Source organism: Pagrus major, chromosome 17, assembly GCF_040436345.1.
Source record: "Pagrus major chromosome 17, Pma_NU_1.0".
Taxonomy (NCBI): domain Eukaryota; kingdom Metazoa; phylum Chordata; class Actinopteri; order Spariformes; family Sparidae; genus Pagrus; species Pagrus major.
This window is the reverse complement of record NC_133231.1, coordinates 29,453,252-29,525,340: the sequence shown is the minus strand read 5'-3', so window position 1 is coordinate 29,525,340 and position 72,089 is coordinate 29,453,252. Positions and strand designations below refer to the sequence as shown.

Below are 72,089 nucleotides of genomic sequence, written 5' to 3'. Positions count from 1 at the left end.
AGTCTGTTGTTGTTCCCAAAACATTTTGACATGATGCTTTACAATGACAAAGAAAACATTTGATTACTTATCACTGTTATTGTATCTTAGCCAGATGTCTGGAATATTGATGAACAGTTCTTACTATCAGAGTCTTTGTGACAGATTTATGGGCCACTGATGAATTGGATTTATTCAGAGTCTGATATCTCTGTTTTCAGTATCAGTGCTTCACCATATCTATAAACCTCCCTAATGTTCACTTGAGTCACATCATCATCGACAGAAGAACAATTACTGTGTGATGTTTGTTTCATAATCTATCAAAGATGGTCCAAAAAGTTTTGAATACAACAAATTCCAACTGCAACAAACTCAAACCAGATAATTTTCTGTATAAAGAGCCAAAACAAGTTTGAAACAGACATGAGAGAAAAAAAGTATTTCGACTCACCTCAAGACAGAATCAGATTCAACTCGTGTGTCAGTTTACCTTTTCACAACTGCTTTAACCCATGCTGCGTGTAAGAGGAGGACGAGAAGTGACTCAACACTGGCTGAGTAAGCCTGTGGCAACTCTGTGTGTGTGTGTGTGTGTGTGTGTGTGTGTGTGTGTGTGTGTGTGTGTGTGTGTGTGTGTGTGTGATGCAATGCTCAGGTATGTGGAAAGCATCAGGGGAAGCTATTTATTTCTGCCTCCAGAAGCCTTTTATTTTTGTTCACTGGGGCCATCGCTCTAGCCTTGCAGACAGATTTTTTTTTATTGGGCAAGGTTTGAGGTCCATTTCTTCCTTGTACCCAATAAATTAACCTTTAGATGTTTACAAAATCAACAGCAACATGGTCTGACAGGTTCTGTTAAAATTAATTAAAGATGATGGCAAATATTTGCGGGTGGAAAGACAGGAGAAAGGAAAATAACTGCAAAAAGAGTCGCTGCCTTTTTTATGTTGATTTTTACATCGTTATTAACACTCTGTAGCATAACTAACTGTCCACCTAGCCTCCTTTTTAAAAAGAGATTTGAAGATTTGCTGAACGTAGAAAACTTGACGGCTGTTCTCCAGATGGTCTTATCTTATGGAACAGCTCGCCAGTACGCAGGGAGTCAGGTACTGTTTAAATCCTGTGTCGCAAGCCCTAAAATATGAATGAAGATATCCATGCGGTGCCAGGTGCGCATAAGAAAGATAGGATTTTGCAGAGATCTGAGTGTGCACAGCTGCCAACGAGTTCGTCTGTGCTGGCAGAGTGAGCATAATCTGCTGAGAATGTGGAGGTTGTTTTTGTCTCTGCACATATCTTCAGTGTTGTTTTCTGTTTGTCTTTATCCCGTTTCCACACTGTTTTACACCACTATAGGACTCTGGTGAACTGAGCTTTTACTTTCACAGTAGCCAGCTCAGAGCCTGTTTTATAATGTAACAGGTATGGGTCAGGCCACTGGTCTTACATTAATCTGTCCAGGGCTGTGTCCAAGTTAGCTACCCACATCAATTTGTTTCCCCTTACCTTAACCTGAGCCCTGATTTTTCTCTAAACCTTACTGTCATTTTAATGCTCAACCTCAAGTCAACCTCACCCTAACCCCAATTTGTATTTGAAAGGTAATGTTATATTATCTGAGGGGAGGGCAAAATTTGAAATAAGGGATAACTGCAGGTTGGTGGCAGTTTGCGAACTGGGCCCATGTATCCTCAGTGTGATTTTCACTTCAGTTACCAAAAGGATTTCCATCAAGGGATGGAGAGTCAGACACTTCCCTGTTTTTTTTCTTTTGATACGCTGAATCCATTTCAACAAGGACGTTTCTGGCCATTATTAGTTTTCACTCAAAGACTTGTGTATACCAGTGTCAGCAGGAGATGATGGTGCGCAGTGTGAGGTCGGTGTGATCAAAGCTCCAGTAGTACCCATCCCATCATGGCTGAATTCAGCGATGCAGGTGTAAATACCAGCCCAATTTAAGGACTGCTTTGAGTTATCCATGGAAAAGTATGTCAGCAGTTTCCATTTTTTTGGTGGAGAATATTTTAACCCGGTATCACACCGAAGATTCGAACTGATGACCTGTTTAGCGGTCAAGTAAGCATATGTACGACAGGTATTTGAAAATCTAACATGGCTCATGTTGTATGACTGGACGATTTAGCCCAGTACGCCAGTTCCTCCACAGGTTGTGTGTTTTCAGAGAGTGCGCTGATCTGTTTAGCATCTTCTGAGTAGGTTCCGCTTCCTAAAAAAGATTTTGCCAGATTTAGGCAATGATTTGGGATATATGTTGGAGCAAGAAATGTAATGCATGAAAACCATGCACATCCATGTCCTGTCCACCCTGGGGCTTTTGGCCACCAGCATGTTCCAGCATGAGGTTGGAGCAGGATAGAGAAAGGGGTGTTTTGTTACCGTTTATGGTTAATTGGGGATGTTTCTGTATGCAAATGACCCCAAATATGTACGACTGGTGATTTAGGGCAGAACCCTAGGCAGGTGATGCTAGGGCAGAACCCACATGAAGGCCATTTGGGTCAACGACCCACAGGTGGCCCTAACGACTCTGAAACTCAGCTCACACATGTCCTTAACAACTCTGTAAGGACACTCCCACACAGAGTTTAAAAGCCTGCAACTCCCCTCCAGTTAGTTAGAAGTGAAGAAGCCTCATGGATGAGAGGAGAAACGTCTTCAAGAAACTGAAACAAGTCCAGTTGCCTACAATACAGCACTTAGGAACACTGAATACATACTAGTGTGGGTACGACCTGTGAGTGCATATTTGATGAATACCAATTTCATTGTACTTGCACAGGCTAAATGTATCTATGTCTGTTTACACCGGTGCACTCAGGGGGTTTGATTCAAATGCAGTTCTGGATTCCCCTATGATAGATCAAATTCAATAAAGAGTCCACCACTGAATACTGCTTTTCTTTTTATAAGCAGGTACTAGGCAACAGGCGATGTAAAACATTGACACTGACACAGTATCGTCAGGTGGATGGGTCTATTACACTCTGTGGTGTGACACTAAGATGAATAATTCCAATCGAAAAATTGTCCAGGAGACGAATATCTCAAAACCCAGGCAATTAAAACCCAAACGGTCTACACTGGTAGATACTGCTAGAAAAAGATAATTGAGAAAATATTGTATATTGGCTGAAAACACAATATAAATAGTTGTATTTGTCATGCTCAGATTACCATTTAACTGTCTTTACTCCTCATTGTGTTGAGAGACATGACATCTGGAAACAATTAGACTGGAATATGGTTTGATTTATTTTCCTGGCACGGGTTTAAAATTTCGTTTCTGGCCGCGTTCCTGCCGCTGCAAACAGTGAGAAGATTGACATGTGACACGACTCTGTTGGATGTGTGTTTGTGTGCGTATAAAAGAGACTTTCCCTTGTTTGCTTGTGTGTATGTTCCTGATAACTGCAGAAGAATGGATGTGCCAAACCAATTGAAAAGGAAAGAGGATTTATATTTATAGTGGCTCCTTGTGCTAATGCATGCCCATTTCCAGCTGGAATATATGAATAGGGGATTTAGAGGTAAACAGAGAGCTTGCAGAGTAAGATAGAGACTCCTACTCAGGGTCCTCAACAACGGCACCTCTCTGTTCTTGAGTAGAAACTTCAGGAATTGATTGACTTGTTGTGCAACAGGCTGCTTTTAACTCCATCAGATCTCAAGAATCTTACTGAATAAGATAAAGGTTTTTAAAGAAGGCTTCTGATGATTTTGCTGTATGTCGACTGGCCTGAGGAAGGTTTACCACATACATGGCTTTGTTTAAGTATATCAGCATGCTAACATTTGCTAATTACCATCTGCTAATTACAAAGTAGAGTTGGGTCTGATTGGAATCCCATTAGCTCTGCAGATATTTAATCATAGACCAGTATTGGTTAACAAAAAATTAGACCTGATGGTGGCGGAGAACATTTCTCTTAAAACCCCCAAATGTGAATGTCATGGTGGTGCTAATGGAAAAATTCAGATCATCAAAGTCATTAGATTTCATCATCAGAGAACCAATAATGTCTGGATAAAATGTTGTGCCATGAGTCCATCCAATAGTCGTCTCAGGATAAGTAGAACTTTGACCTGCTGGGGGAGCTACAAGAGAAGAGAGGGGGATCATCAGCGTCAGTAGGATTCATCTTTCTCATATCTTACGTGTTTCCATGTGTCTCATATCTTACCACATGGAAAGTAGTTGCACAGGTTAAAATTCATTTCATTTTGGTTAGTCATTGCTCATGGCTGAGTCATCTTTTTTTCATTGTCATGCCTTCAGTTATGACTGTGCTCACTGAGTCCATGCTTAGTCACAGGTTTTCTTCAGCTTTTCCTGAGTCATGACTGTCTGGAAGTCTGCCATGCAGTTGTCTAGGGCCAAGTAAGTTAGGTTTGTCAATGAGATGATTTTTTTCTCCCTCTGGTTAATATTTAGTGTGGTTTGAAAAAAAACCTCCTTCATTTGTCAAACAAGGACTTTGTTTCAGTGCATTTCGTTGCCTTTTTTAAAGGAACAGTACAACATTTTTATTTACTTTCTGAGAGTAAAAATTTCAGGATCAATACCAATCATGTGATGAGTTGTGGAACTAGCTTAGCTCAGTTTGTTAAAGCATAAGGCATGTATGTAAAACCCCCTAAAACCACAATCTGTTGTTTGACACACACGAACATGGTGAGCTTTAGAGCGGCTGGTGAGCATACAGTTTTTTTTTGGTACTTTAGAGAGAGTCAGGATGGCAGTTTCCTCATGCTTTATGATAATGCCTAACTAGGTTTTCACCCACGGATTCCAGCGGCAAAAATTTTAATGCACATGAAATAGGCATATTTCAACATATAGCAGTAGTTGTTAAATCACCATTCTGTTATTGCCAGAAAGGTTGAAATCCAGTTTTACAGAAGTCAGTACATCTTCTCCAACTGCTCAGCATTCACAGTCATCTCTCATCATCCTGCTAAAGATAGTTATCTATAATCTTTTAACTAAAGAGAATGCGATGCCAACCCATATTTCCTTTTTCTTATCATTTGATATTAATGAATGAATTATCTAATTTCAAATCTCTGTATTAACTTTTGTGCTTGGAAATCAAAATACTGTGTGAGGTTAATTGAATGAGCTTTACTCTGATTCTACGTCACCTCATATCCACAAGTTTCTCCTGCCGCAAGAGGACAATAACAAGGTCCAACAAATGGTTAAACGTGAGTGTTCTGTTGGTTTCACCTCCTCCTCATTGTCCTCACCTCCTCCTCAGTGTCTCAGAGATGAAGGAGCTCGTCTTTGACACAGACAGCCAGTGGAGATGGCGAAGAGCATTAAGTACCTCGGCTACCACACCACAGACTTCTATAAACACGGCCGACAAAGACTCTGCCATCCACAAACTTAAGGCTCTCTCAGCCTTCACCCTCCTCCCCTCAGGCGGAAGATGCAGAACAAATCTTTTTAAAAAAGAGGAATTTCGTGTTCTCGGCTATAAGGGCTTTGAAAAGCCTGAGCACACTGTGGTGTTTGTAAATGTTTGCTTGCTTCTTGTTTATGTACCTTGTTCTGGACGTCTTTTCTGTGCACAGACTATGCTAACACGTTTTCCTCTACGACGGACAACAGCGAATGAACTTGAAATGTTTTTTCAAAACATCTGTATTGCTTTTTTTAAAATCTGACTGTTTTTAAGATGTTATTTGAAATAAAAACACATAAAAATGACTGTCGTCTGTCCTAATTTCTTTTAACACTTATGTATCCATGGTGGCTCCTGTTTGAATTAAGGGCCACGAGCCACACAGGTGTAATTATCACCATGTGGTTCAGCCACAGTGTGAACATGCACAATATTTATACTCTTCTGTGGATTTTGTTTTTTCGACATTAAGCATAAAGTAGAATTTGTTAGTTGTAGTTATTAGTAAAGACATCGAAAGGTGGTACTGAAGTGTCTTAAGAGAGGTTACACTGGTGTGAAAATTCAACCTCCTTGATTATGTATGTGATCAGCTCTCTAAATAGACCTCAGTACTTCATTTTGTGCCAGTTCAGTTCATCAGAAAATGAAGAGGGATGGCAGCAGCCTCACTAAATACTCCTCAGTTGGAAATAAATAGATATTTCAGCTCTGAAACATTCATCAATCCAAACATGCTGGTTTTCCTTTTCAAGTCCAATCAGTCTACTGGCTACTTCTACATCATCTCTAATTTTTGGAGCAGACAGGTTTTACAGCTGTGTTATCTCAGTGCTGATTGGTGGAGATGAGATGATCTTGCTGGCTCCAGACTTGTAAAATGCTCTTGATCGTGAAAGAGGAGGCTGCAACAACATGGAAGCAGCCAAATATACAGGAATCATGGTGCATGTAGGAATAACCAGCAGAGGCTGGATTTATAACTCGGATGATGTCAGTGGATTTTAAATACTGAATAGTCTGTGTATCCTTTTTAAATATTCTGGTCAATACACCAGTCATTGGCCAGCAGATGGTGATGAAACATGCTCATCTTGATAGGAACCCCTAACTGAGTGTCAGCCATTTTGTGGTGTGTCTGCAGATTTCCTGCATGCACCTTCTTGTCATTCAAACAACTTTGAATGTGCACGACAGATCTTTCTCTCAGATCTCTTATAAAAGGAAGAGGAAGGACGAGACTAATTAAAACCAGCTCAGTAAACATAAGATGAAAAAGATCTCTTTTATTAATGCCACACTGTGAAACATCAAACCTTTAATACGCCCTTAATCATTCCTTCATTTACTCCTTAAAAAATGATTAACACATTTATCTAAATCATGTTTATGGTACAAGAAAAACCCCTTGATGTATCCATTAATTTGAAAAGAAGATAACTACACCCATTACAACATTTCAAAATGTCAAATGCCCTTAAATTAAAGGGATTTTAAAGGAGCAGTTCCCCCGAAAATGAATATTCAGTCAATATCTCACCCCCATGATGACGAAAAGTCAGGTGATGCTTCATAGTTCACAAAACATTTCTGGAGTTTCGCAGAAAAACAGCGTCGCAGCATTTTCCTAAACAACTGAAGCAGCTGGGGACTAAAACAAGCCGAGATATTCCGAATGGATTAGAAAAGACGTTATGTACATCCAATTTGTGAGCCAATAATCTTCAATGTAGATGCTAAGCTCAAAGCGTTAGCATGCATGACGTCTGAAGTGGGTGCAGGAGCTCGACCGTGAGTCAAAGATGTAAATAACATGTTTTCAAATCACTTTTGGAAATCAGGAAGAAGCTGACTGGAGCCATTTTATGTTATTTTATTTGGTTATCTTTTAAAACAGGTCAGGTTAGGAGAACGCTGCAACTCTGTTTTGCTGTGAGGCTCCAGAAATGTTTTGTGGACTACAACAGTCCACCTGATTTTCCATCAGCATGGAGGTGAATGTTAATTTTTTTCATCACTGTTCCTTTAAAGTGTACTTTCCCCCTTTTATTTTCACATAGATTTCAAATATTTGAAAAATTAATTAATCACCAATAAGAAGTGTTATTCAGGTTGGGATTTTGGTCATAATACAAAATATTTTCAACAACTACTTGAGTTCAGAATTCAATTATGTAATGAGTGTACCCCAGGTGTCAATTAGGTAATGAATACAATTTTTAAATAGTTTTCTGCATGAATTATTTTTTTTATTTTTTTTAAAAGGGGGGAAAACTCAAAATTGACAAAATACCATTACAGGTACACCTTAATTTGTACATTTAATTGGTTATGACCTTAAAAAAACCCTTAACTTCTGTAAGAAATACCTTTTTTAAAATACTATAATCCAATAATCCCCTTAAAATCCCATTAAAATATTACTTTCATTATTACTGATGGGTAAATTAATCATCATCATGTCAAATAAACACAATAAATCCTTTCTTTATACTTATATTTTATTAATTTTCACCGCACATGTTCAGGGAAACACATGTCAATATGGATTTGTTACATGAATATCTATTGCACTATAGATATCTGTTCTTTTAAAAATACATGTTATGAGATGGCATTAGACTGGCATGGCACCAATATAAATCTCTTTTTTTTTAATAGTAGAGTTTGGCATGTTACTTTTTAAAATTAGATATATCAAGACACATAATCGTGGGCACACATCATGTACAGAACTTGAACACTCAAAACCCCAGAGCAAACACAACGGCGACCCGCTTCGCTCGACATCGATTTCGTTAACAGCAGATAAGCGTGATCCACTAAAATGGTTTCCTGAAGGCAAATCAAGAGCTTGCTTTGATGGAGATTAGCCTCTATCTGGCCTGGACCGGCTGACATTGACGGATGTTGAGTGAGCGATAACTGGATTTTCGATAAAGCGGCCGCGTGAATATCCATATCAAAGCAAGGACTTGAACACAGAGGAGATGATGTTTGAAGACGGCAAGTGTTGGTAAATGCTATAAATCTAAATTCCACGAATTAGCCCGGAAAAATTGTGGATATTGAAGCTGAGCCTTGTTGAGCTGAAGAGGATGATAGGGTAGTGCTGAATGATGAAGGTCTGATTCAAGCTGTCTGAGGACCACTGCTCTTTGTGAAGAGGGGGAATACAATCACCTCTGCACAGCGTCAACCATCTGACCTTTACCGAGCTGTTATTTGAGGTCAGCTCTCCTGGCGACAAAACAAACGCTGTGTCCCAAATCCACACTATAACACAGATCTGCTCTGTGTGCAATGACAGCAATACAATAACTCAAAACACCAGCATACAGGCTGGAGTGTAGAGGTGACGGACGCTTCTGTCCAACAATAGATATCTGGGAGCTACTAACAGCTGAAAACATTTCACAAAATTGATTCAATAACAGACTTAATAAAGCATTTAAAGACAAAACAGAGTAACGATTGTGGTTGTTGTTGAGAGAAATGTTTCTCCTTGGTAGTTTTGGCACATTCTTGAAAGGCATCTCCTTGAGCTGCCTTGATCTGTGTCACATTGGGCAAAAGATGCTTTGGCACATTGTACAAATGGTCAAGGACAGTTCGTGTTGATGTTAGACTGTCAGAAGTACTGTGAGTTTAGGACATAATAAATCTAAAAAAATCCTTTCACTGCGTATTTCTGATGGCTGTATTTACTACTAACTTTGGAATTAAACAGTTTTTATCCAAATCCTAATCTACAAACATTTCACACTCAGCTCCACTTGGAACAGCAATTAAAAATACTGCTTGCTGCAGCATATTTACCACTTTTTGAATTGAATAATTATATGTATATTCAAAACGTCTTGATATACTGATTATGATTGCATAATTAAAGCTGCTACAAGGAGCTTTCATTAATTGTTGACTCTGGCGGCCCCTGTGGACAAAAGTGGAACAAAGTAAACTTTGTTTTAGTGCCATCAGACAACAGAGCAACTTGTTTCCTTAATTCACCCTCAACAAATAGATCTTCAACTTATTTTAGTTTTACTTTACTTGTTTTCACTTTATTTAACTATTATAACGTTACAGAAATAGCCACTCTTCTTGCTGATAGTCTAGTTTGCTTATGTAGCTCATAAAGAGGCATCAGTATTAAACTGAGACTCTTTCATAACCAGTTGAAAGTTCCTTGTCATACGTTTGAATAAAGATTTGAATAACTTTATTTTCGTAATACTTCTACTAAGCTGATGTAGTGGAAGAATTACTGAAACCAAGAGCTATACTTTGAGGTATTAGCACAAGTCAGACTACTTCAATGGAGCAATGGTATAGTGCCTTCCAAAAGTGTCCAGTGGATTGGACAAGAGAGTCTGTCACATCTATCCTTAAAGTCTGATTAAGTTTAGCCATCTAAAAGTAAGATCAGAGATGGCATGTGACCCATGGTCTCAGCTTTCAAAGTAACATGCTTTTAATGGCGTCCACGACCTGTTACTTAATGGAGTTTGCTGTGGTACCATTGTCACGCTACTTCTGTCTTTGCTACTTAGAAGAAGTCATTATCTACATGACTGCAAGAGGTCACTTTTTATAGGAAAACTTTGACCAGTGCTGTCATTCTCCTGTCGAAGACAGTCTCTGCAAGTATACAGTATGGACTTGGGACACAGTGACAAAGCCTATGATACAAGCTTTGTTTGTCTAATTAGCATTGGCCTGTCCTCTTCGTGATAACAGGTTGATGAGTCAATTCACGACAGTTACAGAGCAGTTATGGGTCCAGAATGAAGGAGGTCACAGGAAATGCCTAGAGTACATCTGAGCATGTTGAGTTAGTGTCCTGCCAAAAGTCTCTGGCAGCGTGGACTTTGTTAATGGCCGTTACTAAGTGTTTACCAACACTTTGCTGGTGGCTGGTGTTAATTCCCACCCTGGTGGTGACACAGAGACACAAAGATGATTAATATGCACGTCAGGTTTTTGTGTTTGAGTTTACACGTCCTCAGAATTTGTCAGGGAGGTATTATTTTGCGAGGTAAGGAGCGAGGGATTTAGCAGATGACCATAAGAAGAAGCAGCAGACGGATGAAGTGGCTCAACGCAGCTTTGTTTTTGTTTTTTGGCACAGTCAGTAGCCCGCGTCAGTGCAATACAGAGCGCAAGAAGATCCCCGAGCAGCAACCCACAACCGAGCTGAGTGAGAAACACGACATTACTTCACAGCCGAGGACATGCCGCTCGTATCCCTGATGGTGTAAAATAAATTCTTTAATATGCTGCATGACGAGCCGGCTCCATTGTCTAATTGGCTATTAATGACATTTCTGCCACAGTGGAAGGCTCGGCACGGCCAGATTTATGTAACATTACTGAATGGTAATTCGCAAAGCTCTGGAGAACATGCTAATCCGCTGCATAATTCATCGGCGCACAAGCCTACTACTTCTTCAGTCAGCTGATCAGTATTCATAAGGTTTGATCTTAGTTTTGGGCACTTCAGTGCTGTTGAACTTCAGCTACATTCCCACCTTGTAGTTCTTTAACATTCAGCCTTAATCTTACTCTTGATAAATCTCGTGTTATTAGAAGAGAGGTTAAAGAATGGTGATGTTGAAATCCTATAGCCGCCGCTGGTTGTGGTTGCTGCTGTACGTCAGTGAAGCGTCTTGGTTGGAATCTGTCAAGCCTTTTGTTTCACAGCATTAAGATACAAGTAAAATAAATGACTATTTTCTTGTCTATTTGCACTGTTCCTGGGGAAAGAGGCAAAGCAGTCAATGTTTACATATCATGTTATAACTATGGCATAAGAACCCAAACAATTGAGACAAAGATTCACATACGTAGGCAGCAATGGTAGAAATCAGCATCTGCAGAGCAATAAAAATACTGAACAAACTTCACGGATCTAAGTACAAGCCTTTTTTTTTCCTCCTAGCAAACTATAAAACACAAGCCCAATATGCAGTTCCATTTAGCTTCATCTGCCCTTTATGATGATGTAATTATGTGTTTATTGAAATTGCTATAGCGTAACACCTTGTTCACATCTTTTACGCATTGTCGGGTTGACATAAAATTTGATGTCATTTGCAGCAGAATAGCCCTGCGTTTCACTGTCGGTCCTGCTTCCTAAAAACCGATAGACACCTGGGGATTTGCACCATTATCAAAAAAAGGTCACTGCTGCTTCACATAGCTTGCAAGCCTCGTCCCCCTCCACACCTAATGGAAAATATCCAGAGTTGGTAACACTTCATTTTACAGATCTGTATATTTCATTTCAGCATATTTGATTTTTACTGCAATAGTAATTACCTCCAAAGTTATTGAAAACGACCAATTTATTGATACTATTCTGCTATTTCCAAAAAGCACTTACTTAATAGCTGAGAATTTTGTAAATGCATTGATTTCTGCTTATCGTCTGCTGATCATGTCATTTCAACTTCCAACTAGTTTCTGTCCAACTTCCCCTCAGCAGGCCACTAATTGAAGAGAGGTGTTGTAGCTTAATTTCCAACTAGTTCAAAGCAGAATATTATTAAATAATATTGGGCCAATTTTCACTAAATTTGGCGGTAATTATTTCAGCAATAGGTAGGTAATTTCAAATATGATGCGAGATAATTACCACCTACTTTCCATGAAGTTTGCAGACCTGTAAAGTGTTACCCCAGAATTCAAACTTTCACATTGATTGATAGAGATGAATTTTGCCGAAGGGTTGTCTGATCAATACTTTCCTGCTGAAAGATTCTGAAATTTTTTCCACAGGAGATTTAGGCAATGTTGTGTTTACCACATCCTGTAAAGGCGGCTGTTTTGTTTCCGATGCTCCGGGGAGGAGGAAAGAAGATGGCGTGTACAAAGGAAAAAACAACGGACAAAGCTGTGAACAAGGCGTAATAACGATGTCTGATACCATCTGATAAAAAGATGCAAGAATCTGCCTCGTCTGAGGAGGAGGTGCTGAGACACAGTGATGTTCGAGAAGGAGCTCTTGCCCATTCGCCTACTTCCTGTCAAAAAGCTGACACTTCCTCCCAGCGATGTTGTTAGACTCAGCTGCACTAATTACAGCGCCGAGTCCAACCGAGTCTGCAGTATTCTGCCCTCGACTGCAAAATTGTGCTTAGGAGTTTATGTCCCAGAAGTGTTAAGGCTTTTTAAATCTCAATACCAGACATTTTTCTAAGTACTAATGAGCTATACCAATGGAGGTCAACGAGATGAATGTTTAGATGTATGAGCGGTATTAAAGGTTTATATATTCACAAATAAGCACAATCAAGTCAATTTCAAAATAAGTAGAGAAATGGTAAAAAGAATTGGCCTGGTATTGGTGTTTTTTGCCCCACTCATTAGATATGTTTATCTTTATGTGTCAGTGAGGAAAGGTTCGTAGAGCACCTCATTATGGCTGAATAGATCGAACTTGCAAAACCCGCCAATTTATGAACTGTAACGCCTAGTCGCTTTAGTCTGTTAATGAATGTCTTCTCCACTTCTGGTCTTATTAAGAAAGCTGCAGATGTGGTGCTTTATCCAAAAACTACAGAATTTAATCCTTCAATCAACATATAACGACGTATTCGTGACTCTCTAAAAATCGATATAGAAAAAGGTGAGTTGTCACCGTTTAACCCAACCATGTACTTCAATGCTCTGCGAACCTAACCTCCTAACAGCGGCTCCATGTCTTTCCTGTCATTGGGAGCCAGTAAGGATGAGGGGTTAGCATTAGTATTAGCTGCAGTTAATGGAGCCACAGGGTAACCACGGCGAGCAGGAGCGACGGCCCCAAGGTGGAGGCCAGCGAGGCGGCGGCCAGCAGCCTGCCGTTGTTCTTCAGCCTGAAGGAGATAACCTCCACCTTGAATCCATCCTCAGTGGCCATGCAGCGGAAGACGCCTTCCCTCAGGGGCGTGTCGATGACCGGCCCCAGGACGCAGAAGTCCCCGGAGAAGAGGCAGGGATAGTTCTTGACGCAGTTATCTTTCTCCCAGCGGTAGGTGGCGTGGAAGGAGCGAACAGGGCAAGGGAGAAAGATGGTAGTGTTGGACTGCACAAATACTTCTCTGGGGGAAGTTCGGCGCTGCTTCAGAGCTGTCGGGACAAAGTAATGATGAGTTTCATACCAACAGTAGTCCTTTCAAATTGAAAATAATAGTTAGTTGCTAGCCCAGTACAATCAACATTTACATTGTCGACTAATCGACTAATTTTTTGATCAATCGATTAGTTACTTGGTCTATAAAATGTCAGAAAATGGTGAAATATCCATCAAGCCCAGATGACGTCCTCAAATGTTTGTTAAATGTCATTAAGGAGCAAAGAAACCAGAAAATATTCACATTTAAGAAGCTGGAAACAGAATTTTGACTTTTTGTTTTTAAAAAAATTACTCAAACCAATTAGATGATTATCAAAATAATTGGCATTAATTACGTTGACAACTAATCTAATTGTTGCAGATACCGACTGTACTTCTCTTTGTGAAACCTGATAACTCAACAGTCATCCAGCCCATCTGTATATCTCTGCTGCTCTAAACACCAGTCATTTTGTAGATATTTGCCAAGACTAGATTACCAACCTGGCAGAGCAGGCGCCTGCCTCAGTGCCCCAGACCCTTAGGGACCCAAAGTCCCCATTTTTATTATATTTTGTGTCATTTGGTTTGCTGCTATTTGATTAGCTGCAATTTAATTTGATAATATGCACCACAAAATCACATTATCAACAGAAATGATAGGCCCTAAGGTGTGTTCTCCAGTATCTCCAGCCTTGTCGGGGCGGGGGCCCTGTGCCAAGTTGTCAGGAGGGGCCCGCAGCTTAATTTTAGCTAGCAGCTTAATCCAACCATGATGATTGCAGGAGAAATAAAAGTCACACTGAAGCAATGCTTTCTAAGTTTCTTGCATAGTTGGAATAACAGAATAACAACTTTTTAGTTGGTCCACTGTGGATGAACAGAAATCGAGACCCCTACATCGGAAATTTCAAGCTTCATTTCTAAAGAAGACACCAAAGTGTCGACCTCGCCGTGACTGATGAGTAAACATCGGGATGGAGCTCTGACACGACTGCCAGAGAGGTCATGGCAAGGACTATCTCAAAATGATTTTCTGCTGAACCCAACTGTGTGGCAGCTGGTGTAACACGGGCCGCAGATGGAGTCTAACCAATTTATTATGTAATTGTGTTATTTTAGAAAAAGCAGTCTTTGCAGTTTGACTTGTTAGTCTAATCTTACATTTTTTGATGAAACGCTGCACTATCATTCCCCCTGGACAATTCAAGGTGTTGATCTAAAAACACTTCACCTTGGTGTGCAATGTTTTCACAGAGTGTTGAATATGTTTGAAATGTTTCAACTCTGCATATTTTCTGTGGATCTATCATCGACATCAAATGAGGGAAACCTCTTTGATTCTCAAGGCTTAAATAAAGGTTTGAATTGAATACAAGAACAGTGCTGCTTCGTTTTACCTTCTACATTGATGGTGAACAGATGAGGATGCTGGGACCTATTGATTTCTGTACAATGTAGCCAACAAATGTATGTATACATTTTTTGTAGGGTTCTTATTATCAGGAGTCAGCTGCAAACCATAAAAAGTCAGAGGTGGAGTTTTTAACCAAGTAATGAAGTTATTTACCCAGCTAGTGTGCAACAGCTAATAAAATCAGTGGAGGTTATTATTTCAGCTGAAAACATTTTCTTGACTCTTGACTGAATGATTTTGAATGCCGTCATTGTAAACTGCACAAATGCAGTGCGACGTAGCAACAGTAACTAAGGAAGGCTTAGCACAGCTTCATTATTTGTGTTTCTTACAGGGACAGTTCACCTCCAAATCAAAAATACATATTTTCTAGATTGTTTTGGTGTGACTTGATGAGTTTTGGAGATGTTGCCGTAGAAAGGGTCTGCCTTCTCTCAAATATAATGGGCTTGTGGCTCTCTAAGTGCAAAAAATTTACATTTCAAATGTCTCTTTGAAGAAATCATGACCAGGTTAATCAAGATAATCCACAGACCTTGTTGTGAACAGTTTCACGTAGGAACTATTTTCTTTCTACCGAATTACATCCTCCAACCCAAGGGATGTAAACAGCATGCTCCTTGGTTGAGCTGCAACAGTAGCTAGCTTTGTACATGCAACATCTACTGCATGTCTGTCTGTCCTGGGAGAGGGATGGTTGCTCTTCCACACATTTCTTTAATTTTTTCTGACCTGTTACAGGGGTTTTCGAGGGTCTAAGGACAGAGGATGTGGTTCACTGTACAGACTGTAAAGCCCATTGAGGCAATGTGATTGTTATCTTCGGCTATGTGAATAAAACTGATTTGATTTAGTGAGCTCAGTTAGCTTAGTAAATCAAATTAGTAAGTGAGTAATTGCATGTTTTCTTCTTGCACGGTAATGCGGAAAGACAATAGTTCCTCCATGAAACAGCTCACAGTGAAGTTTGTGCATTATCCTGTAGTAACTGGGTCATGAGAGAGACATTGCTGTTGAGTTTTTCGAGTGTGCACCCCAAGCCGAGTGCCTTCCATTATGTTGGAGAGAAGGTAACATTTTTATGGCCGATACGTCCAAACCTCTGCAACTCACACCGAAACAATCTAGATGAATAAATACCACAACAGGCAAGAGATGAAATGTGGATTTTTTGATTTGGGGGTGTACTGCCCCTTTAACTGCATGTCTGTCAAACTCTAAAGTGGAATTATTTTGATTTTATGAAACTTTGCATTGTGCAGTTCCTTTGCTTTGAGTTATCAGTTAAAGATCATCTTTAGTATTATTTTCATTGGAAACAGATGGAAGCTTGCTCTTGTATCCACGGGCAGGACCACTGACAAGACTGGAAATAAATACAACGTTTAAATCCGATCCCTTGAGGAGATATCCTTCGCTTTAGAGAGGAGTAATTGTCCTGATCATTCAGGGTTATAACTGGGTTTTGAGCTTTTAAACAGGGCAAACCATGATGCAAGAAAAAAAATCTCTCCCTGCGGGTTTTGGACTCCGTTCAATTATATGATAATCATCTTTTTACTGTAGCTGCTCAGAAAAGGTTCCTATTTTGGTTTAATTAAGATGCAGCTGTGAGTGGGAGAGAGCAGATAAGGGCTCACCAGCAGCTTCCCCACAAACCGAGGAGTTCGAATGGTCCAGATTCTGAATGAGTGCCCTGTTGGAAAATAATAGAGATGAGAAAAAAAAATTAGCGGCGTTAAATAGTTTCACAAATGGCTCCACATCAAGCTACTGTTAACTCACAAATTAAAACATGCAGAGACAAATCATTCAACAATGTCGGGGAGGGGGGGAGGAGAGAAGAGTCAGGGGCTTATTACAGCACATGATTGATTTTTATATTCTCTCTTAAAATTGGAAATGCACAAAATCCATTCAAGCCAAAGCAATTTAAAGGCTGAGTGAAACACATTATTAGTTCAGCGTGAATTTCTTTTTGGTGATGTCATGTTTCTCTTTGAACTGCAGTTTCTTCACAGTTAAAGCAAGTTTCATCACCTCGGAGACAATGATTGTCATCCACAGCGTCCCAGAACAGAATATCTTTCTTTAATTATATAATTATGCTTCAGATCACGGACACACTGCTTTTTGTCGATAGTGGCTCGTGTAAAAAAAAAAACAAACAGTCGATGCATGTAGTTCTGCAGCAGTGACCTCATATCCAATCATACCCAGTGGTGACGTTGTATCCAGGCGGGATGGTAATGCACTTCCTCCTGGCCCTGTCCCAGCCGCAGTATGGATCCCTGGAAAGGATGCACTCCCTGCAAGTGTCGCCATAGCGACTGCAGTCAGCCAGCGGCAGCCTCTGGACCTCCATCGCCGTACCAACATACAGATGTCCCTAAGGAAGAGGAGATGCAATAGCGTATATAAGAACAGCGCCAGTATTACAGGAATAAATCAGCCAGTGATGTTCTGTTATTCAAAACGGCAGGTTTTATGAAATAAAACATACAAATAATAACAAGCAGTGAGTGTCTTCCTAAATTTGTGTTCTGTTTATGACAGATGAGCCTCTTAAACAGCTTTCAAACCTACATGGAGAATAAAAGCCTCAACTAAAACCCCAAAATTAGGACTTCTTTACAGATGACACGACTGGAAGATATTTAATAATTCATAAAAAGCTAGTATAATCCTAAATAAAACATTAAACAGCCTTGTCCATCCATGTAAGTATATTTGCTTTCAGAGATAAATGCACATTTAGAATTTAGTAGAAATTTCACAAACAATCACAAGAAACTTTTTACTCTGTCAACGTAGATATTTTTCAGAATCTTTAATGAGCTGTTCTGTTTGTTTTTTTCTGGTGTATTTCTTTTGATAAACAAATTGCCTAGAATGAAAATCCACCAAATGTAGTTTCACTGAACCAGTCCACCCAAAAACTGAGAATTCAGTCACTGTCTACTCGCCCCCAGGCTGATGGGAAGTTGCGTGAAGTTTCGTAAGTAACAAAATATTTCTGGAGCTTCACAACAAGACAGCGCTGCAGCTTTCTCCTAAACAACTGAAGTAGCTGGGGACTTGTTACGAGCTGTAGGGAGCCATTTTATAGGGTTTTCTTCCTTTTCTTTTTTTGCATCACTGTTTTGCTGTGAAGCTCCAGTAACTGTTTCGGATTTAACTCTCTACCAATGAATTCTGAATTAAGGCTTAAAATCCAGAGTCCTACTTCCTCTGATTGAGACCTTGGTTACTTCATAGCTACAATATACTGTACAGCTAAGGTGTGATTTATGTACCCTATATGTCTAAAGGGGGGCCTGCAGCCCTTACCAGCCCTGATACATTATTAATGTTGAAAGCATGCAGCTTATATCACCCTCCACCACACTGCGTTCTGTTACTCCTCGTACCTTTTGGGAGTCGATGGCCATGTTTAGAACAGGGCCCTCGTTGTGAAACATGGAGTACTGAGATATGATGAAGACCCCCTCGCTGGTGTGAAGAACTTTGAGAACTTTGCCTTGTTCTGTAGAAATGAAGGAGAAGACAGCGTAAATGGAGCGGAGCGTCCTCTAGAACACTTCTGCAAGTGCACACATGCAGAAAAAGACATGAAACATCCTCGGTGTCATATGTTAAAATTTGTGCATTCTGGCGGTTCTCTCCTTTTCCTGATATGCGGCCCTTGTTCTGCCGTCCAAAGTGCTTTTTATAAATACATGGATTTGAGTTGGACAGCTTCCACTCTTAAAAGGAGGCTGGAGGGCTGACAGCAAAATGGCACGCTTGAGTTTCAGATTTTTTTGAACAGGCATTTGTGGAGGCAGAGCTCCTCTGGATAGAGAAACAGTCTAAGTGTCCTTGTTTAACCTCAATGGATGGATCCAAAATCACAGTACTGGCTACAATAATACAGACGAGGAAATGTGTTTTACTCTGGCTGCTGATAGCAGGGTGAAATTCAGAGGTTGAGCTCTGTAGAACCAGCCCAGTCAGGTGGCAGTTAATGTTAAAGTTTGTCACTCTCACATACATGTTTATTAATTGACTTTCACAGTGGGAGGTGGAGGGGACGAGGCTGTCAAGCAGGTGAGTGTAAGCCAGATATACCCCTGGATATTTCTAATGAGACCTTGGATACATCCAGGCGTGTTTGTGGCGACCAAACCTGTATATTTTTCACTGGAATTCGAGCCATCTACAGGCGTGTTTGTGGTGGCAGAACCAGGTGTTTTGATGGACATCTCGGCACATTTCCAAGCATGTTAGTTGTGACCAAAAAAGTAAAGCTGCAACTTAAAGAAACGTACAGCTTGAACCTATCTGTGGTTTTGCAGAATCGTAGTTGGCTAACATTTATTACTGAGTGGGTTGCCTTTGTAGGAGATACACTAATAATAAACACTCGTTAATGGGGCACCACCTCCGTTATTTTGTCTATTTGAATAATCCGGAGGTAATTAATCAAATTCGACTGGACAAGTTTAACTTGTATCAATTTTAATCAATTTCAGATCAATTTATTCATCTCATATATGAAGTAGTGAATTCTACACATATCCATCGGTTCTCCACATTAAAAACAAACCTGCACAGACAACGACATGCGGTTAAATATGTTTATTGACTAAATAATTCAGGTTGAATAAATGAAATGGCAATTTAAATGAATAACACAGGTAACAGGAAATGTGAAATAACTAAGTAATGGGTTATTAGTGGAATATAGGCTGATGGTGAGATCATGGGTTAGGTTGAAGCATTTAAATATTACGGTAGTAATTTTTAATACTAACGAGACCCTAACCGAATTTCTCTTAAGCTAAAAGATATGAATCAGAGCCATAGACCATCTCATGTATCATGTGTGAATCCAGCTGTTGTGAGTGATGGAGAGCCTACTTTCTCAGCCGAGTTGCGGGCCGCGGCAGCGGATTCCCTCGGGTGATTTGCAACTCTAGCTGGCGGTCCGATGGCCGGGGTCAGCTCGTCCGGTATCAGTCGGTTGGGCACCTCGGTCCGTTGTCTTAGGAAGAGGGCAGCTGGTCCCGTACCGATCCGGTGCAGATCTTGGCTCAATGCCCAGCGGGATGATACCGCTAGCGAGCGCTGGGGGCTTGTCACAGAGTCTGTCTTTCGTTGGAAACCGCTTGCACGGTCTCGGACACAGCAAGTTGCTGTGTCGTGATGATGATTGTGATAAAGATGTTCTTCTTCGTTTCTTCGAGTGGTTTTCAGGCTCTGACTTTGTAAACTAGATTTAACTTCTTGAATAAAATAACTGAGGAGGATACGTTGATCAGGCGGATCTTCCGTTGTTAGTTAATGCAAGGTAATCTAAATTAAGTTTACTTCTTCAAAAGCGAGTTACGATACTTAACGGTATAAAACAAATTAAAACAGAACTTCGTTCTGGTACAAACTTAATAAAAGAAGCTAATCAATACTGCGAAAAATATAAAGTGAGAAAAATCAACGCGTGAGCACTTCTGTTGAGATCGCTGTCTTGGAGCGTGTTTCAAAGTAAAGTGAAGAGCTTCAAAATAAGTTACAAAAGAAAAACTTAAACAAAATTAAACTGAACAAAAACAAAACTGTAAACAAACTGAAACTAAACAAAAACTTAAAACTGACTCGAGAGACGTGATCTCTCCGTTTTATTATTCGCAAATCGAGGCGTGTCTAGGCGGGGCTTACCGGCTTTTATCTCCAAGATTTAGTGGAGGTGTTAAGATTCACAGAAACTCACTGAACTAAACCGTGCTTCACCTTCTCAGTTTCTCACCATGGCTCAATAGATGTACTTTGTCTATCATGACAAGGATTATGACGTGATTAAACATTAATTATACATATTCAGCTTAATACTTGTTAAAACAAAGACATATCAGAGTCATTTACTGGTTATAACCATGAACATATTAAACAGAATATTTCTCGTCCAACTGTATCAGGACTCACCATCAGGAGGTGCTGTGGTTCCACCGAACACAGTACAGATTAAACATTAAAATTTGATTTCAGTCAATCTTAATCGTAGAGAAACGGGAGAAAGATCAATTTTATGAGCTTCTCTTACTGTTTCTTAATATGTAAGAAATAAGATTGTGAGATACTGACTTAATGGTTAATTAGAAATGGTCTGAAATCTGGAAGAATACAGAGACCATTTGGTTTGGAATGCGAGCAGATAGCATCCAGATGTGTCATAAATTTAAAGAAGACAGAGTAACAGCATAGAAAAACACGTCAGAAGGTGTCCGATGTCCACTCTGTGAATGTTTGTGGATCAGAAGTCATAGAGACAGAGAGAGAAATAGGTAGAAAGTGATCAGGCGTGTTACTTAATCTGCAAATGTAAAGACATTGTATTAACACATTCTGAAGACATTCGTTCGTCCTTCCTGGTGAACTGACACAGGTAACTTCATGACCTGTGTGAGGAGGTTCTGGTCAAAGGGAAAAGAGAGTTCAGAAATGGGAGTTTAGTTGTAAATTAATTAAAACTGTCCTCATTTGAAGTCTTTATGGTCCAGGAAACACTATCCTCTCTGCCAGGAGATAAGATGGCACCCCTGTAGCCTGTAAATCGTCTTCATCCAGATGAAAGGGTTAACAAGAAACAACAGGCCTCAATATAATGCAGAGGCGATGGACAGAGGTTCCTACACCTTGAACACAGCAAGCAATGGAAATCAAGTAGCAGCTTTTTTTTTTTACTTTTTGATTACTTGGAGTTTTCAATTTCCTCAAGCTTTTATTCTTTCCTCCAGCTGGCATCTTTTCAATGACGGCATCAGATGAGGACCATTTGATGTTACAAAAGGATGGAAAATCGGATTTCTCATTAATTCTCAACTCATTACATTGAATCATTTGTAACCACTGGCCATTACGCTATCCCTCTGGATTAGAGGTTGAGTAAAGCAGGCACTAACCCCTGGCCTCAGAACATAAGGGGCCTCAAAGGTTCCAGGCCGACTGCATGTCAACTGGTTTAATAAAATATATTTGGGAATATGCACCACTAGAGCACAATATCAACTGACATGATTAAACCCTTTAGGTGGGTCACACTTAATTGTGGCCCTGTGTCAAAGTCTGGTCTCAAGACCTTCATTACTGTGCTTTGTGGGTGTTTTTTTAATCAAATTACGACCCAGCAAACCTCAGGCCAGGTAATTATCCTGCACTGAAGAACTGTGCAAGCACAAAGTGTGGATGGAAAAGACACTCAGTGAGAAATTTTGTCCTGTTTCTGCAACTAATTTGTTATTGCATGGAGAAAATGGCTGTGGGAGAGCGTTTTTTTACATCAATTAAATTCCAGGATCTTGTTTTAAAAGGATGAAGGAGAAACCATCTTCACAAAGATGTGTGATCAGGAAGGGCTGTAAGGTCTTCACTGCCGATAGACATACTCAGTAAGAAATAATAATAATAATAATAATAGGCACACAAAACAGTGCAGGGTGAAACCACCCCTAGAGCCTGTTTATGTCCAGATGGATCTTGTTCCACACAATATTGACAGACGGTAAAGTCAAGCGCTCCGACCAGGGCAGAGACGCACATAGGCTCAAATTACAGTGGATCAATAGGTCCATTGGCCCCATTTCAGATGAATCTGGTCATTTATACCATTTCTAACATATAAATGTCCATCCTCACCACAAGCTGGAACAATAGCATAGCTTCTGTTAGCTAGCTGCAAAAATGTTCATGAGCTATGGTCACAGCTAGCCTAGGCTCACCAGACTGTTTCGCAAATGTGTATTAGTCCTGGAAGTTTTCAGTTCAAAGGGGTGCAGACTGAAATGTCTTTGGATGCAGTTGGACAGACCTACAACCAATCAGATCAACCAAATGTGACATGTAGCATGTTAGAGCGTTGCTCACTTTGTTTTCAGGAAGGAAGAAATGGCAGCCTGCTCAGAAATTATCTTGTTTTATACCCCAACACTACACTAAAATGTGTTTCTGTTAACATTTCATGCTGGAAAATTTGGCAGTTTAATCTGAGTTTGGTGAGCCTGGACACATGTGCATAGTCCAACATTCAGTCAAAACGTGTCTGATTTTTTACAAATCTGGACCAGCGAGGCTTCCTAGTCGGTCACTGATCAAACCCACCTCGTATTAGATAAATTTGTGATGAACCGAGTCGCAGGGAAATATGTCTGAACGGGAGGTTGGCCAGAAGTATCTGCCAGACTAAATGAAACATGAGCTTGCAGATTCGACTGGTTTCCCAGGCTCGGTCACAACTCCAACTTTAATTCGGTCCAAATGAAGTCTGCCTAATTAAATTGATTTCCCTGTTGTTTTCCAAACAAAGCGCTCCAGCAGACTCACAGGCCTGATGGAAGCTGGTACACCTTTGTTCCAGATTTGCCCTGTTGGTCAGAAGTGCTTTCTTGGATGCCGCCTGGAAAATGGAGGAGGCATTACTCCAGCTGTGAGCTATCACTCACACAACTCCGCTAAGTGCAGCATCACTCTCCCAGACTGTTCACAGTCTCATGCTCTTTCAATATTATTACCTTCAGCCTTTTTTGGTTCTGAGTGTGGAGATATTCATGAAATCTTAACTTTCCAAAACTCCCCGCCTCCAGACAACTGCTCCTTCCCTCACAAATAATGAGTTAACAGACTTAAAGGCTCCCTGCAGAAAGACGTTCAAACTTTTTGTCGTCTTTTGTCACATCTAAGATTATTTTACCTTCCCCCACTGTGAAAATGTGATTGGAGTGATACCTTTCTTATCTAACATCTTCATTTCCTGAATGCACCCTCCATGAGGCGCTTTTCTCATTTGTAATTAGGCAGGCAGGTTCTTGCTGTCACGTCTTTCGTCCTCAAACTGTCTCATCTCCTTTTCATAAACTTCAAATCTTTTTTCTTTCCCCTCTGTAGTCAAAGATAACACTCCCCATTTCATCCAGTTTATTCTCATGTGTTTCTTCGGGCCCGTCTCCGGCTATTTTCAGCTCTTTTATCAAAACAGTGTTTCAGCACAAAAATAGCAGGGAGTCATTGTGAAGGGGGGAAGGGTGACGGTGCTGAACTCCTGCAGCATCTGCTGAGAGAATCTGTTTTTTAGTTTTATTTATCCAGGTGGAGTCTGCTGAGCTCATATTATTTTACAGACAACATTTTCCACACTACCTTTTTACCTGTATTATCTAAAAGCTTTGACTCCTGCACAGATGGCTGATATACTCATTTTTCCTTGCTGGGCTAAAGATTCACACTCGCCCTCTTTTGCTAACGGGATCTGTTTCTCTTCTCTCTGAGGTACAAGCTCTGCACATTAACACTGAGTTATAGTCATTTACCTCCCCCACCTTGGTCTGTCTCTCTCACCTTTAAGCTACTGCCTACTCTAATGTCACACTGTGAGAAAATAAAATAGCTTTTGATCTTAAACATAAAGTCGTCTTGAAACAAGTGTGAGGCTCTGACATTTCTTCCATCCTCGAGGGGAGCCTGCTGACGTATCGCCCTCCATGACTGAAGCGGTCCGAGCAGCTTTACTTCTTCTGGTGGTCAATCTGTCAGTAAGTTACTAAAGGAAAGGAAGTCTATCACTCCGGCTTGTTCCTTTTTGTTCCATTTTCAACTGTCGCCAGCCTCAGGAGCAACCTGCTCCTCGGGGCTCTCAAGGGTCTTCAACCTTTCATAGCTCCTTTGCTGCTTTTTTTAATCTAAGAGACTCTTAAGGGCCCTGACACAACACGCTCACAGACAGACGGCTTTGGGCTGTTGGACTTAAGTAGCTGCCTGCAGATTGTGGATCCGGCACTGGTGGTTCCAGCTGGCACGTGTCTGCAGAGCTAACTGACTGCAGTTCAGCCTCACGGATCAGTGATTTCATTTATGTTTCTCCTGAGTTGTCACTTCTGACTCTTTTCGGACATTAGGGACAAATTGTATTTTACAACATCAGATCATAATAGCTCCAGGAGTTTGTTTTCTTTGTCTTTTCATGATGTTTCTGCAAATAGTTTGAGTTTTAGATGGTTTAGTTGGTGTTTTTGTTTGAATCTTTTAGTCACGCAGCCACCTTGCTCTGCACAGCTGCTATCTTGGGATTTAGGGTCATGGTGGGCAAACTTACAGTTCACAAAGCATGAAGTAGTGTCCTTAATACAGAGCTGCATCGATGAGCCCATTAAGCAATTAGTGAATCGAACTGAAAAATAAATCGCCAAGCTTTTTCAAGCTGGTTCAAGCTTCTTAAGAATTTGCTGCTTTTCTTTGCCATTGATGATGGTGAATGAACTGTCTTTGAGTCTCAAGACATTTTACATTTTAATCGATTAATTGTCTAAATAATTGTTAGTTGTGGCCATACCTCATGTAAAAAGAGCAATGTAAAGGGTGAGGAGTATCAGATTCCTCTCAACCTATTTGACTGTAACCACAATCTTTCTCTAAGATTAAATAAGTGTTTTAATTGCTTAAAGGAGACATGTTATTCTATTTTTTTTAGGTTCATAATTTTATTTTTGGTGACTACTAGAATAGGTTTACATTCTTTAATGCCTAAAAAACACATGAGGTTTCTCATACAGTCCAGCGCTGCCGCACTTCATACCAACTCTGTGAAATGTTCTGTTAGTTGCCTCTTTGTTTTCTTTTTTGTAGTAAATCTCCCCCACTTGTTGCTTTTCCTCAGTTTCTGACTGTTAACCAGTATCGCTTTTAATGACCATAAGCTCAGCAAAGTAGAAACCACCACTGGAACAGACCCTGAGCATCCCCAGACTCTACTCTGATCTTTAAATATAGCGCTGTCTCTACACTTGTTCTTCCAGCTGTAAACAGCTGGACTGAGAGACACTTCTGACCAAAAGGGACTGAGAGTGGAACTGGCACTGAGAAGACCCACAAGAAAAGACTTGAAATACCAACCATTAACTGGGACATTCAACCCCGGCATGTTTGGAGGACGGTATTTATCTGAGAAAGAAGATATTCTGAGAAATACTCTTGAGTGTTATCTATAGAAATCAGGTCACAACCAGATTAAATTAAATAACCCAAGACTTTATTTCAGTTTGATTTAAAATTAACTAAATGTGTGTTTTTTTTAGGAAACATGAGACACTGGACGGCACTCTGGCAGAACCACGGCATTAACTCGAGTCTATTATGAGTGAGGAAGTAATTTTGCAGCCGCCTGCAGTTAATATCCTTGTCTGCCATGTTTTCAAGATGACAGACATTGAAGAAGCTGGTTATTATATTCACAAATTCTCCTGAATTATTTGCTAGCGGATGATCAAAAGACAGAGAAATTGATTTTGTCAGCCCGCATCTCACAGGGAAGTCCCACTGAGACTAGTGAGACAGGTCTTAAACTGAGAGTATACGGTAAGCTATTTATCTAATTAGGACTTGGTAAACTAAATGGCACCGCCCTGTCAGTTTCGTCTAGGTCAACACTATAAAGTGAATTCCTTCAGCCTCCAAATACATCAAAGTACCAGACGACTGCGACTAGAATAAACAAGATAGGTGCCTCTGCGTGTGGAGGGCCTTGGATGAGAGGAAATTAGATGAGTAATGTTCTCTACTTTTATAACAGCCACCATCAAGGTGCCCTTGTGCATTGCACAGTCTAGTCGCTGTACTCGAGCTTAAGTGCCGAGCAGCCAATGAGTGTTTGCTTTGATCCGCCGAGGCAAACAAAACTTGGATCCACTCTGTTCCATAGCCCTTTAAAAAGGTCAAAAACTCCACAGATTCCCTGATGATCTTCAAATTTCAATCAAATCAGATATGAGGGGGCTTTTAAATTTGATAAAAAATCTCATTTTCTTGTCGCATGTCTCTGAATACCACATTAAATTGTCTTCTTGAATATGAAACTAATGTCAACAAACTGCCATTGCGTGTCGTCGGGAATGTTTGTCTGTGTTTAGACTGTGCATGTTTACTCCTGTGCAAAGGTCTCTCTTGGAAAATTGATATCGATCTTTACGAGACTGTGTAAATAAAGGATTAACGGCCAATTTTCTACCAGATCTGAATCATTACAATGTGGGCGGTGTATGCAAATGAACGATGGTAAACTTCCCTCCACTGGGCCTTTTTCCATAGAAATGTACAAGCCTGCGCAGCAGTAAATTGCATCTCCATCACAACAGGGCTACCAGCTTGAAACAGCAACCATAAAGCTGAGTTCCAGACAACACGCTGCATGAAAATGTCCGACCTTTAAAAAATACAATGGAACCAATCAAATTACTTGTAAACTTGGGTCACATCCATCTACCCCGACTTCACAAGGGAGCAGTTGTCTGACATCACACAACAATGGTACTAACCATGGGAAGTGGGTAGGCAGTGTTTGTAGACTACAGCATTATTAGGCTTGTGAATGAAATGTTTAGAAATGTTTCAGCGTTACGACTCCTGAAACAGCTGAAAGAAACATGATGAAACAGTGAAATGAAGCAAATAACTGAAAGTACAGGACTCGGGAGAGAAACTACAGCGATTTGGTTGACGCCAACTACTGAGAGCTGAACACAAGGAGATGTCTTTCTCATCAGTCTTCTGCAAAGACATGAGTTGAATTTAACAGTACAGGCTTGTTCGAGAGGAAGAAGGGAGGGTTGTCATGGGTTGGCTGCAGTCGTGAAATGTCACCGATAATGGAAAGCAAATGGAAAAGACCCACATGTTGAACTACATATTGAACTTCCGCATTTTTGTAAGCCCCAAAGAACACAGAGATCATAGAAGTGGATTTGAGAGAGTGAGCCTCGGATCGAGTTGCAGCTCACCAAACTTAAACTGTAAAACGAGGCGTGCTGATCAAGTATGGATATTATATTATATATTGCTTCCCTAAGTATTTTGTTGCACAATTCATTTGTTTCTTGCTTTTAAGATTTACAGTCTCCAGTTTGATCACTTTTTAAATTAAGAACATGCAAGTCACCGAAAAAATCAAATTAGAGCCAAGCAGAGCAGCAACAGGAGCTCTGGCAAATAGAGTCAAGAGGGAGGAGACATGATGAGGAAATGGCTGCCATAAATCAAGTCAATATATCTGGTTTAGCTTGTGGGTTTACGCGTGTGGCAAACACTGACCATTGCATAAATCTTTGCGTTTTAACTACAAACAAAGCAGAGATTGTTTAATGCAGACCAAACAACTCCATCGAGTCCACCTTTAAAATTTAGTGGATGTAGTTCCAACCAGACTTAAATGAACCAGAACAAATGGGAAAATGCATCGGGGTGCACTAAATAGATTATGTGTGAATTTAGATGAAACCAGTCCTCAGCGGAGGGAACTACACTGAGGTTGATCTCATCCGGTTGAAAGATATTTATTATCCGAATGCTCAGTGTTATTTGCTCTCCAGGCTACCACACTAATATCAGACACTGCCTTTTCTTGCACAAAGATTAACGGTGTGGTTTTGGGCTCTGAGCTCGTCTTTGTGCAGGATATTTATTGGAATTTCCATCACCAGGGATGACTAATGTCCCAGGGCTAGCTGAAATGCATCTGCTTCGATTTTCACCATCGCTGGTCCGGAGGTGGACCCTGGCTCGCCACTTCTACTCCTCTAAATGGTTTAAACTGCTATAATGCAACTATCCATCAGACAGAGCTGTCTGTCTGTCTGTCTGCCTGCCTTAATCACTAAAGATTGGATTATTTCAAGCAGAGAACCTCTTTCAATCATTTGTAGAGATACGTGAGCACGCTTGAAATTAACTATGCAGCCTGATGAGCTCCACTTGGAACGAGCCTGTGAATATGTATGGCTCGTGTCCTCAAGTGAAAGAGAAGATGCAATATTGAAGAGGAGAAAAAAAAAGGAAGGCGATCAAACCGGGATTAAGAACAGATCAGAGGTGTCCAAGCTTTCTTTTCACAAAACACAAGAGCATAATTATTCAGGAGTAACAGCCACGTTCCTTCACATGTCATTGTCTGTTCTTGAAAATGAAAAAAACAAAGAACAAAAAAAAGAGCGACAGATCTCCAGTACAACCTGTTCCTCTGGCCTCAGATACCAGCGCGACTCAAACTGCTCCAGTTTCTTTTTAGGCCACCACAGAGACCCGTGGCTGTTCATAGCTCTCCATCCGTTCCCTCCTTTTAATGACACAGTTAGTAAAGCCCACAGCGAGCGGCCATCCTCCTGTCTTTTTTAACACTTTATTGTTTTTCTGCGCGCTATTATTAGTCAACCCAGAAATGCCTGATACTGTAAATGACAGGGACTTATCAGCTGCCAGAGCGAGAGAGATTGCGCTGCGGTGGATATGATGACACTCTCTCATCTTTTCGGTGAACTTCAGCGTGTCGAGAGGCTCACACACACGAGCATATGACTTGTGATGGTTGCCATAGTAATCTCCCCGAGGCACAAGGCAATTTTTGGAGTAACAGCTACGGGCAACAGAAGCGTCTCAGCATCGCTGCTTTGATCAAATAGAAACAGTCGTGTGAAAGCCAGGCACCATTTGAATAGATTTTTAACTGAATAGATTTTTGACCTTGTGTCAATTTTCCACACTTTGCACTATTTGGTGCTTGTATTAGCAATTCAATCATATCCTTCAGCTCGAGGCTTATTTTCTTAACTGTCTATGAGCATTAATTAAATTAATTCATTCATTTATTCCATTTCATCCTGCTCTTTCATGGTGATGTGCTGCTGAACGGGTAGAACCTTGAGTTGTATGGATCAGTTGCCCTGATAAGTATAAATATGTGCGTCTTCGAGGATTTTTTAACAACCTTAGTCAATTTTTTGCAGTTTTGGTCATCATATATTTTGTACTTAACATCTGTGATCAAGGCATTATTTCCCCTTGGGAGAACATTGGTGTTAAAGTTAGGGTGAGACCATCAGAGAGGATGGAAACAGGATGCTCTCATTTACAATCATCATGATTTCTGCAGCTCTTCAGAGTTTTTGTGTCCTTCTTGAGCTCAGTTTTGATTTTTCTCCAGCCTCACCTCTCTTATCAACCCCATTTAGAGCAGAAGCCAGCAGTTTTATGCAAAAAAGCTCTGACACATCAACTGTACACTGCCTGCCCAGCACCAAATTGCAAATTGGCAAGGTAAGTGACTTCCTGGCTAGAAAACTAGCCCAGATCTTTTACCCAGATATTAAGTAACCTCATGTTTTTTGGTGGAGACCAAACCAGAAAGTCGATTTTTGAGTCTCAGTCTTTGACGAGTTTGGAATGAAACTCAAATATTACCTTTCCTACAAAGTGGACCTTTAAACACACACAACTTGAGTCAGATGATGCTGCTGCTCACATATATAGTGGGATTCAAAAGTCTGGGACCACATTGAAAATCTCTTATATTGTCATGTAAACCTGGAAATACTCAGACAGTTTGAGGATACAGAAAGTAAGCGAAAGTCAAATTGTTATCCCAAGCAAAGAGGGCCTTTCTTAGCGTCAAATCAAAGCTAGACTGAAGATTAATAAGAGGGCAGTGCATGGATCTCTTGAAAGAAACTGGATCAGTTGTATCCAAAGCGTAATCAGACAGACCCAAAGTGATCACACCATCAGACGATCGATACATCAATAGAAAAGCATCTTCTTCACTGATGCAAAACGCGGGACGCCAATTAACAACAGCTCCATCAAAAGAGGGCAGTCTCGTAGTGGTCTCAGCCCATTTGTCAATTTCTTGGGGGTTGGCCAAGATATACCACAGTGTCACAGTGGATGACTGGACAAAGTTCTATTTACTGATTAATCCAAGTTTGAGATTTATGTCAGTGAGAGAAGGGTGTATGTAAGAAGAACAGAGAGTGATGCAGCAGTGTTTCAAACCCACAGTGACACATGGTGATGGGAATATTCAAGTCTGAGGGCTGTTGTGCCTCCTCTGGAGTTGGACTGACTCCAACCTGACCAGGGACAAGTACCACTCCATTCTTCAGTGACATGCTACACACTCTGGTTTGCATCTTTGTGGAGAAGGATTCATACTGCGGCAGGATAATGAGCCCAAACACTCCTCAAAGCTTTGGAAGAACTACTTGAAGACCAAAGACGACCTTCGTTCCACAGTCACCTCAACCCCACTGAACTTTTATGGGGGCACTTGACGACTGAGAAAGCCAAGTATTCTGCGAGATCACAATGCCAACTCGAATTCATGCTGTCATTAAAGCAAAAGGGGAATTCTGAAACTTTCTTTGAAGACATTTTTCAAACTCAGGTGTTTGGACCCAACTGTATACTGTACATGCATACACACACACACCTGTTCCGAGGTATAAGACGCTGTAGTGCTCATCGTTGACCGCCAGGACAATGTCCGCCACGGTGTGTGTGATCTGGTCATCTGTGGGCAGGTCGAGCGGGGCCACACCGACGGGCCTGATCACATCCTCAATCTCCGGGTGGTATCTGATCACCCCGAGGTTCTTGATGTCGTTGTGACCTCCCGCTGTTGAGTTCTTGCGGACACACTGAGGAGGAGAAGCGATGTAATCGATTCAGACTCGGTTGGGCTCTTGAATAAACAAAATGCCCTTGGACAAAGAGCTCAAAATTGCTTCTCTTTTATTAAACTCTCTTTCTAGAACAGCACCAGAACAAAGACTGACTCATACAATCGCATTAATATCTCAGTGCCGTTTTTTCCAGATTGCTTGTTGGTTTTTCTTACCATCCCAGGGCGATTGCCGATGAATGAACTGCTGTAGCCCTTCAGTTTGGATGTGGAGAAAGCCTGGTCAATATCTTCGATGGAGTAAGCACAGATCACTGTTCTGCCCCTGAACAAAGGCAGAGAGAAGAGTAATTACATTGACAATAAAAGCAGGGCAAGTCATTATGAGGGATGCAGGGGCACAGCTAGGCGTTCTCATCCAACCCAGGGCCCTAAAATAGCAAATATCTATAATTCCTGGCTTGTTCTAGGGCAGCAGACTCGTTAGAAAGCTAGAAAGAAAATCTCTTAAATTAGCAGGTCACAAATGTCAGACCTATCCAACTGATAATGAGGGATAATGAGTAGATACTGGTTAGCTCTATCTTTGCTCCTAGCAACCCCTTACTGCTAATGTCGAATTTTATTTTCTGTCCCCTGAAAAGAAGAGACAATGATCTCTAACCCAGTTACCAGGAACCCCTTTCCCTCACTTTTTGGAATTCTCAAATATTTTGAAAAGTAAGATTTTCCTTTTTTCTGCGTGGTCAAAGATGTGTGCAGCCTAGCTTAGTACAAAGACTACAAGCAAGCTAACACAGCTAGCTTCTCCCCAGATACCCTTTTGGAATCCAGCCTGTCCTCATCAGAAAAAATACCAAAGGTTGAATGTGCAAGCAGCTTGTTACAATCCATATTTAAGATGGATCGATGGATGGGTCAAACAAGTCAGTCATGTCGTTAACCAATGTCATGTTCATGAAATACTTAAGTTACATACTTAACGTACATATATACGAAAGTTCAGCTGCATAAGAAGTTATGTTAATAAGTTTTTCTAAACCTTACCAAGTCGTTTTGTCGCCTAAACCTGGAGGTCGACCTTTTGAGTCGTTTAGGTGTGAGGATGTGATATTTGGATCACTCATTTGATTTCAGCTATTTGTTAATTTCGTTCATCTGTGATCAGTGTACTGCGAACCAAGTTAGACATTTTACTATCTTTCTGAGGCTAATAGAGCATTCTGAGTAACTTTCATTTTGCTGTTAGGCAAACTGTTATTTATTTTACTACATAGTTCTTGTGGTTGTACTTCCTTACGGGGACGCAGATGTATTGTCAGCTTGAAGCTAAGTGCAACATTTATTTATCACTTACAAGTGAACAATTTAAAAATGGTGTTTTGTCAGGGCAGTGGGGAATTAATGAAGTCCTTCTTTTGGATGTTTGTCCTTCAGTGTTTTCAGAGCCACACAATTACATGAAATAAGAATCTGCCAAAATTAGTTAGTGTGAGGTTGTACCATTATCTGCAAACACGCAACACAAATGTGTACCTTCGCTGATACAGCTGAAAAACTAATTGCATGTGTGTATTGCAGTTTGAAAATGTGCCAAAAATATAGCAATTAATACATCTGACAAGACAAACTGTAATCAGCATTTCCTTTTGTAAACAATTAGAGACATTATTTGGCGATGTCTTTCAGAAAATTAAATGATAGCAATCTGTTCTGTACTTGTACAGCTGATAGTGCTGGAACATTACTTACATTATGTGAGCAATTATTCGTCAGATTTCTCATTCCCAATGCTGCAACTGCTGTGACAGTTAAATGAAATCTACACGAAAACGCTGAGAAATCTGATATAATGATAAACTTTTGTGTGTGGGAGTGTGTGTTATGTGTCTGTGTGTCAGGAGGTGCTGCTGGTATGTGGTGTGTACTGCTGTGTGGGCGGATGAGTGTCAGTTACTGTGTTATTCTTTAGTTTTGTATTATTTATTGTGTTATCAGTTCGTTTCCCTGTATCATTTGCATGATCAGCCTGACAGATAGAAAGAAATTTTCAGAATAAAAGACAATATCAAATGTATAAAATGCAACATTTCCACATTAAATATTCCTATGTTGTATATTTTGTTGAGATGTGTACTTAAATTGTCACAAATGTTTTTAACAATGTTCAAATCCTGAGAAATCCTAACTGAAAGGAGAGATTCAGAGAGTGAAGGAAGCCAGGAAGAAATGTTCACGGACGAGGTAATGTTTTAAAACTCTTTTCAGATGACGTTTACTGAGTCACACTGATTATTGTTCTGATTGAAAGACCACTAGTAGCAGAAATGTCTTACTGTGCACTTACGTCTGTTACTGTACGTCATAATCGAACCATGAATCATTTTGGAAAATACTCCTTTTGAATTGCTCAATGCTTCTTTATGCTTTCTTGTCCTTGAAATAAAATTACATCACAAAGTCTGCATAAAAATGAATGAATAAATAAAAGAGCTGCATCATTCAAGAATGATGACAGAAGTGTTTTGTCTGACTGTGGTTCAGACAGGAAGATTTTATTTTTGTGTAAAAGGTGCGAGATGATCAGGTATTTTCCTGAAGCGAATACAGTTCAAAGGCAAAACAGTGTGGTTTGTATGGGTGACGTTACTTAGAGTGATGGTGTGTGATGTTGTTATTACGCCACGTTGATGTTTGTAGACAACTGAACAAGCAATACATTTTTACATTGACATGTAAGTTAATATTTAACTTAATATTTAAATATTAAACTGGCAACAGTAGGAAATGACACCATCCACTTGTTCCCTATAAGCCTTTCTTTCACTGTTATTCAGTCTGCCCTGGTGCTTGATTTTTTTCCCATTAAAACAAAAGTCGAATTACGGGACTAAAGGAAGCACATTTGCCATTGTGCAACCAAAACAGGAAGAGGAAATTGTTTTCCCCGGTCACTATCCCCAGGTAATGTAGAACAACTGGAATAACTGTGGAAACCCTTTGCTGCAGAAGAAGTACAAACCCGCTGATGGAGGAGGCAAAGAAGGTGGAGAGGGAGACTGGTAAAACAAAACAGACCGGCATTCACTCAATGGAGAGCACTCCGGTGTTGTGTCAAAGTCTATTACCTCTGCTGACATGTGTTTCAGCCTAGCACCAGGATGTAAGTGGGTTAAAAACCGGCATTCTTTCCCAGTAAATATGTAAATAAGTGTGTTTTATCCTGCCTTTTTCAGAGCACTGAGATCAGGGATTGAGGTCAAACTGGGATTCTTTTGGTTGTTTTTTGCTTTGGACAGTAGCCATGTTGCTAATGCTGTCTTTGCAACAGTGGCGCCAATAGTAAGCTACAGGAAAACGCGCTTTAAAATGAGTCTAACATGTCTCAAGCGGAATAATTCTTCTCTGGATTGCACGTGGGCGACCGTGCACGGGTGTCACACCGATGCCTTCTCATGGCTGGTCTCTTTGTTCCACTTGTATGTAATATATTCATGTTTATCAAGCTGTTGTTGAATCAATCCAAAGTTCACAGAGACACGAGAAGCACGACTCCACTTCATGCAACACAACAAAGCTTCATTGTTCTTTCTTTGTTTTATATTCACAAATGGGCTAAAATAGCTTCAAAAGATAAGATTTTACATGTAATTTCCTTCAGCCAATTAAACCGTGAAGGTAGTCAAATTGTTCACAATGTGTTCCAGCTCACCATGCGTTGGAGAAGAGGCCGTACATGACCCCGGCCCTCTTGTCCTGCGCCGTCAGCACCACCGCCTGCTTCATGTTGTTGTACTGCTGCTGGGTGTTTCCTGCGCCGCACATCACCCGGGCCTTCATGAAGGTGGTCCATGAGTTCTCCAGCAGGGCTTTGATGCCCCCTTCATCCACCTGAAAATAACATAAAAGGGTTTTGACAAACAAAGTCATGATAGAGCAGCCAGGTCGCTGTGATTGATTTTGAATTTTATTTGGTGTCGCCTGCCGAGTTGTGACACTGAGCCCTAACACGGATACCAGGGCTCCCTTTCCCTCCCTGACTAGCTTTTGGAGCTGGAGGTAGTTACAGACCAACATTGCCTGGGTCCAGAGAGATTGGTCCGTTCTTTGCACACTTTCCTAACTGTGAAGAAAATCCAGGTGATTTATGGATGTAATGATACATTTATTAGCCTCTGAGAAACCGATGTGTGTCGCTGTAGCCAGTTAGCTGAGGGTAAACGCCCTGTGGACCTCTCTAAAAGAATAATGTGAATTATGTGAAATAATGATCTGCTTTCTTGCTCCTTTAATTATCAAATACCTGAGCTAGTTAGCCACATCACACTTACTATGAAACATTGCCTTTCTGCTCTTATTATTTCTCTTTTCATTCGGCTGTCTTTATGAGATCTGGGGTTCATTTTCAGGGTTAATGCAGCAGGCGTTTTGCCTTTGACAGCTGATGGGGAAACATCTGTTTGACATCAGTGATTAGAAAGTGTTAAGATAAACATGTTTCTACCCAGAGCAGTGCGGCAGCAGTTCAAATTTGTGCCTGGCTTTTCTAAATCCAACAATCTTATGTTCTGTGTGGATTTACTGCTCAGTAAATAACACAACAGACGTTTAAAAAATGTCAAGTAGACAGAAAATGAACCATAAATGACAGTAGGCCTACTGTACCGTCTTCCCTCATCACATTTAGGATTTATTTTTATTTTAAAGCATTCAAACGTTTATTCCTTTAAACCTGGGGTTGGTAATATTGTAGAGAACAAAACAAAAATCCCACTTGCTCCCTTCAGGCCTTCCTCCAAAACACTCGCCCCATTGTTCTCGTTGGCTAGCTGGGAGATGTGTTAGCAGCAAGTTCTCTCTCGCTTTTTTTAGTCTAATAAAAACATAAATTAACAGCTCTGTTAAATGCCACATTCACATAAACACAAGCACAATATCCACCATGAATCTACCTCAGTCCGAAAAAAGGCGACCAGGCCAGGAAGTTACTGCTGTGGCAGTGTGCTTTGTGCTAACTGTGTTAGCTGCTGAACAACAGTATTATGGGCTGTTTACTGTGAGTGCAGCGCATCATTGTCATTGCTAACCTTATTAAACTACATCATATCTCACTCACATATAAGAAAACGCCTAACATTACTAAAATGAATGTAAACTATGGACATGGCTACTGTTATTACTCATGCTAGCATGTTAGCATTGAGAAACTTTGGCTGCACTTTCTCTTCCATTCTTGTGCGACTGACTCACTAACTGTTAGCGATATATCTGATATATGAGCATGGACGACTGGTCATTAGCAATTAGTGTGTGGGCAGGATTCACACTCATTCACATGTAGTGGATGGGCTTATTCAGACCTGAGACAGCCAGAGGCACCAGATTTTTTTTCTTTTTCTTACCAGGGCATTTAAATTTATTGATTGACGTCAGGATGTTAAGACAAATATAACAAATAAAAAATGCTTCAATAATGACTTGGTAACCCTTCAGTAATTCACTTAATTAAAGCAATTCAAAAAGGGCAAACCACTCTTTGGATATATCTGAGTCGTGGTCAGACAATCAATGAGTCGGTCATTGTCGTTGGAGGTTGCAAGAGTAGAAAAATGACCTGGGTTTGTTCACATGTAAGTAGGATCCTTACCGTGCAGATTCGGCCAATGCGGGCCCTGTAAGGCTCCTCATCCACTCGGGCTGTCTTGTTGATCTCACTGAAGAAGAAGTAGATCTCCTCCTTGAACTTTATTGAAGACGGGATTATGGCTGCACCAGCAAACTGCGGATCTAGAGACATTTGAGGGTCAAGAAATGTCTTCTAGTGCACTCTCATTTCATGTTTAGACCACCTCTTTCGAGGACATACTGCTAACATTAGACTGAATGTAAAAAAGAGGACATTATGAGACTCCACACGCCTGTTAATGGCTGTTCTCAATGTTTCCGATTTGCATTTTAAGGCTGTAAATAAGGTGACCCAAACCATAAACATAATGGCAGTAAATACACCTACGTGTTATTTTTCCCTTGGGAATGATGGTGGGTGATCTAGAGAAAGTACCACCCACCAGCTCCATATTCATTAGTAAACCTTTACGGTTTCTGCATGACTCCCCTCCTCCTACTCACTGAGCAGCCAAATGTTCTCCGTCTTCAAGAGTTTCTGGGAGCCGAATGTTCGCCGGATCGAGCCGGCGTGACCCGTCACCGACGACATAGCAGAATACAGACTCCCATCTGAGACAGCGAGGGAAAAAAAAGACAGAGAGAAGAGAGGGTAAAAAATGAGGAGGTGCAAGGTTCAGAGAGATTGGAGCGACACAGACGGGGTGTGAGGAAGGAGAGGAAGATACAGAGAACATTAAACACAGAGAGGGAGAGCGAAGACAGAAAAGGAGGAGGCCCAGGAGGGACACAGAATAAAGAGAGACACAGCAAGAGCAAAGAAGACATCGAGGCAGGATAGCTGTCTGCACTGATGAGCAGCCACCAATCACAGTGTTCACGTAGAGCTCTGTCTCCATAGCGATGCAGAGGGGAAGCGTTTGAAATTGTGCTACTAACATCTTAATTAGGACGGATCGTTATTAGAATGCTGCTCAACTCAAGCGAAGAGCGGCTCGTTGCTTCGGCAATCGATCCTCCATCTAGGGGAGCTTCTCGCTGTGCTAACTAACCTCTCACTAATTTCTGAGAGTCTCTACAAACAATCCATCTGCGTTAGATGTTTTAACAAACACACAATTTGTCCATCCTTAATCGCCATGCGCTGCGAGTGCCTGCTGCAGGGTCGCTCGAATTTGAAACATCTCTGTTTAGTTAATGTGACCCTGCACTCCTCAATATTCACACAATTAAGAGCATCCATTCCCTGTAGAGAGACACCAGGCACTGAAGTCCAATGTGGTGACCTCGTGAAATTGATCAATTACACCCACAAACAATTGCCTTTTATTCAGTCTAACAGAGCTGGATTTCAAATGCAACATTTCATTAGCAGACCTGTATTTTCACAAAAACACTGGAGCTCATATTTGTCACTTCTTCATGTGCGACCGCCTTTTCTCGCCGCCGTCGCTGTGTGGTAAAATGAAACAACTGTGGCTGCTTTTGAATACGGCGAGCTGTGATGCTGGGAGGAAAACAATGAAACCCTTAAAAAGATTGCCACTGGCAACAAGAATGACTGGTACACTGCACCAGACAGTCAGCAGTCTCTGGATGCTGAAGTGTGGCCAGATATTGAGTTTCCTCACATATATACCTCCACACTGGGGAAGTAATGGAAGTAAACAAAACCTGCAGGGCATATACATACATACTGAAGACCATGTTTTAAAGAATCTGCCTGCATGATCAAAAGTACTGAGACTTCAAAGGATATTCTGGTTATCTGTGGACGAAGAGTAGTACCAAAAAGTGTTTTGATTTTATTATGTTTCATCCCGAGAACAAGTTGCCTGTTAGTAACCATTACGCAGCCCTCTTCATATCTCCTGAGCATCAAAGAGTCTGTGAAAACTTCTGCCTGAATTTCTTTCTGAATCTGTTGATGCAGTCGGTTGAACAACAGCTCAGTTTCATCATGATTTTTTTTTTTCCATGTGAATGCGCAATGGCAGATGGCTGGCTCTTGTATGTTTGGCACTCAGGGTGGTGCGATCCCCCGGTGATGTTACAAAATTACATACAGTATATGATCTGCTAGGGCACAGGAATAAACTCATTACAGCTCTATGACCATCACTGAGCAATGTTGTTTCTGTTGTCGCTCTTCCTAGGGTTTCTCCTTTGTTTTTTCGGGGTGGATGTGTGTCGACTGTAACAAGATGGGGGGAGTTATTCCATAAGTTCCCTTTGCAACTGAATATTGTTGGTAGAGCACGTCGCTAACACTTATAGAGAAGAAGTTTGATTCAGCTATCTGGTGAATTGCATCAGCTCACTCAACAACCTTCACTTACATAAAGCTCTTTTTTGTAATGGATTTCAAAGCCACTCAAGTTGTTTTTTAAGTGCCTTTGTTGCAACTCAGAAATGATTTCCTGAAGTTACCTCATTAAATAATTACACAGGAGAAAGAAACCTAGCTGTGCTGTGTTTTAAATTGCAGATATTATCCAATTAGCATTGAGGGGTTACTTTCACTAAAAGTAGGCAACATTTTAGATCTCGTTTAAGGTAGAGTACATATGTTTCAGCCAAGTACTACATGCTCTATTAAAACGTACGAACACATCTATCTTGTTGAGGCTCTTTGAAATATTGTCAGGCACTTATACGTAAAAGCATCTCCTGTTCATTTGCATGTTATGAATAGAGAGTGATAATAAGAGACAGATTGCTCCTGGGAGTCCGGGGATTCACGAGTGTCTGCTCTGTTGCTCCCGACTCAAATGAGTAAAGTTAATTTAAAGAGTTGGACGATGGCTTTGTTCCAAAACAAGTTATATGAAGAAGTGACACCTTGGGCAAGAATAAGGTTGAGACTTTAGAGATGGTGACACTCACTCTCAGGAAATGGAACTACTCCACCTCAATTACCTAAAAACATTACTTCCTGAAGTACTGATTACTTTGAGAACTTCTGTTTGGTGCAAGATTTTGCCATCATGAGATGCTAGCATGAAGAGGCACAAATTCAATTATTGGGATAATCACCATCAAGGCTTTTCCTTGGGAGCTAAACTTTGAGGAACTTGAGGAAATCAAAAAAACTGAACCATAAAATATGTTGTTTATAGCTGCCTTCTGAAATGACCCATCTAACTGTTTTGCCCCTGTCTGTAGGACATTGTTTGTTGGTGCCTTCAAAAATCATTATTGTTACTAGAATTATTCATGTCTTTTCTTGTGTGTTTTGTTATTATTACCATTTTTACACCAAAATATGTTCGAATGTGCAGGTTTTTTTAAACAGGCGACTCCTTTTTCATCACCAGACGACCAGAAGTTTGTTTTTCTGTTTTTTATTTCTTTCTATTGTGTCAAGTTAGACGTTTCAATGAGCTGGAAAACAGGGGACGGTAGACAGCAGCCTGGAGGCCAAGGTCCATTTTTTTAATATCTTTTCCTTCAGTCTCTTTCAAACTCAACTGAATGATGTCTGATCGCTGCTTAAACGGAAACGGATGGAAAAGTATTTCTGTGCAAATGTCTGGAACATCAACACACGTCAGAGCATTGCACCGGAAAAGTTGGCAAAAATTAGCGTGTCCACCTGGGTGCCGTGTTTCCATCACAGTCGATCTGAGCTGGAGCTGATTAACATTAGACTGCAGCAGAGTCATTTGACCAGAGAATGAATGCCCATTGCACCCTTTCCCACTGAAGATGAAAACCAGATGTTTGTCCAGTGTGCAAAAGGTTTAAGAACATGGAGAGAACCTTGAGGCTCGATAATAAGTCAGTTCTAAATCCAAATGGGAACACCCATCTGGTAAATCATCCAATCAAACAAGCTTTAAATTACCAATTCTTCACTTCAGCCCACACAGGACCCAATTATCTTAACAAAGTGCAGCTGTTATCTCCATCTAGTTGTGGATTATTTAGGTTTATCAGCTTCACTAGCAACCACAGAAGTCTCCTTTGTGAAAAACGTTTCATGGCAGTAATAATTTGTCAGGTTTTATTCTTTTTCCATCCAGTGAATCATGAACTCCCGTATGCAGCTTAGACCCATAACTTTCCTCCTGCGTTTGTTACCTGCAGGAATGCTGATGGACCTCTGGGAAGGGTAGGCTGGCGAGATGTCAGAGGCCGACGCTATCTGCCCATTGCCCTGGACGTCGGTCAGCACGGTGTCATTCACCTGCCGGGGAGAGGGAGGACGTTTGAGCCCACACACATTTCAGAAAGTTTCCATTAAGGGCACATATTCAGTACAGAGTGAAGATATCCTCAGTAGGGATAAATAACTTCTGGCCTTAATCTAACCAGGAGAGAAAAAAAAAGTGAGTAAATAAATAAAATGCTAATTACAATCGATCTTTAGACTGTTTTCGACTCAAGGAGCAGCTGCATCGCGATTTATAAGCATTTCAAGTAATGTCTGAAGAAACTCTTACCAGCATCCAGCACCTGGGGCTTCCAGCGTTTGTCCCGCATACTATGATTGTATCATTTACTTTCTGAATGACGGTGATGAAATTATCACACTCCAGCTGTGAGAGAAAGAGACGGTAAAAAAGAGAGGGGACAAAAGGCAGAAAATGAGGCAGAAGCAAGAGGGAGAAAAATACACAGATCGGGAGAGGGATTAAAGATGCAGACAGACAGAGAGGCGAGAGGGGAGAAACCGTGGAGAGTGTGTGAAAAAGTGATTAGAGAGGGAGAGACAACACAAAAGGAGGAGAGACAACACAAAAGGATAGAGACAACAACAAAGAGAGACCAGGGGACGGACAGAAACAGACAGGAAGAGAGGAAGGTGGAATCGAGGGATGAAAAATCAAAGCAAGAGTACAACACAAAGCAGATTACGAGGAGACAGAGCGGATTGCTCAGAGAGAGCAATTTAAGGAAAATTGGTGGCAATCCATGCTCGGAACATTTTTGGCAGACAGCACACATGAGGCTTAGCCCTGCAGTACAGCACTGCAATACTCCATATGCATCACTTAGTTATTAAGTACAGAAAAATGGACCGCTATTCCCCAAGACATTACTGGATGGAGGATGAAATTGAATACCAAACACTCCCCTGAAGGAGTAAATTCTGCTAATGTTGAGTCATGAATGAGTTGTCTTTTTTTTTTTTTTCTTTTAAACAGCTTTTTTTACAAAACAATCAAATCGCAAATTCTGATGGAAACATGGTTAGTAAAAAAATTGGAGCCGGAGGAAGTACATCGCCAAGTCCAACAAACAGGGCCAGAGCTTGTGTAAGTGTGTGTAGGTGGATGTGTAGGTGGATGGGTAGGCAGATGGGTGGGCTGGGTAATTTGTGTGTAAGTCTATGCAAGTTTGTATGTATTTTACTTTACTGTATTTTTGTTATTGAGGGAAATAGTTGAACTTGGATTTTTGTGGTTAACACAACAGATCTTGGAGGGTTATAACATTAGAGCTGGGTTTACATGGGGTAGGGTTAGTGACGACTACTGTCTTCTTTCGGTAGCTTCATTTTTGATCAGACTACAGCTGATCTCAAACACTTTTATGCATCATGTTGTGTAGTTATTTTACTGCTTGGCAGGAAAAGCTCAACACTGCTGAGAAACAATGCTCCTTGCAATACAAACCCAGCATCCCGAAGGATTGTATCCATATTCAGTGATTCCACACCTCATCATTTATGTGCAAAGCCAATGTTCAGTGCAAGAGCAGGCAGGAGTGTGCCCTTTATGTAGCGGGGGTGGAGGCGAGGATGGTGTGCAGGCATGGAGCACTGCAGACTTTCTTGTAGGCGATCAGAGTTCATGTCTCATGCTCTGATGCAGCCTGTTCTCGCTCCCAGCGCATCAAATACAGCAGTCTGGTCAGCGGCCCTACGCTTCTAACTTTGACACTATAGATGCTCCTCTGGCATCATGTCTTGAAGCACCCCTCTAGTGGTTGGACGGGTCATACATTGGACTTCTGGCCTTCGCATTACCTGACACGAGTTAAGTCACTTACGCAGCTTCAGTTATGTAAGTTATGTGGCAGAACGTTGTTATTTTAACCCAAAATATGATCTTTTCCTAAAGCTAACCAACTGAGTAGTCTTTGTGCCTAAACCCAACCAAATCATGAAAGTCCAAAAGTCAGGATATTTCATTTGTGAACTGTTTCCAAGCAAGATTCCTTTTTCCCTAACCTTAACCAAGTGTTTGTTTCATAACTGCAACCATGTCATAGTCACCATGCACCAATATTGAGGCATTCACAATCCCAAAAAGGGGTCGGTAGTGAATTTATCGCAGGAGAATTATGGTATTTTTTTCACCCAATAACAATTTCCGGTCAAAAACGTCTCTACCAGTAAGGGGTTGACTAACCTGGGGTAGGGGAAATATCAGACTCCTCGATTGGCTCTGGGAGGCTGTTTACAAATGAGCTGCGGTCCAATTGGACTAAACCCCCGGCATGCTTGTCTGTTATTAACTGCTCTCTTGCAGGAATAGTGGAAGTCTTCACTCGTCTAGAAACCTTTAAATTCTGTTTATTTAACATGGCATGATGTAGAAAATGATAGTTGTTGTTAAACATTCAGTATATTTGAATATACCTAATGTTGACCTTGTGTCATTAGGAAATCTGAAGCTCTAAATAGCCTACTATGATGCATTTATTACAGCACCGTGGTAAAATCTCAGATGAATGATTGATCTACACAAAATGCACAGTGTAGACTAGTGGTTTTGATAGCCGACTAGTCAACTGGTCGGTTATTCTGTGAAACCCCTCGCCAATATTGCACAAAGCGGGATTTTTCAAAATGTTGGCAAGGACAAAAAAAACCCTTCAGCATCTACATAATTGAAGAGGCTTTGAGAATCCTCCAGTATCTACTGCGTGTTATTATCTGGTGATAGGGTTCAGAATAGGGTGAACAGCTGTTGTCTTAAAAGCACCCTGCTGCTCGATTTATTATTTATACTACACTTAACAGCTTAACAACATAAAGTTGAGTGATTCTTCAGGAGACAGTGAGCTAAGTGCCCTTTTTAAGCAAACTTCTCCATCCACTGTCACAAGCCCCCCGTTGTGACAGTGGATGATTGGACATTTATGGTGATGATTTTGTGGAATAATATTAGCGTGAATTAATATTGAGTTTGTTCTTGTTATGCTCAACCTGGACCGTGTTTGATGTTGGTGTATTTGCTCTCTGGGCTCAGCTTTCGGAGGCTGTGTGTGCTCGAGACAAACTGAAGCTAAACATTGTGGACTTAGAGATAGTTAAAGTCTGTCTGTTACAATTGCTGCCTACTGATAACCTCCTGCCTCCATCTCACACCGGGAGTGAAGTTTTCTACAAACCGTGAGGCTGTCTATCGCTGAAAGACCGAAAAAGTTGTTGCCTCCTGGGCCACTTCCTGGCATCATTAGCTTCATTGGGAAAGATCAGGATGTTCTCATTTTCCACCATCTTCTACTTCCTGACTCTCTGGAGGCTTTTCCTCCGGTTTGTGCAAGGAAAGCAGTGCCCTCTATGTTTTGTGTCGTGACTCTGTTAATGCTGGAGATATGGGCAATACTGAAATAGAAAAAATCTAAGCCAGCTGAATTGCAAAAGTGGCCTTTTCCTGATGACAACACGCTAATGGTTGCCATAATAGACCCAAACTGACACGCTGCCGTGACAGAGCAGGGGTGACATGATGAGGAAATTTTATCTGCCAGTAAGTAAACCTGTCACAACACTAGCGTAACCTATTACACCATACGATTTACAAGAAAAGGCACTCACTATCTGTACAGCTCAAGTTACTGCTAATGCAAACCAATCATTTCCTCCTGCTGCAGCATCACATTAAACTTTAATTTTTATTATGAAGTATAGCCATTGTAAGGGTAATCAATGTGTCCATCATTTAGTGTAGCACTTACGGCTATAATTCGTCAAACATTGATCTACAAAACAAAAGAAAATGGTCATTTTTTGGAGTTTGCTGACAGGGGATTAGTGTGAAATATGGATCAAGGAGAAGCCACAGTGAGCAGTTTGATGAAGAGCTGCAGGCGACAGACTGCGCACCAACTCATTTCCCCTCATCAGGTTACCTGTCAGCATTGGGTTTAAATCTGAGATATAATAAGAATAAATTCAGCACTTTTTCTTTTTCCTTCTGACGACAAATCCTCTGCCATCATCTTGTTGTCAGCTCTCCTTACTCTCTTCACGTCACTAGAGAAATCTGACTGCTGCTACTCTCTGCTGCCGTACAGAGCAGACACTTTCATATTCTAATTGCAGCGTGCATCATCATCCAAATAAGTATTGATATTAAAAAAAAGCAAAAAAACGGAGGTGGTGGGCAAGTAATGTAATCAGTGTATGCTCGAACACCGTGTAACACCGACTCCTGCGGCAAGCCTATTACACATTACATGTGCTAAAACAGGAAGAACACTCCTTTGTTAAACCCGACTGCATTTTATTGGCCTGGCAGACGCTGCTGGACTGGAGACAGGAGAGCTTTGAGCAGCTGTTTGTATCTTTTCTGCTGTCAGCACTCGGACTCGGGCCATGATCGACTGGATCTTCAACTGAATTATTTTAAAGCAAGTCATCATGAGGTATTAATGCTATCCCCAACACCCTATAATTTCTTTTAAAGAGAACTGGTGACTGTACTCTAAGATGATGCGCCATTCATGCCAATAAAAGTTGCTCACCAAGCACATGATGCTGAAATCTTGGGGGCTTCCTCAAACTTGCAGCTTCTGAGCCTGTAGATCAGTGTTTCGCAAACTTTTTACACCATGTACCACTTAAAAAAACATAAGCCTCTCCAAATACTACTATTACGGTCAATGTAAAATACAGTAAGGTAGACCTACTCTATTCAGCTTAAGTAGCCACGAGTACTTGTGCTCGGTTCACTCGTCACTTCCTCTAGTTTACCGTTTGGAGCCATGTTTGTAGTATTTTTCAACCTTTCATTTTACTCCCACTTTCTAACTTGCCATAAAAGTTTGCGATTAGTTTCGTAACTCCAGTAATCATGGATGACGTATTTACTTGTGACCTGCATGAACTTTACTACGTAGCAGGCTAAAAATAAAATACTTTACTGCAAAACTTCCTTGTATTTTTGTATTCTGCAGTTTGATATTATTAACTTAATTTCATTTTCAAAAATGATTTGTGGGATTCCTCTGCGTACCAGGAGAAGGAGCTTGTCCAACAGTTTGAGAATAGTGGCCTGCAGAACATCAGCATAACGGACCTCCAGCTGATGATGTGGCTGACTTCTACTGGCTTCTCAGACATCAGTGACATAAAAATGATAAAGTGATATGAACCTCCAAGATTTTCAACATAGCATTTTACCAAATTGCTCAAGTTCTGACAACTAAAAGAGTCATCTTGGCTGGGCTGTGATGTTCAGAGAAATGGATATATATATTTTCAGAAGAAAGTCTTTCTGGGCCAGTGGGCGTCCCATTATATCTACTCTGGCCAGTCAGCTATGGCGAAATCACCCCCCAGCTACAACCCACTGCTGATATTCTCCACATTTGGTTCTGTACATATTATCCAGAAACGATCTCTTGTAGACATGAGCTGACAAAATCTTGTGGCTATAAGCTAAGCAGAGAGGTAATTATTGCTATCGAGTAAATGCAGAATTTGACCCTGAGTAAAAATGGAAAATTAGCTTCAACGATCTTGGTAATTTCCTGTAATTATAAAACTGTGTCAAAATGGATGTGGGAATTATTCATTCATGTAAAAAAACGATAAAAATGGTTTTGGTATTTAAAGCCCTTCTTTGTCATTAGGACTTCTTTATTTTCTGTGACAAGCAGCACATTAGGTAGCACTGTATCCTGTGCTTCTTAAGATTATTCATTTGCCTCGGAGCGTTCGTAATGAAAAGTTGAAGCTTTTCCGCGTTCTTAGACTCGTTTCAGTTTGAAATTTCATATTTAACTTGCAGTATTCCCTCAGTCTCTCGATGGGATCTCATGGAATTAGTCACTGCACTTGTCAACAGCTCACTCATCTGTGCACCGTTCGGTTTATTTGTTTTGAGGTGAAGCTGTCTCCTGTGTAATTTTAACTCATCTGTATAAATTAGCATTTATGTGCCTTTATGCAAATTTGACTGTGTTATTTTGCCCTCCGTCTTCCTTCCTAAATCGTTCGTGTTAACCTAATTCAAATAACAGAATCAAAAGTACCCCTACTGCAGTGCAAGTGAAGATGATGATGATAAAGATGATGATAGCGATGAGAAGCAGGATGATGTCCATGATTACACACTGATGAAGAGGTAGTAGTCAGTGAGGATGAACCTCTACCTCCAGTGGTGCATCCTTGGCCTTGCAGGTGTCAATTGCAGTCTGATCGGATGCCGCTGGGATCTGTGGGAGGAAGAACTGTTAGTTTGTGCCAATTTCTTTTACTCTCCCCTGTTTGAGCATGAAAACAGTGACCCCGCTGCTGCTGCTGCTGCTGCTGCTGCAGCTAAAACACAATCCACACAGCAAACATCCGCTTTGTTAGCTGAAACCATTCTGTGATGTTCACTGCACCCAAGGACTCATTTAGTCATTAAATGGGCCATATACCCTCTTCTATGCCTTTGCTATCTCAGCCTGCCTCCTATGCAATACATTTCCCAGAATTCCTTTCATCAACCAAGTATGGCCATGAACTTGTTGCACAGAGTACACGTAGGTGGAGAGAGGAATATAAAGAGCGGTATAAAGACAGGCAGAGTGAATTTATCCTCATGAGGATGCTGCTGAGTGTTGTGTCCTTCATTATTTCTCCTTTTCAACGTAGATAACTGAGTGTACTGACCCTTTATTAATAAATGTCTCCCACTGCAATGTTAAACCTCAGAAAAGACGCCTCTAATATTTCCTTGCGTGGGGTTGATGATGTTTATGGTAGCTCTTTTTGGCTCAATCCCATTTCCAATTTTTTACCCCTACCCCTTGTTTTCAAGTGCCCCATGCACCTCAGAACAGAGGTACAACAGAGGTGGAAATCTCCCTGAATTAAATCAGACAACCCTTCAAGACCCTCATATGTCATCAGTCGTCATTGATGCCGCTTATGTAAACAGACGTGACAGGAAGTTTTCAACGTGCCGTCTTCAGCTGTGGTGATTTCTCTTGCGTTATTGTGGCAATCCTGGTATTATCACAATGCCATCAAATAAAAAAACTACACCGCTTCATTACCTAGCTACTAGCGGTGCTTTGTAGGCTCATATTAGCAACCTGTGTTCCTATCCTTCCAGTCTGCATAGTGGAGGAGCGGTACCAAGGACAAAGATTTTGGCTGCTGGTTTCATATGCCATCAAAGTGGGGAATTTAACATTGAAATGCGTCAAAATACGGGACTGGCATGCACAAATTAGCAATAACAATGTAACGATAGCTAGCTAGTTAGCTGCCAAGACTTCAGCAAACTAGCAGCAATTGTTTTATGCTTATAGAGAAAAGGACCATAATACATTGGTATTATCCTTGTCAGGTTGACATGATGTTGTGAGAGATCTCATAACCTTCAGTCTAGAGATTGCCTTGGAAAAACCTCCAGCAGCACACAACCAGCATGCTAGAAGCAGAGCCACATAGCAGCTTCTCCTTGGTTGTTCAGTTGTGGTTGGCAACACTGATTTGAGGTGCATTACCACCACCTTCTCCATTGGCGGGGGGTTAAAGTTCTCAACATTACATCACACAAACGAGCCATTAAGTGACCCTCCCACACAGCCACAAAACACTGCGGCTAATCCCTGCAACGCCTGATTTGGTCTGAATGAGGCCTTATGCTCCTGCGCCTGCACTGGAAATGACTCAACCTGACAAGTCACCACTTAACTGTGTGAGTAAGAAAAACACGCCATCAAACATCAAAATAGTCCCTAAATGCCAAACACATCACTATTCCTTGTCTTTTTCTACCTGTCTTTTTGTCTCCACGGGAGGGAAACCCAACACTCAGCCTGCAATCATTGTGAAAAATAGGGCATAGTCATATTTGGATGAAACATCGAGCTTACTGTCTCTTCAATTTGTCAGGCGAGTCGGTGCTGACACTGCAGCCCACACACTGTGTAATCTGGAGCCTATGTTGACATTATTAACTGAGTCAATTATGTTTCCTTTCCTCACAGGGAGAGATAGGTGTAGCTTCATTAATGTATGCACAGCCCGACTTCCTCGACCCTCAGCTGCTGAACTGGGTCAGCGGCAGGCCAGCCGTCTCATCTCTCTCGCTGCCTCCTCTGGCTCGCAGCGCTGCCCTCACAGGAAGAGGGCAGCTGTGTTTGTTGTTGTCCGGCAGAGTCTGGCAGACAGTGTCGGGGAGGAATAAACTGTATATTTTCAAAGTAATACGTTTAGTTTTGTGTCATGGTAACTTTAAAAAGAAAAAACTACACTTATTTGAAACAGGCAAACTCAATCTGCTTACTGTGCTCTTGTTAATCACAGGATGTCAGGGGAAAAGGGGTGAGTTGCTATTTACTGCAAAAAAAGAGACTTTAACAGTTCAACAGCCACTTTAATAACATTTATTTAAAGGAATACTTCAAAATTTGGAAAATTTGCTTCTTGACTTTATTGCTGAAAATTAAATGATGTTATGTCTACTTTAGCTTAGCATAAAGACTGGAAGCAGAGGGAAATAGCTCGAGGAGCTCTCTCCAAAGTTAAAAAATACAGCTAACACCTCACTAATTAACAACAAACATTTGTAGGTGTTCCTCGGGTGTGCATGTTCTTCTTAGACTCCAGTTACAAGTGTGTCTCTTTAACCTTTAGGTCCCGCTTCATGTCTGATGTGCGAACAGCATATCCGAGCAGTGGTCGGTTGCCAAAGTGGCTTTTGAAGTGGACTGACTTAAAAGCTTGGCGGTCTTTCATAACTCCTCTGTACACGTCAGCAGAGCAGCTCCCCGTAACAAAAGCCTGCCGCTGAGAGATTAAAACCCCCCAAAACATCCCTTTAGAGTATCTGTGGGCACATCAGCAAAATCAGCTAATGGTAAAGTGTACCTGCCACTCGCGAACCCCTCTGTTAGTGAACATCAGCACGTAGACCATCGCCTGGCCGCCCACGTACAGCGTGTCGCTCCCCTCCTGGTGGTACATACTGATGTAGTTCTCAGGTTTGTTGAAGTGGAACCTGGAGGGCTCTGTGGGTCATAACAAAATATATTAGTGAGACGAGCTGGCAGTCGAGAGCCTTGTTAGAGTGCATTGTTGTTGATTTAATTGTTAAAATGTATGTTTTTGTTGGTGCAATGAAAATGTGCCCCTAGGTAATACAATTTTAATTAATGTAAATGAACTGAACTCTGAAGACAGAAACCATTTCACATTTAACTAGCAAAACAGTACTCTGACTAATTAGCTTGACTACTAAGTAAGTACCTGAGAGTGAGAAGTAGAAGAAGAAAGAAGAATATATACAGTATTTTTACAATCACAGTTCAAAAGCAATCAAAGCTACAAGGTACTGTAATAAAAATCCATATGTTAGAGGTCAAACGCAATAACAAAAAGGTCGATGCATGGAAGCAAAATTGAGTTTCAGGAAGTTATTTAAAAAGATGATCCAGATTTAGCCGCCCTAAGCTCCTCAGGCAGGTCAATTTAGAGTCCAGGAGCCGTGATGGCAAAGAGCCAAACCTCTGGATTTTAATCCACCTTTAATCTGCTGTCAATATAGGAGCCAGCTCGAGGACTCCTTGCAACGAGCTGGTTTGATTTACCAAAACATCTGATCTGACGTCTCTGGCCTTTGTGGTTTTAGATTAAAACAGGGAGCCTGTGCAGGGTGGGTGTTAGAGATAAAGGGCACTGGTGGAAGCATAAATATCACTGAAGTAATCATGTGGGCAAATACCATCACAGATGCTTGGTTGAATTACACTCCGGACACCTCCAGAAGGCTCAAACGTCATTTTGGCATTTGTGATTCACCCATCCAGTGATGCTCACACTTAACTACACTGCAACTGTGTTTAAAAATAGATTAAGATCACTGCTGCTATTTAAGACTATTGTGAAATAAACTAGATGTCACATTATTTCCATCTCCTGAAATCTGATAAAACTGAAATGTTGATTGACATCAGTGTGAGAAATCACACAATTATCAAGAGTGACTGTGACTTAACCAGAGTTTAATTTCCAAGAATTGTTGACCCTATTCCTTAATCAGCACACTGAAGAAATCACAGGAACACTTCAGTCTGAGTCGAGGGGTGGTTGGATGGGCCATACACTGGACTTTTCCCCCTTGAGACCAGGGTTTGCGATCCGTTTGTGACCAAGAGTTATTTGTTTTATTTAATGTTACGTATGTAAATGTATGTAAATGACAGAATTTATGTTATGTAACAGATATTTTAGCCACAATTATAATACTTTCCTAAACCTAACCTAGTTTTTGAACCTAAACCTTACCAAGTTGGACCGTTGACTCTTTGATAACGTTAGTAACTGTCAAAAGAGCATATGCCACAATATGTGAACTGTCACTTCTTGAAGCGCCCCTATGGTGCAGTAGTATAAAGAGCAAGGATAATCCAAGTTGGGGTCGGTTGGGGTAGATGGATGGATCATACAAAGGACGATCGTTCCATGACCAAGAATCAAGAGTGATATGTTTTTAAGTTATGTTACCTTAGTTAAGCAACGTAAATGGCGTAGCTTACGTTACAAGAGTGACACACTTACATAACAGATGTGTATACGTGAAGTCACTCACATCACGTAATTTAGGGAATGTAAGTTACAAGACTAGACGTAGTTATTTTTACCCAAAATCCGATCTTTTCTTAAACCTAACCAAACAGTTGTTGTGCCTAAACCTAACCAGACTACCATTTGACAACGTTGTTAATGGTCCAAATGTCAGGATATGGCAAATGTGAACAGTTTCCATTATTCTGAAAGGATAGCATTTATACATATTATTGCTTACTGGACTGCAAAGCCCTTCATATTCAAAACTGACGCCAAAGAGGTAAAGCGTCATCGTTTGAAGCTTAAGACCACTGACAGAGCTGCCGTATTTGACGAGTTGAGAGTGAGAACATGTTAAAACATTACATTTTAACATAATGTTAAGTTTGATAATCAGGCCTACTTTGACATGATTATGACAAATATGAAGTTGTCATAACAAAGACATCTGAAACAATCATAAACATTCGTAGAGACTACTTCATGTAGGTGTCATGTCATGTCTGATGCACCTTCAAACGAAGTGTTCCCGAAATCACTAATATTGCCTTTTTTGCTTATATAACATGGTTTAAATGCAACGCACAGATCTCAATTCACGCCTCCAGGCTTTCTTCTTCTGTCATGTTTTGTTGTCCAGTCAGCCTCATGCTGGTATGAGAAGTTGAAACTGTTCAGAATGCTGCAGCTAGACTCAAACCTAAAAACCAGACAATTTGAACATATTACACTAATCTTAGCTGCACCTCATTGGCTCTATTAATGTCAGGTCAGACTTTGAGGTGCTGGCTGGCCTAATTAAACCTTCATCCCATTTTGTGCATTACGCTCTCAGAATACAGAGTTCCTGCTGTCCCCGGAGTTACAAAGAAAGTCAGCAGGCTGGAGCTTTCTCCTATTGAGCCTCTTTCCTCTGGAATAATCTCCCTGCTGATATCAGACTATCTGACTCTGTCAAGGCCTTTGAATCCAAAAATTTCTTTGCTTTAACTTTCAGTTAGTGCTTTTTTATGTGATCAGCTCAGCCCTCATTTCTGTTTCCAGTATCCTTTGAATGGATCGGTCTCAGTCTTAATGAATTTCTAAACATAGTCCTTTGGCCTGCCAAAAGGATTCAACTTTAACATTCTCATAACGGCTGCATTTCTCTAACCCTGTTTTTGTTTCTGTTCCCACAATCATCCAAGCTGTGTGAGTTTCTCTTCCTCTCTCATCTTCTTTTCTTTCCATCTATCTTTCTCTGTGTGGCCTGTTCTCCTCCAGGTCTCCATGGTGGAGATGTTGTGTGGCTCAGGTCCCATATGGCGACACCTGAGGCTGCTCAGTGGCCTCCTGGATCCACATCACTGTGATTTGTATCCTCTGTTTGATGGCTCCTCCTGAGGTTTTTTCCATTATTTTTCCTTATAATAGTGTTTTTCTGGGAGCTCTTCCTTACCCAAATTGAGGGTCCAAGGACAGAGAATGTCATATGCAATGTTTGTATAATACCCTGAAGCAAACTGTCATTTCTGATTTTGAGTTATTTATATAAAATGTGACGTCGTTATGATTTGGACTTTGTCGTGGCCTGTTTGTGGTGCTTTTTGTTTCAGAGGTGCTTGGTGAGGCTGGGTGTGGCTTTGTTGCTGGTCGGAGCTGTGCCGGTCCACAAACCTGCAGCACCTGCACTTATACCCAGACCTCCCCTCTGCATGGTGCCAGATTATTTTTGCCAGCTCCAGCAGTACTTGATTGCTCTCAGTATCTCTTGAGTTTATGTATTTAGAAAGCCTTTCTTGTGTTCACTCCTCCTCTTCCAGTGTGACTGGACCATACCTGAGGACCAGCTCCTCAACCACTCGCCACCCCTCACAAACCTCAACTGCCTGAGCCAGCCACCCCGAGAGTCTCCACCTGCACCACCCAGGGAGCCCTCGGCCTGCGATCGATCTCACGTCTCATCCTACCAGCGATATATTTCTTGTGATCAATAAATTCAACCTTTCAAGTCACTACCTGTTTGGCGTCACTTTTGGGTCCACCTGTTCCTTACTACAACCGTTACAGACGTCACCGAATATGGCATGTGAAAGATGTCCTATGAGTTCTGTATGCCAGCTAGTCTTTTATTCTGCACCAGAAGTACATTTCTCCATTCATTTGGTCAACAGATATTTCAGAGAATTACACTCTGAAGAGCTTAAAAGCTTTTGTATCAAACCAACCAACTACGTGTTTTAGGCCTTTGACAAAAGATGAAAAAAAATAAAAAATACTGCATGAAATCTGAGTAGCAGAAAATATTATAAATAGGACCTGGACATTTAAAAAGAGGAAGAAAAGAAGAAAAGAACTGCTTGTTGTATTTTCTCTTTCATTTTCAACAAAACACATCATTGGTAGAAAATAAAATCCGAATTTAATTCCAAACTGATGATGCATTTTGCTTTTGATGTTTCAATATAAAAAGGGATATATTAATAATGACAAAAGGCGATTACACGGTCATGGTTTCATGGCATTTGTAATGATTTTCTTCTCATCCCTGAAATAAAAAAGACATCCAGTCTGACAGCAAAGCCAGGATGAAGTGCTGGTGATCACTGTTACAGGTTGCTAGCCAACCAGCTAAGTTTCTATGGAAACTGTGGCCTCTCTGATTGGCGGGAGTCTAATTGATGAAGCTTGTACTTCACAAGCAAGGGAGGAAGGCACAAGAAAGGCCAATGTGGGTGATGGCTTAGGTAGGAAAATGTATGTTAATTTCCCTGTCTGACGATCTCGAGAGGAACACCCTTTTAGCTGAGAAAGCAAACCGACAGATCGGCATAAATATTTCCTTTAGAAGTTAACAAGCAGAGCTTCAAAGTGTGCCTCTTTTAATTCTGTCTGGCTGCAACAACAGAGAAAAGGTTAATCTTCTGTTAGACAGACCTACGGCAAGCTCAAAGAAGGTCAAAATCAGTCGCTGAATAGAAAATAGTGTATTCATTCATTTTCCACCCTACCAGCAGCTACTTATGTCAAGATCTTACATAAAAGTAACTTTACTATGGTAAATAACCCCATCAAGAGTTGACAAAGCTGTAAAGACTTCATGGACTCAAACTGAGTAAAACAAGTCTAATTCTAATTAATTTTTTTATGATGTTTTGACTGACACTAATCACCCTAAAATGGCAGCCAATCAAATGGTTTGCTAAGAATGTCATAATATCTTTTATCCCTTTTTTAATTTGATTTCACATGTTTGACAGACAGCCGAGCTGGTTGCCTCGTGACACAAAAGTTACCGTGGAGCTGCAATAATTTAATTTCTCCTCAACTTTCCGGTTTACATCCTAATTACATTTCCAGTTTTAAACCATGATGCTATTTCTGTTGACGGTATCATACAGTGTAACAGAGGTCAGTTCATGTTAAAGGATTTTTAGTACTTGAGCGAGCAATGTTTTCATGGATGAGTCCCCATTTAATTTGTTCCTGTGCACGCTCATGATGACACACATGCCCCCAAACAAACACATGGGTGACGTGATACAAATCCCCACCAATGGATTCACTCTATTCCACTGATTTACAGGAAGGTGAGGAGAAAATTGCTGTTGTTGGAAGTAAACATGGATGGAAACAACGCAGGTTTAATTATTTTTTTTAATCATCTTTGCAAATGTTTTATGAGGAAGAAAATGCATTCAGGCAGTTTGTCAGGCCTCAAAGCACAAACACAATAAATGCGAACACTGTTTGTTGTGAATGTAACACACAAGCTGTTATCGCTGTGCTGGTGTTGTTCCTGGAACATCATAATTAATGTTTATGGATACCCGACCCAAACTCGAGCTGGGCTGGATGATGTCCGGGTTGGTTTGGTCACATAAGTAGTATTTACTGCCTGGATGTGACGGTGTCAACACAGTGCGGACACTTGTTACGTTTGGACAGAGAATGTATCCCAGACCGCACCGTACTCCAGGACCATCACTGCAACTGAGCAACCACATTTTTGTATTGTAGCAGCTTTGAGACTCAGGAAAAAGACTGTACAAACATGCAAACGGGAGAAGGTATCCTTTCTAACATTGTGAAAGGGTCGATTTAAATCCAGAGCATCTTTTTCTAAACCTAACCATCTACTTTCATTGCCTGAACGTAACCAAACTGCTACAGAAAAAAAAAAAGGGGACATAATAAGTGAATAAGTGTAACGGTAAAAAGTGAACAGTGTAACAATATGCTCCACTTGAGATATGAGCCCCCGTCTCCTGGGTGAGAGTCTTCCATGGCCTGTACCAAATGTGGATTTTGCTGCCTTTCCAGCCCGTTCACACTCCCAATGCATCAAATACAGCCTGGTCAGTGACCCTACACTTCAAAGTTTGACACTGTAGTTAACCCTCTAGTGGTATAAGGAGTGAGAAAAGTCAGAGAAAAGGGGGAACTGGGGTAGTTTGTGTCCTGTGTGTGCACAAGACTCAAGAGTGATTTGCTATATAAGCAAGTTCATGTAAATATGTAAATAAGTTTACATATATGACATAACTTGCATGAGTGATGTGCTTACGCAACTTTATGTAAGTTGTGTGACTGAACGTAGTTATTTCAACAAAAAGTATGATCTTTTTCTAAACCTAACTAAGTACATTTGGTGTCTCAACCTAACCAAACCATGCCTGTTTGCACCTTTAATTAATACTGTCAATCTGTAGGTATTTTAGTCTAAAACATTCAAAAATTATCAACAGAATTGGAAGAAACAACCATTTTGGTGTCATCTCAAAGACATCTATGTGTTGTGTTGCAGGGACATCTATTGAAGTTAGCATGTTAACCAGCTAGCCCCTAGTGACATTGTGCCTCCAGAACAAACAACGCCAAGCTCCCAGTCCAGTTAGCTAATACAACCGCTACACCATTAATTGAGTTCACCAGCTAACAGAACTATGCTGCCCCCTACAGGTGGTTAATTCGCACATATTACACATTTTAAGTCCAAAAGTCATAATATGTGAACTATTTCTCATCAAGCTTTATTCAATTGCATGTTACGTATTGTTGGAAACCTTCATGTACCAGAGGGGTAGGTAGAGCATCACAGTTTGAAGCTTGAGGCCACTGACCAAGCTGTCATATTGGACGAGTTGGGAGTAAGAACGTGTTGCTTTCTTGTAAATTCAAATGATGGTCCTGGAACAACATTATTTATGATTTTCCAGAAACACCAACACAGCGATATCAGATGAACCTAATATAAACCTAGTCAGCAGCCTAATATAACACATTTTACAACCTCCTTTTAAAGTACCACAAGCCAGATAACTTCCCACCCCTTTCAACAACCAAAAGCAGACAGGAGGCAGAGAGTGTACACTTATTTTAACATGTCTCCATATCTGCACTATTTCTAAAGGTTCACACAGATACAACTGAAATGTCACCTTCTGAAATTCAATTTGAATTCCTAACTTCTTTCTTGCTCTGCGCTCTCTATGTGTGAGCATGTGTTTCTTTTTTTCCCTTTTCCTCAGACCTTCAATCGTTGCTGTCGAATGAAATCCTTGAATTTTCAAAAAGGTCAGCTTTTCAGAAACCAAGAAAAACAGCCTTGTTTTTTGTTTTTTGTTTTTTTAGCTTGTTTTCCAAAAAAGGCCTCATTAAACTGGAGGGCTGTAGAGTTCCCCTCACCCCCCTGAGGAGCAGCTAATCCTTGAATTAGTGAGTTTTAAAGAAACAAATTCCAAATTGCAATAAGAGCAAAAGCACAAATCACAGATATTTTCGCATTTGTACATGAATAAAGCATTCAGGATATTGAATAAGAAAACAGCGAAGGCAAAGTCAAACATGTTTTTAAAGTCGAGACACTTTTGAGGCTTTTCTGTTGAGCACCAGCAGATCCTGTAACTGCTGCTACTTCATTTACATAGAATCTTTCAATGCACAGTCGTTTTGTGGATGTGGACCTCAAGGTCTTCCATTATCAACTCGACAAGAAAATCTATTGGGCGCATGGTTCAATAGGGTTTTCGTATTGAGGTGCTCGGGCCTTCAGCTCAGAGAAAAGGTCGACACAAACGACGGTTGAACTTTGGCAAAATGTTATGATGTTCTGGACGCTGCTGCAGACGTCAAATTAGCCTTGAGATGTGCTGTTGTCTCTCTTACAGTCCTTCACTCACCCTCTGTCTTGATGTCCCTCCTCTTTCTCTCCCTTGACTTCTGATATATATTTTCTGTCTTTTGTGTTTGTCCTGCTTTGCCTCTCACTCTGCTTTTTGTTATGCTTACCACTCTCAAGCAGACATATTCAAAGGGAGGTGTGAAAAGGATGTGTGTACACATAACGTACAGTAAAGTAGGGCAGACTTTCATTTTTCTCTCACTCTGCTACCCCAGCCAAATCCTAATCCCAATGCAGTCCTTTACAAGTGAGGAGAAGCACAAGAAATACCCACTTTGACCAACGTTTATACACAATCTTGCACACACTGATGTATAAATGAATTATAAATGACTATTGTTTGTTACTAGCGATATTGTTCGTGTTGTAATTGCCTCAAATATCTGTGTTTTGTGAAAGAGGTTGATTCTGATCTCTCACAGAATTATCTGCACTTCCCCGTAGTGCTACTCAGTTTTTAAGCGTCTTTCAGCTCAGCCTCATTTTTTTTTTTAACTGGCCTGCAGCTTTCAGTTTGGGTTCAGTCTCACCGTCACTTTGTTTCTATCAGAATCAGGCAGCAGGTTGAAGAACTTTTTCCTCGGTTCAGACTCCAGGATAATCTAAACACACCATGCTGCACTAGCTTACATCTTACGGTTTCGGGGCAAATTACTTGGTATCAGATCGTTACAGAGACTTACCCGAACCAGTATTTAAGGCTGCATCGGAGCCATTACTATGTATCAGTACCAAAACAACCCAATGTCGGCCTGCACTCAGCTTCCAGTTGAAGCACACCTGGCTAAAACTACTGCAATAAATCCTGAGGCATATTTCACTCCAAATTCACACATTTTTCTTCTGACTAGTGGCGCTATGTATCCATCTAGATCAGTGTGAGTTGCCGAGTTTTGGGAGATATCAGCCGTCGAGCCGTCGAGCCTTCTTTCCAATAAACTGGAACTTGATGACGCTCAGCTTTTGGTGCTCAAAGCGCCAAAAACATTTGAATTTGAAAAACTCAACAGTAATGTCTGTTTCCAGGAATCACGACCCGGTTGCTCAAGATAATCCACAGACCTTGTTGTGAGCAGAACGAGGCGTGCATCTACTCATGGACATGAGGCAAGCTAAGCTAATCTAAGAGCCCTGGACTTCTGGGGTATAAAAATACCTGGATCTTCTGTGTTTGCGTGGCTCATAGAGCGTTCCATTGACCGAGTCGGCTAACATCTGGTTTAGCGCCTGGCTAACTTGGATGGGGATAAAATGATTTAATCTTGAAGCTCTTTTTTCAACATTTTATTGGATGGAGTGGATCAAATTATGACAGTGAAATTAGTCATTTCGGCTCAAAAAAATGGATCCACTGACAATGTCACAATGTAAGCTTATGAGAAAAAGTCTTTTGGGACTGCAGTATGTCACATGACGTTAAAATTACACGGTTTGTGGGTGTAGTTCGGTGGAAAGAAAATAGTTCCTACATGAAACTGAGCTAAATGAGGTTTGGAGTTGGAGGGAAGGCATCCAACGTCTCTACAGCTGACATCTCCAAAACTCTGCAACTCAGACCAGAACAATCTGATAAATAACACTGCAGATGTGATTTGGAGTAGGTGTAACATCACGTCTTTCCTAAACTCTCTGAAACAGCTTCAACGTAAAGTGAAAAGTGTAACCTTCATGAAGGCAGCATTTATTATGTCTGTGTGCACTTACAACCTTTCATGTCTTGTTCCCTCTGTGCAGTGCAGTGCAATGCAGTGTAACGCACTCCCTAATCCCTACAGCATCTCTGACAAGCGTGTCCTCTCCTAACCCCTTGAAATAAAACACATTTTCACCTGGATCCTAAAACAAGCTGTGGCCATCGACCAGCAAACGGTTCTTTGAAGGTACCTGAACCCGCCTCATTTGGCAACAGCCCGTTAAGCGAGGACATTTTACCGTCTGAGGACCTTCGGCGCTGTCCGTGGTGCTGGAACAGAGCCCGCTCCTTCAGGCTCCAACTGAGCCTCTGATGGATTTCATCTGACAGTTTGTTACCTGTACACTCTGTGTGTGTGTGTGTGTGTGTGTGTGTGCCTAATACGACAGGCATTTAAAGCTCACCCTGCAATTGCATAACAACGGATTTGATTGATATGACATGCACGTCCGGGCCGTCATCTTGTGCGTTTTGTACTGTGCTCATCCGCGCGAGGGGAGGGGAGGGGAGGGGAGGGGAGGGGAGAGGAGAGGAGAGGAGGGGGAGGGATACAGATACAGATAACTTGACACACAGCCCCCATCTCCGCTGATTGCTGAATACATTAGAGGACTGTGTGAGGTGTAAAAACGCGTGAGTGGAATAGATAACTAGGGAGCCGGCTTGGAATTTTCCATTCATCGCCGTCCCCCTCCCTTCCTCCCTTCCTCCCTTCCTCCCCTCTCATGTCTGTGCATTTGGACATGTAACCTCTGTATTTTATGGCGGCTGCTGCTCCATCAGCAGCCCAGGAGCCGGACTCCTCTGCTGCAGTGTGGAGCAGCAGCCGTGTCCCGCATTGCAGCTCCGCAAGGACGCGGTGGAGGCTACAGTGACAAAACCTCCACAAGAGTCATATTTCACAGTGATGCTTCACGGCGGTGGCAGGCTGGGTGTTTAAAGGCTACAGCCTCACGGTGCGTTTAGGGGCGAATTGGCGCCATGTTCCCCTCCCACACCACAAGGCAGAGCAGAGGTTGTTTGTGGAGCGCTTCTGGGATGGTTTAATTCCGCTCCGTGCGCCTAGAGGTGAGGATCTGCACAGTTAGAGCCCCCAAACTGACAAACAGCCAGCGGTGGTGCATTTTTTTTATATATATATAAGAGGAGATAAATCAGACACACGAGTTGTGCAGGAGAAAAAAAAACAAGAAAAAGCCACAAGTTGCACAAATCTGATCCAAATTATTCAAATGTGCCTTTTTTGTGCCAAAACGACCCAACCTGGGAATCTAACGGACGGGAAATGAGCAAGAAAACACTCAACTGGTATTCTGCACACGATCTCTTGTTAACATTCAGATAACACAATATAATTCCTCCAGATGCTCATCTTGTTGTAGTCTGAGGGGACATGTGTGCGGGGCCTGAACGGCGGAGCGCGTAATTTACTACTCTGTCGGTGAGGGGGTGTGGGGGTTGGGGGGGGGGGGGGGCGGTGTTTTAAGAGATTAATCCAGAGGTAGAAGCCTCAGTGTGGCTTTTATTGGTTTATATTTGTGCAGCTCACGCAAAAAAAAGGACAAGAACACTGGTGACTGATGAGAAGCGCTGGAAAATAACTGGCTCCATCACCTCCGCGACTTAACTCTCCACTCCATCTACTCATTCACCCCATCACTTCATCTATTCATTAACACATAACACAGATGAGAAAAACAAATAATTGGCTGAATGACTTGACAAACATCCAGGAAAAAAGCAGAGCGCTTCCTACCGTGCACGACAAATTTCAGCCGAGGTGACTTTCCGGCGATAACCGTGGCGAGGAGCGACAGCAGGATGAAAGAATTCATCTTTCCTTGGAGCTCTGCCGTGTGTAAAAAAACAAAATTATCAACCCGTCCACAAAATCCCTCTTCTTCTTCCTAGCAAGCCGCCTCTAAACAAAACGGTCCCTCCCCGATCTGCTGCGTGCCAGATCTGTGCCACCGACTGCTGGTCCCGGTCCTATCTTGTCCGTCTGCTCCGCCGGCGGTTCAGTTTGGAGAAGTCGGGGTATCAGGCTCCACCTCGGAAACAAAAGGCACAAGAGAGAGGGGGGGGAGTGTAGACGTTCAGCAGGGGACGCAGGAGTGAGAAGTGGGATTTGCAAAAAAATGCCTTCAAACGCATCACTTTTGGTCGCAGGCGTGGAGGATTACGCGTCATACCTGTTGCTGACAGTGAAAGATGATTTTCACAGATATGTTTTTGCATCCGGCTACACCTTTTTTAAAAAAATGATGTTACTCGTTGTTTTTCATCTGGTTTCCATGTTTCATTGCTTAAAAAGCTAAAGATTATTAAATGTTCTCGTCCAGGATCCAGCTTTTTGAAAATATCTGACATATTTCATCTTCTAATGATATTTAGAGAGCATCGGAGAAGAGAAATTGCCGTTAACGCTAAAAAAATTAAAGGGTAAACAATTAGCACATCCAAATGTATATGTGGAATAACTACATTTCATAATTCCACATGTGTTTCAGAGGTGTGATATGATCCTAAAGGCCAGGGGCCATTAAATGTTTGCACACAAGCCCTCACACCAGCTGCCAATAATGATATTGCCTCAGCAGCTGCTGCTACTGTAATGTCTAATCAATATGTGTCAATAGTGCCTGAGTGCCTGAATGGGAATGAATCAGCAGTTTGGCTGTGCTGCGCTTGCATTTGTGAAGTTAATTGAGTCAAATTTGAAAAAATTGAACCACTCTAAATGGTGAATGCCTCTGAGTGGGAAGCAACCAAACAGATGCTTCCATTTTTCAGGAAATTGCCGAATGTTGTAGAAAGATTCCCCAGAAAGTGACAGAAACATCTGCAAACCGAGCACGATTAGGAATGTACGTGGTTTTAAAATGCCACCTGTCCTTTATTTGGCATTCCCTCTTTGGCTTCGATCACAAATATCTATTCAGACTGATCAAGTTACAGAACTGCCTCGTCACGGTCCAGGCGGGACCCCTAAGCTGCAACATAATTGTGGCGCAGTATCAATGTTTTCCTCATCCTTTACTCCACACAAGGAGCTGTTGTTCAGCTGGGTTTTAATGTTTCATTATTCTGATGACTCTGAGTTCAGACTGGCTTCAACAACAGCAAGATGCAACTTGTCCTTGTTATTCAAATGGCCTTGAGACATATTATAACAAGGTACAAGGTAGATTTAACAATGTTGGAGTCCTTGAGTCCTGCTACATCTATTTTATGGAGCGTTGAGTGTTGTTGAGGATGAGTTCAGGAGCCTCTCAGGCTGAGGAAAGAAGCTGCTCTGTAGTCTGGTGGTACGGCAGCGGATGCTTCTGTATCTGTTGTCAGATGGCGGCAGGGTGAACAGACTGTGGCCGGGGTGGGTGTTGTCTTTTAGTTTCCTTTGGGCTCTGTGCAGAAATCTCACTTCACTGATGTCACAGATGCTCTGTAGGTGGTACCAGTGACGCCCTTTCTGTCCTGGGCCGTGCACGCACCATGCCAGAGGAAGATCTTCCTACCTTTAACTTTTCACCTGCTCCACCTGAGATCCACTGATGCAGACAGGGGTTTGTGTCTTTGCCTCCTTGCAGCTTGTTGGTTTTGCTGATGTTGAGCAGTAGATTGTTCTCTGGGCACTCTCACTCTGCAAGACTCCAGCTATGAACACTCATCTTTGTTTATAATACAGCTATAACACTATATGATAACACTTATATGTCCTTATTTTGTTATATTCTTGATTACACATGATGTGTATGTATTATATGATGATACAGTGATTATAGGGGCAGCCTGCTACATTGCTGCCTGTGTTCAAACGTCATTTTGGGTTTCTGTGAGAAATCTGTGAGCAGTGAGCTTCTTGCAGGGGAAAAACAGCATGAGTCTCTTCTGAAGAAGTGAGGAGAGACGTTCCTGTATTTCTTCACTTCATACAGCTCTGTATAGCACACGCAGGTGGTTCCTCGGTAGAAACAAACCTGTGAAAACCCACACAGGAGGGGAGCAATTTCCCCCTTTTTGAATCATCTTTAGAAATCCTTAATCGTCGCTCCATGTCGCCCCTTAAATCAAAAACTTTAATGTCAGTCAAGGATGTAAGTCTTAGGACTCAAACAGAGTTGGTTTACTCATTGCGTCACACACATTTAACCTGAACCATGAAAAGTATAAAAGATGTAATCATCTGATGTACATGGCCAGTTTGAATCCGTCACGTCAGGAACAATACAGTTAAAAAAGCCTTCAGTGGATGTTTTGCGTCACAGTATTGATCGTATTTATCAGTTGGTGATCTTCTTCCTGGCTTCCTGGCACGGGTTAACATCAGTTATACAGAGAGGCGATGAAACATCTTGGTCTTTATGTTTAAACGTTCATGTCTGTTGCAAGTACTGTATGACCTCACTCAGCAGTGATGTCATTTTCTATTATGCAGTGAGGGCAATGCTGGGGTGGGAAGATTTCAACCACTAGATGGAAGCAAAAGTAAGATTTTCAAATCTTTGTGTCATCACTGTGAGCTGGTGATTCTGCCTCCTTCAGCAGCTGACTGCACCGATCAGCTGTCTCTTGTAGAAGGTGTTTTGGTGAAATCACCTGCTGTGCTTTTGTCGTTCAAGGTTACAATTTCAGGAGAAGATGACTCAATTAACTTCTTCGCATTCAGCTCTGAATCACCTCCATTCAAACTTGTTTTTTGCCTGTTTGTTCCTTTTTCTAAAAGCTGAAATAAAAACAAGTCTGATAATTGGATCACATGGATTTGGAGGCCGGTGGATTTATTTATTTTTTATTTGTCTATAATGACTGATGGCAGAAGCCTGTGATTCTTATTTACACAGTCACCCCACCACCAAAATCAAAAACATGTTTTCTTTTTAACACAGGGAGTAACACTCGCATCAACTAACATTGTTTTCTAATGGTGTTAAATGCTTGTTTACGTCGGCAATGTGATAAAATAATGAAGTGCAGTGATACAGTGGTAATAAATCGTTCATAAACATGGTTTGTGCAGCCTAAATTTAAAAAAAGCTGCAGCCCATAACACCTCACATCTCAACAAGAACAAAATAAGTTAATTACAGAAACAAAGGGAGAAAAACCACAAAGGCATTTAGAAATACAGTCTAATCGGGTGTCAACCTGAAACCTTCGGTTAAAACAAAACACAACACAATGTGATTGAAAAGGTCGGACGTTCATACGATTAATCTGGCGAGTATTTTATTGAGTATTGGGTGTGTGTGTGCACGTTTGTGTGTGTGTGTGCAGACAGCTAATGAATGACACTGGCCTCTTCTTAATAATTAACTTGACTTTCCTCGAATAAATCACTTAAAGCTTAATTGAAACAAATTGGCAAATGTTTGTTAAATGTAAAGGATCCCTTTAAATTTGTGGTTGTAGCACCACTTGCTGGTAGAAATCAATATGAACCCAGTGGATTGCAGGATAACACTGGACGTGTGCAATGATTTTATATTCAACACATACACAAGATTGTGAATTCAATTATTTGCGTGATTGTTTTTTAGTTGTCTCAGTTTTTCAGGGATAAAGTCATGTGATACAAATTTTAATAATACAAACACAGACTCAAGTCACTGATTACTTCATTAACAAAAGGGAGACAAAATTCCCACAAAGCTTTTTAAAAAGCTTTTACCTGTCACAAAGAAAGTTGACTTGTAAATAAGCAGAATTGCAGACGCAGTAGCCGTGTGGTTCGATGGACAGCAGTGTCAGTCGATCCTACACTTTGGTCCAAAGTGAAACATCCTGAAAGCCATCAGATGGATTGTCGTGAAATTTGGTACGTGACACTCCAAAGAGGATTAAACCAAATTGTTTTTTGGGTGATTCCCTGTCTGTTTTCTCTGGTGGGATCAAAATTCTAATTACATTGATCCCAACCCAGGAAAAACCAGGGCATGGCACAAAAAACAATTATATTTACCAAACCCAGAAGGATCAGTGACAAGTCGAGGCAGGAAAAGTGTTTCAACAAACAATTGTTTCATTTTCCTAGACAGATATGAAGAAATAAAATGGGGAAAGTGGAAACACAAACAAAGAGTGGTGGACAGGGTTGTCTTCTAATCACAGGATTGGCGGCACGATCCCCAGCTCCGCCTGTCCACATGTTGACGTGTCACTCGGCAATGCCGAAGTTTGAATTGCTCCTGATGGTCATGCAGTGTCTTGCATGGTAGCTCACTGTAATTGGTGTATGAGCTGTAAGTTTGTGAATAGTTTAACTGGAAACAGACAACGTCCGCCTCCCGAGCATTTCTAAGTGGTGCTATTGTTACCGCCGCTGTTGAAAAGACAAGCAGGTTGTTTCAGTTTTCCTTAGAGTTGCAAATTGTGAATAGTCTTAAATGGAGACATGAAAGCAGATAGAAATGGTGCCAGGGCGCCAGCCTGACTGAATCACCGGTTCATTTCCTGGGAGATTTCATGCCCCGTGGCAGACAAAATTGCATTGTGAAAGCTAAGGTTTTATAAGGAACCAATCTAAAAGCTGATGGTGTCATTATTCTATGGCCATTAGATTGTGCAATACCATTTACTCCATAATAATACATTCATCCAAAAAAACTTTTAAAGGTCCGCTTTAAATGAATAGAAATTGTAGAGCACTATACAATATAAATGCAGCCATTAAGTAACTGTAAATAATCTGAATCTCCTCAGAAAAACAACAATTTACCTACAAAAGTAGCACCCAGTTCACAAAACCTACCTGAACACATAACCAAGGCCATGTTTCCTCTTTCCTGTGGTGCCATTTATCCATCTAGATTGTTTTCAGGATGAGTTGCTGAATTTTGGAGACATTGGCCACAGAGAACTACTGTGACAAGTGACAAGTCAAGGTTAGCTAACCTGGCTAACTGAGATAGTTAAGGAAGTCAAGGAAGACGCCATTAACGTTTACGTACATACATGAAACTGCGCACGATAAGGTCTGTCTTGAGTAACTTGAATTTTGTGTTTGTTTGTTTGTTTGTTTGTTGTTGGCGCTTTGAGGACCACAAGCTGAGTGCCATCTATTTATACAATACTCGAGAGACGGCAGACCTCCACAGCCAACATCTCCAAAACTCAGTAAATCCTGCCAAAACAATCTAGATGGATAAACAGCAATAAGAGAACACATACATGTATGTATTTTTAATTTTTGGGATGAACTGTTCTTTTAAAGGCAGCCATTACATTAGACTGAAAAGGAAACCAGGCCTGACAGTGTAGATCTGAGTCACTGTAGGAATCTCAGAAAGGTAAAATGTTTATGATTTAAACCAACCAACCTGGTTTTATCTTCTGGTGTGTAATACACATTGCAGAGAAATGAATGTCTGTGTGTCTAAAGCCGCCCTAGAGGCCCCTACAGAGATTATTATTATTACTTATATGAGTTCATATGTAGAGTCATGCAGTAATTTGTCTGGAAAGCCTTTTTTTCTCTCTCTCTCTCTCTCATCTTTTCAAGGACCTCTCGTCACCACTCATCTGTTCACTGAAGGGCTGCACAGACACCACGTTCTTGCAGTACAGGTCATTTCCAGCTGAGTCAGAACCAGGCAAAGTGGTGTTTGAGACGGTGAGAGGTGCTGGGGGAGTTAATAGAGACATTTTCAAGACCAAAATAGCAAAAAATGATTAGAGACCCGGTGGAGGTTTTGTACTGATTTTTCTCCTTTTAAAACCAATGAGTGCAGAAAAATGTACAATTTAGTTAGAAAACATGACTCTGGAATAACATTTGTCTTTTCTATATATATGTTTAACTTCCTTGTTCTGTGTTCATCAGGAAAAGAACTCAATAATGAACACAAGTGTCCTGCTTCTTGTTACTCCACTTCCAGCAAGCAGCTCTCATAAACTGCAGCCGCATGAATATTCAGCTTTGCTGCTTGCAATTTAAGTGATCTAATCATTTAAGCCTACTCCCCCTCTCGCTCTGTGGAACAGTGTCAGCCAAATTCCTACAATAAAATGTAAAATGTGCCTCCTGTTGTCAAGAAAAGGCTCCCATCTTTGCCTTCAAAACCAGGAGGAGGAGGAGCCTGAAACTACCAAAACAGCAGATGCCAAGGGACCGTAATGTTCTCATGGTGTGTGCATGTCAGTCATGGGGGGGGGAGTGGCTTATAAACACCACTTTAATCTGCCCCTTTGGCTTTCTGTCCAATGGGAGCAAATAGTTGTATTAAAATAGATAATATGACGGGCCAAGCTGGGCCGGAGGATAGCACCCGCCAGACAGACCTATATAACAGATTGAGACATGCAGAGGTAATCCAAAGGGTTTAAATCTCTGCTCATACACATGATTATCAGTTTTTTTTTCCTTCTCTTTTTGGGTTATACTGGGCGATTGCATTAGACGGGCAGAATGAGTTTCTGTTCGGTGAATCCACTCCGAGCTCTGAATGTCTCAAAACTGTACTAAGGCGAAGTAATTCATTGGTTAATGTTTGGCTTATCACTCTCAAGTGCAATATTCTGTTTTTTTAATGGGGAGTCAGCAGTGAAGGGAATGCAGCAGGAGAGACAGGAAATGCCTATAAATGTCTAAAGAGATTCATTCGTATTTCATCAGGGGGACACGTGGCTCTGAGAGAAAACAGTCACGACGGTATTCCTCTGCACACATAATCCTCCGTCTTCACTCTGGAAAAAGAAAACAAATGTACGTCTGTGTGGCTCAGTGCCAGCTGTAGCTTTGTTGTCTTACCAAAAGGGCAACACGGCCACTTTTTTGTCTTAAACTGAACACACAGTCCTCACAATGGACTCACAGCACAGAGATTAAGTGCTTTGGTTATGCAAGAAAATATGTCCCTCTCCTGCCAATTTCCCCAACAATGGACTGAATTCAGATGAAGATCTGCTGAGAGATTGGTTTTAAGATGATTGGATTCATTTTTCCCCTCATTTTGATACCATTCCAAAATATTTTACATAAAACGATGCAAGGCAATCCACACACACACACAGCCACAGATACACAGACAAGGCGGGCTTCAATACAGGCATTTATTGAAGTGAAATGGAAAAAAAAAATCATTTATGAACAAGATAGCAAACAAACATGTCAGTGCTGTTTGTGTGGATCATTTACATCCTCTTTTCATGGCATAATAAAGCATTGCTTTGTGCGTAGTGCATCTACACAGTTACGTTTATACACTACAAGAGTGGCATATTTGAGAGACACTAATCCCCAGAACTAGATAAAATGATAGAATAAACCGAGCGCACACAAACGCCCTTGACCTAAATATTTACAAGATGACAACGATCAGGTGAGCATTCTCTCTGTCGATGGTGAGAATGTTACTGAGGCACATAGTTTCAGTGTTTGTGTGGGCAAAGAATAAAAAAAAGTTGGTTTCTAGAATATAAAAAAAGGAGAAATCATAGCTGATCATCTTCTGAAAGGGTCATCTAATGTCATTACAAGATAAAATGATACAAAAAGAAAGACGGTGATCCAATTTGGACCTGAAAAACTTGTTTTAAGTATGAAATGGGGAAAGGATACATTCCTATGTACAATAAAGTTTGCTATCAGTCTCTTTACTTTCTTTCTGCTACATGATCATTTAAAGTAAGCAGTGCACATAACATGATGCACATCATCAATACAGCATGTAACAAAGCTCCAAAATGTCCAAAATGTAACCATTAAGTTGAGAATTAAAATTATTTGGCTAGTGTATTCCATATAATTATTGCCAGTATCAAAAGCTTTGTAGTCACATATTGATGTGTTGAAGTCTTACAGCCAGTGCTGAATCGGCAGTCTTTGACATGATCCTCTGAGGGTAAGCAGAAATAGCAACGTGAGGGTCAACAGGGGCAAATGTTTACTTGGCTTGTATTGGCAAGTGAAGACGTAAAAACTGAGCACACATGTACAATGTGAATGTTTAAACAAGCACCTGAAAGTGACAAACTTTGACACGTGTCAAACTGAGCTGTATTCATGTGTTATTCCCAATATCTGTGAAAATTAGAACTATTTTACAATTACATGCTACATAAAAAAAAAACATTAGATCTGCTTATCCAAAGTAAAGGTTTGTAAAAGAACGAACAGCAACCATGAGACAACTCCGCCAAAAAAATCTGTTAACATCTTTCTGTCCCGCTGTCATGATATATTCATTAGTTAGATAACACAGCAAAGTGGCTGTTGAGATGTAACTTTCCTCTCTAAAATTAGAAGAGGGCCAGCATAAGCCCAACAAACTGGCTCTGATTTGCCTTCAAAGGGGCCTTTGAAAAGAGGTCCCGGTCTGTCCTTGAGTGTCCCAATGGGGAGAGTCCACAGTCATTATGAAGACCCATTTCACCTTCTCCTTGGCTTTAAATGAGTTTCATGGTGAACCTGCCACCGTCACCTCCGTCCCCTCCTCCACCACCCATGGAAGACCGGGGAACAAAGTCAATAGTTGCCGTGTGCTTGATCTGACCTTTGCTCTGGCTCCAGAAGAACATGAAGACAAAACAGATGGCCACCGAGCTGAGGAAAGACAGGAAGCCCATGGTGGTGGCGATGATCAGGGTTTTTGCATCAAATGGGTATGGCTTGGCCATTTGAGCTGAGGAGTTGGCAGCTTGGGGATTTGAAGGCTCTACCCACCCCTCCTCTGCGAGGTAAGGGATGGTTCGGTTACGGGGGAGCCCCTTCACATACAGACCAACAGTCAGGCTGTCATTGCCGGCTGCGTTTCCCGCCAGGCACTGATATGTGCCGCTGTCCTGAACTTGGGCAAAACGCACTTCTAGAGTACCATTGGGCAAAACTCTGATTCGTCCTGTTGGAGAAACCACATTCTTGTGGGATGAGATCCAGGTGATATATGGGGATGGATCCCCATCAGCCTTACAGGAGAAGAGAACTGTAGTGCCCTCCTCTACTCTCGCCTCCTGCGGCCTGCGGTCCATGATACGGGCTGGGCGGCAGGTAAACAGCCTCGGGAGCTCCTTCTCTGAGAAGTCTCTGAATTCACGCTGTCTCACCGCATCAGGAGATGAACAAGTGGGCTGATGTCCATCAAAGTTCAAGCGCAATCGGCGACGGACCACCCAAATGAGCCTGCAGTCACATGCTAGGGGATTCCCATCCAACCGCAACACCTGAAGGTTCCCCACAGAGTGGAAGACGCTCTCCTCTAAAGTAGTGAGCTGATTGGATGTCACATTAAGCATGCGAAAGTAGGCCAGTCCCCGAAAGGCTCCTGGCTCTATTCTTAGCAGGCTCGCCCCTGCCAGGTGAAGCTCCTGGAGTCTCAGGAGGTCTCCTAACATATTTCCTTGAATAACAGTGATGGGGTTGTAGGATAAGTCCAGAAAGCGCAAATACACCAGGTGACGAAGTGCTGAGTAAGGAATAGCACTTAGGTTGCAGCTGCTGATGACAAGCGTGGTCAAATTAAGACCGATCAGGCTGTTGCTAGCCATCGTATCCAGTGCTGGCCAGTTTGCAATCAGGAGGCTACGCATACGGTGGAGTCGTCGGAAAGCATTGTTGGGCAGGGTCGTAATGGTAAGACGTAGCATGCGAAGACGTGTTAGGCTCTGGAGCTGAGAAAATGCCTCGGTGGGAACAGAGGTCAGGTTGCTGCGGTCTATGTTGAGCTCCTGCAAGTTCTGCAGACCAAAGAAAGCCCGCTGGGAGATGAAGACCAAGTCGTTCTCCTCTGCGTCCAGCGTTTGCAGGTTCGTCATTTCTTTGAAGGTATAGTCCAGGAAGACCAGAATCTCATTCTGGCTCAAATCCAGAAAGCGCAGACTGGACAAGCCAGAAAACACCCCAACCGGGATGATCTTGAGTCGGTTATTCTTAATCCGAAGCGTCCTGAGATTTTGTAGGCCCTGGAAAGCCTCCACCTCAATCATGGAGATCATATTATCACTGAGATCCAAGTCTTGAAGTTGCGGGAGGCTGGAGAACTGGCGGCGCCCCACGGTCTTAATCTTATTGTGGGATAAATCCAAACGCCTGGCATCACTGGAAAAGCCCTCGGGGACTGAGTTCAAATGTTTGCCAGAGCAGATCACTTCTCTACCCTCAGGTCGACACACACAGCGTGGAGGACAGCTTGCTGCAGATACACACAGTCCAAACTGGAGCAGGATGCTCCAAGCCCCCCATCGGACGACTGACTCCACAAACATCTTACCCCCAGCCTGAGAAGAGATGCAGACATAAACACATTAGCTCTGATGTTTTGACAATTAATGCAGAAATGTTCATGTCTGTACAATATTTTGAATTCACGTTATTTTTGAGTTAGAAATACAGTGTTAAGCACACAGTATGAGTCTCTCCATCAAAACAATGGAAACAAAAGAGGTGGTTTGATGACATTATGAAGTAGGTTGGGATCTACAAGTTGTTATCTTCATTGTTAAACAACCAGCTTCCTGCCTAACTCT

General features: G+C 41.4%; 2 protein-coding genes across 2 annotated transcripts; both read right to left on the bottom strand.

The window, feature by feature from the left end:
- Positions 1–13,179: 13,179 nt before the first annotated feature.
- Positions 13,180–61,465, bottom strand: LOC141012539 (semaphorin-7A). Its single transcript, XM_073486045.1, has 14 exons — positions 61,387–61,465; positions 50,077–50,216; positions 47,361–47,423; positions 41,471–41,566; positions 41,109–41,214; positions 37,530–37,637; positions 37,048–37,187; positions 35,113–35,291; positions 31,617–31,725; positions 31,209–31,416; positions 18,343–18,458; positions 17,149–17,321; positions 16,573–16,628; positions 13,180–13,529 (listed from the first exon to the last, which is right to left on the bottom strand). Exons 1-14 carry the CDS (start codon positions 61,463–61,465, stop codon positions 13,180–13,182), a joined length of 1,923 nt encoding a protein of 640 aa, XP_073342146.1.
- Positions 61,466–70,013: 8,548 nt separating this feature from the next.
- Positions 70,014–71,828, bottom strand: lingo4b (leucine rich repeat and Ig domain containing 4b). Its single transcript, XM_073486044.1, has one exon. The coding sequence runs from the start codon at positions 71,826–71,828 to the stop codon at positions 70,014–70,016; it is 1,815 nt and encodes a 604-aa protein (XP_073342145.1).
- Positions 71,829–72,089: the final 261 nt, after the last annotated feature.

What these genes read in the sequence shown, in the direction of transcription:
- LOC141012539 (XM_073486045.1), bottom strand. Translation starts at nt 61,465, where the DNA reads ATGAATTCTTTCATCCTGCTGTCGCTCCTCGCCACGGTTATCGCCGGA. An exon ending in TGGCCATCGACTCCCAAAAG is followed by an intron (nt 17,322 to 18,342) that starts GTACGAGGAGTA and finishes CCTCTTCCTTAG; the next exon opens with GGACATCTGTATGTTGGTAC. An exon ending in GGTTTGTGGGGAAGCTGCTG is followed by an intron (nt 13,530 to 16,572) that starts GTGAGCCCTTAT and finishes TTGTCCCGACAG; the next exon opens with CTCTGAAGCAGCGCCGAACT.
- lingo4b (XM_073486044.1), bottom strand. Translation starts at nt 71,828, where the DNA reads ATGTTTGTGGAGTCAGTCGTCCGATGGGGGGCTTGGAGCATCCTGCTC.